The sequence below is a fragment of the Podarcis liolepis genome, assembly GCF_965112155.1.
Source record: "Podarcis liolepis genome assembly, chromosome: 2".
Lineage (NCBI taxonomy): Eukaryota > Metazoa > Chordata > Lepidosauria > Squamata > Lacertidae > Podarcis > Podarcis liolepis.
This window is the reverse complement of record NC_139555.1, coordinates 125,873,258-125,934,633: the sequence shown is the minus strand read 5'-3', so window position 1 is coordinate 125,934,633 and position 61,376 is coordinate 125,873,258. Positions and strand designations below refer to the sequence as shown.

Genomic DNA, 61,376 nt, shown 5'->3' with positions numbered 1-61,376 from the left:
ATGTGAATTTTGTATAAAATAAAAATAGAGATTTAGGCCACATCAGGAGAATCAGATGCTGCTGCCCCAGGAGGAGATCTTTCATCAGAATTTCTTCTTGTTTCCATTTCTGGGCTAACAATACTCTTGCTGCAGTTGTTGCACATAAAAACAAGTTAACATCTTGCCTATTAATGGAAAGCTTTCTAAAATGAAAACACTTAACAGGTTTCACGGCCATGCTGCTCAACAAAAAACAAAAAAGGAATCATTCCTAATTGGGCCTGAGCTCACTTTGGGTCATAGAAAGTAAATATGCCTTTTCATGTTTCATTTTTTATTATCTTTTTATATGTGCTAGAAAATGCCCAGAGTGTCTGGGGAAACCAAACCAGATGGGTGGGGTATAAACAACAACAATAATGATAATCCTCCATAAAGTCAACAATCCATTTCTAAAGCCTCAATGCTGCTCCTCCTTCTATTGATTTCCAGACCACGCCTCATGCAAGATGCACAATGAGCTGTTGCCCTGGATATGCCAAGAAGATTCAGGAAGGGAAGCCTCCATGCTGCTATGACTGTGCTCCCTGCTCAGAAGGGACCATCTCCACTCAGGAAGGTAGGACACGACATCAGTGGAAAGAAGCCATGGAACTTCTCTACCTGTGAACTCAGTGTTCTTTCTTGATCTCTCCCATATGCCAACAATTCCCCACAATTGTAACAGCATTCAGATTACTGTAAGTGTATGACTAAAGTCTCTTTTTCTCTGTGCAGATGCCAATGAATGCATCAAATGTCCAGAAGATCAGCATCCAAACAAAGAGCAAGGTCAATGTGTCCCCAAAGCAATCACCTTTTTGTCCTACGAAGATTATTTGGGGATCCTCCTGGCTTCCTTTGCCCTACTCTTATCTTCAACCACAGGCTTTGTTTTGGGAATATTCATGAAATACAATGAAACTCCCCTAGTCAAAGCCAACAACAGGGACCTCTCCTACATCCTCCTCTTCTCTCTCCTGCTCTGCTTTTTGTCCTCTTTCCTCTTCATCGGCCGGCCAAGGAAAGTCACCTGTCTTCTCCGACAAATGGTCTTCAGCATTATCTTCTCATCTGCCGTCTTTTCTGTGTTGGCAAAAACCATCACTGTGGTGTTGGCCTTCATGGCCACCAAGCCAGGGAACAGGCTGAGGAAATGGCTGGGGAAGAGTCTGGCCAACTCCATTGTCATTTTCTGCTCCAGTGTGCAAGTTGTCATCTGCACCACCTGGCTGGGACTTTCTCCTCCATTCGCAGACTCTGACATGAGCTCCCAATCTGGCGAGATCATCCTGCAATGCAACGAAGGGTCTGTTGCTATGTTTTACGCTGCCCTTGGCTACATGGGCTTCCTGGCTGCCATCTGCTTCACGGTGGCTTTCCTAGCCAGGAATCTGCCTGGGGCCTTCAATGAAGCCAAGCTGATCACCTTCAGCATGCTGGTCTTCTGCAGTGTTTGGGTGTCCTTTGTGCCCACCTACCTGAGCACCAAGGGGAAATACATGGTAGCTGTGCAGGTCTTCTCTATCTTGGCTTCCAGTGCTGGACTTCTGGGCTGCATCTTCATGCCCAAATGCTACATTATTGTACTCAGGCCTGAGCTGAACATGAAGGAGCATCTGACAACAACTAAGCATGGCATTTGATTTTTAGCACTGGGGGTAGGACTCCACATTACATTTTGGCACCTGAAGCAAACCACAAAATGATACACAGACACACAGCAGGGAAGAAGGGGTGATTGAAGATCGACATTGGGAACAAGGGAGGAATCAAATCAACTTTACAAGCCTCGCTTGTCTACACATACATGTACCTGTAACTAAAGGTAAAGGTGAAGGTACCCCTGCCCGTACGGGCCAGTCGTGTCCAACTCTGGGGTTGCGTGCTCATCTCGCTCTAAAGGCCGTGAGCCGGCGCCGTCTGAAGACACTTCCGGGTCACGTGGCCAGCGTGACGAAGCTGCAGCTGGCGAGCCAGCACCAGCGCAGCGCACGGAAACGCCGTTTACCTTCCGTCTATAAAGCGGTCCCTATTTATCTAATTGCACTGTACCTGTAACTATGCTCCATTAATTTCTTCACTGCCGCCCATTCCCTCAGAATGCTTCAAAGAAATTAATGAGGCATAGTGGAGACTGGTGTCTTTGTGATATATGGTTTATTTACACATATGTACAACCTGAGCCTGCCATAGAGGGGTTCACAGCTCTGACTCTCTCGCTTCCTGGCTTACTACTTGGCCTCTCGCTCAGAGACCCATCCTTTGTTTCTCTTAATGGCACCTTGCCCATGCTATCACCTCACCAGGAAGCTAGCCTGGCTATTAGAAGGGAGCCCAGTCGTTCAGCCCAACCTCAATGAATTCATAACAGTATTAACAACTGAAAATCATTATCTAGCAGAGTGCATTCGAATTGCTTAACAACTTCCAGAAAAGCCATTAAGTGGTTTGCCGAAACCCCCTTGTTGTTGTTTGTTGTTTAGTTGTTTAGTCGTGTCCGACTCTTTGTGACCCCCTGGACCAGAGCACGCCAGGCACTCCTGTCTTCCACTGCCTCCCACAGTTTGGTCAAACTCATGCTGGTAGCTTCGAGACCCCCTTAGCCCCTTTCAATTGGTCCAGAGTGGCGGAGGGAGTTTGGGAACATTTTACCCTAGGCAAAACCTCTATACTCCTTGTTGACTTGTGAGGTAATCTGATTATAAATTTAGTTTCAAACTGTCACTACCATATTTTTCGCCCCATAGGACGCACCGGCCCATAGGACGCACCAGGTTTTTTTGGGGAGGAAATAAAGAAAAAAAAATATTTCCCCCCCCCCCAGGCGCTTGTGGGGCCGGCAGCGGGGAGAAGCGCTCTTCTCCCCGCCACCCGCCTGCAGACCAGGTCTGGGGACAGTGGGAAGACGCGCTGCGCCTCCCAGCTGTCCCCGGAGCTTGCGGGGCAGGCGGCAGGGAGAAGCACACGTCTCCCCGCCGTCAGCCTCCAAACCACATCGGGAGACAGTGGGATGGCGGCGTTCCGCCTCCCCGCTGTCCCCCGACCTTGTGGGGCTGGCGCTGCAGCTCTCCTGAAGCCTTGAGAGCTAGAGGGGTTGGTGCGCACCGACCCCTCCCGCTTTCCAGGCTTCAGCAAAAGCCTGCATTCGCCCCATAGGACGCACACACATTTCCCCTTCATTTTTGGAGGGGAAAAAGTGCGTCCTATAGGGTGAAAAATACGGTAGGTAAGCTAGTTGGAGCTTCCACAAATGCCTCTTATGGGGCTTTGCCTCAGGAAAAAACCACAAAAATACTTTGAATCCTCACATGACAAAACTCCTGAGGTAATTTGTATTTATTCAATTATTTTAATGTGGCCCCCTAGAAAAAGGAACAACCCTTCCCTGACTCTTCAGACCTTGCGTGGAAAGAGGGCAGCATTTCTCCACAGAGAGACCCTTTGGGCATGACCTTTCAGCACCCTTGGGGGGAAAGAGTGGGAAACTCCTCAGATAGAGGGAGACTCCCATGTCCCTGCCAGATGGTTCATATATCCCTGCTTGTTCTGAGGAGAAAAGTTTAACCTTTTCTCCACAGAAGCATCCAAATCCATGGCACCACTGTCAATCTCCCAAACTTTTGATTAACACCATTTCCAGCAACTGACAGACTCTGCATCAGATACAGCATCAGCCATCAAGGCAGGAAACTAGTAACCAACTTAAATGGGGCTTTTGTTCCAGCTGGAGCTTGCCGGAACAGAGTGGGTGCCATTGCTATTATAAGAGAAAGAGTGATGCGTTCGTGGTGAGTTCCGGCACCTCTTTTTCACTCAGCCAGCCAAACAGTTTGGAAGGCTTGTGGAAAAACATCGCAAGAGGGTATTGTGTGTGTCAGACTGCATTTGCAGGGTATCCTTAAAGGGGCATTTAAATAACGTCCCCCATCCCTTGTAAATAAGGCTGGCTGTAAGCAAGAAGATAGGCAGGTGGCGGGTGGGGGAGGCTGAGGTTGGTGCGGCAGTGCCCCAGTTGTGCTACTGGACAAGCCTCCATTGGTCATTTGGACTGCTCCACATGTAGGCCTTTTCTTGTCTGCAAAGTTCAGGCTAAACTCAAACACCTGACTGATGACAAACTTGGACATCTTCATGCCCAAGTGCTACATTATTATTCTAAGGTCTGATCTGAAGAAGCACCTGGCGACAAAACACTAAAGATGGCATCATCTTTATCAGAGCTGAACTCTAATAAAGAGGTCGAAGCAACATCTTGCAGGAATGAACTCTCTTGTTCAGGTGTGGGCATGACACGGAGCATCTCCTTCAAGTTATGAAAAATAAGATTCTGACTTTTATTTTATTTTATTTCTGTACAGAAATGACCAGGAAAGATTTCTTCCCAAATTCTCTGGGCCCGTTCTAACACATCCCATACCATTTTATACATCAATATAGCACATTCCACAAATTCCATTAAGTTTAAATTTCATACCCAATCCAAATACTGGGTTTCCCTCACCCCATTTTCCTTATAAGGCACTAACCCATGTGATTTTCCACAGTGGAAAGCATGTGTAATGACTACCAGTTTAAGCAAAGGAGCTTCCTCATAATCTGCTAGAATTTAACTGCAGGATTAGATTTCACCTCCAGTTACCAACCACAGCCTTCTGAGCATTCTCAGTAAGTCGAAACTTTATATGGTATGATTCTCTGTATTTCACTAGTACAGACTCTCCTTCATTTGAGGTTTTAAAGAAAAGGTTGGATGGCCACAGTCCATTTGTCCACTGGCTGTATGGACTGACCCATTGGTAGGGCTCTTTGAATACTATTGTCACAAAAGTTCAGGCCAAACTCTCTATCACACACACAAACACATGGCTGATGTCAGACACAGAGTTGCATTTGCTATCCCTCACAAACATGTTTTTCTCCAGCTCTGTCCCTTCCCCTCAAACCACACAACAGCTCCAGGATGTTGCAGAGAGGAGCTTTCTTCCTATTGTAATTACAGAAATCACGGTGATTTTCTATAGCCAAAGCCCAAGAGAGATTTATAGATGTTGCCGAGGCATCAGAATCAAGGCTGACATGAGGTTACTCATTGCATCATTCCTGGGGGAAGAATATCTGTGTCGGAGGCAGAGTGAGTCAAGATTTAGAGCAGGTGCAAGTGGGGGAGATGTGTGTGTGATCCTTAAAAGCTCTGAAGTCACCAGTGACCACTAGCTCCATGGGTGATGGCACTGCAGCTTTGGTCTTGCGTGGGATTCCTCTTGCACAAGCTCACAGGAGAGGTGCAGGAGCTACAGCCAGAATGGTATCCCTGCTGCTACTTCTGCTGCTGCTATTGATGCCTCACGGAGTCTTTGGAAACCCCAAGGCAAAATGCCCCCTGAATCTGATCAGGGAAGAAAAGGGAGCGCAGAATTACTTCCGGCCTGGAGACTTCCTCGTTAGTGGGATCATCTCTCCAAAACAATTTTTCGATCAACTTCCATATGTCTTTTCTCAGCCCCCATTAACTAGGTTTGATGAGTAAGTAACTGTATTCTGGTGTCTCTTATGCTTCTTTACACACACTTACAAACACAGAGAGAGAAAGAGAGAGAGAGAATTCTGAAGCAGGAAATAGATTTTCTCCTTGAAACAAGGATATGTTTCTTCCCACATCAAACATACAGGCTGTTCTTTGGTGATCATATCATAGTTCTTTTCATTAAATGGTGAAGAGCAGTTTCAAATTGTTTTATTAATCTGTTTATTGCAGTGTGTCAGCTAGACACTACTGGCACATCTTATCCTTCCTGTTCACCATCCAAGAGATCAACAGAGACTCCAGGATCTTACCCAACATCACCCTGGGCTACAACCTCTATGAGAACTTTTTCGATGCAAGGATGACTTCTGATGTCATGCTAGACCTGCTTTCCGGTGGGGAAAGCAACATCCCAAACTATACCTGTGGAAAAGGGGATAATAACCTGCTGGGTGTTCTTGAAGGGGCCAATTCTGTAATCTCAAAACAAATTTCGACCATGTCAGCAATCTACAAAATCCCACAGGTATGAAGGACAGAATAAAATCCAACTTTTTATCCAGGGGAGTCAAGATTTTTATCTTGAAACCAAAACAAATCACTAATCTCTCCCTTCCTTCACTAGATCAGTTACGGCTTGAATGCTCAGGCTATGGATGATAAATCCCAGTTCCCTTTTGTCTACCGGATGCTCCCCAAAGAAGATACTCAGTCCCAGGGGATTATCAAGCTGCTCCTGCATTTTGGATGGACGTGGGTTGGCCTCTATGCTTCGGACAATGAGAATGGAGAAAGGTTTGTGGGTGCCCTGACATCTCAGATGATCCTCCGTGGAATCTGTGTCGCCTTCACACATAGGCTATCAGAAAGCAATCCATATCGATCACTCGTGCCAAAGGTGCCATTCATCATATGGAGACAAGTCAATGTATTTCTTTACTATGAGAACACTTACACAGGATGGATACCAGTCATGGCACTACAAAATATAATCATGGGAGGAGCTGGGGCAAGAGTTTGGATCACAACAGATTTTCAGGACATCAACATGAATTTGCACTCAGCTCCAAAGGATTTTGAGAACATCCATGGTTCCTTCTCCTTTGTAATGAAGACCAAAAAACTGACCATACGTGATTACTATGCACCATCTTCATATCTTCTTTATTGGTTTTGGAGAAAAGCATTTTATTGCCTATATTCAAAGCATACCTTGTCTGTGAAAGGTCAGACAAAATGCACCGAGAAGGAGAAGCTGGAGACTCTGCCCCAGGATGAGCTGGAGAGATCCCTGTCCCAAGACACCTACAGCACTTACTTCCATGTCCAAGCCGTGGCGCATGCTTTACATGCTGCATGTTCATCAAGGTCAAAACGGATGCCGAGGATGAGTGGGACAGACAGTTTGGGATGTCAAAGTCTACAGCCATGGCAGGTATTTCCTTTCACCTTTTTGCAAACTTCAATCCATCTTTCCAACTGTGAAATAAGATCTAGTAACGGGACAAATAATTTGTCCTTTCCTAAGGCAAATCCAATTGATGAGGTTCTTGTGCAGATCAATATTTCTGCTCACCATAGGGATTTCATAAGAAGACCCTCCAACTTTCCTATGGTTACTCCTTAGTGCTCTGAGAGGGACCCAGTCATCTTAGCTGAAGTTGGTGTGTCTTCATCTCCTCCTCTGTCTTTGCTGGCCTTCAGCGAGCAGCTGCAACACGGATGGAGCAGGAACACAAGCCTTCTGGTCACACAGGTCTTCCCCAGGATGCTGAGATGTACACTCATTGAGCTTTTTCTATTTCAATGTTTATATACTGCCCTTTCTCTCTCTCTCTCTCTCTCTCTCTCTCTCTCTCTCTCTCTCTGTGTGTGTGTGTGTATAGACTGGTTGGTTTATAATATATCAACAGAACGCAATTATTAAAAGTGCTGAAAGTTTCAAAACAATACCAACCATGTATAGGATAAACAGAAGAAAAAAAGAATAGCCATAGCAGGGACCTTTTCCACGTACTGGAAATGCTTATTGAAAGCAAAGATATTAAATAAGAGGAACTTTCTAACTTTGTGTCCATGTGCAGAAATTAGCACCAGGGGTGTAACGAGGCAGCAATTGTCACAATTGGGAATATTTCTGTTCTTCTCCAATATGTTGTTTCCACTAGGATGTACACCACGATGGAATTACTGGCTCTCAAATTGCTGCTAAAAATTCAGTAACAAATCACCCCGTTTGTTCATTAGCCTCAGCCAGGCATAGACAAACTCGGCCCTCCAGATGTTTTGGAACTACAATTTCCATCATCCCTGACCACTGGTCCTGTTAGCTAGGCGTGATGGGAGCTGTAGTCCCAAAACATCTGGAGGGCTGAGTTTGCCTATCCCTGGCATAAGCGTTGATTCTGCATTCACCGCTCTTGTCTCCAAGGGCTCTAAGAGCTCTGGCTAGCTGGTCATTAATGCCCAGAGTGTGTGGGGCAACCCAATCAAATGGGTGGGTACAAATATCATCATTATCTAAGTCAGTGGTTCCCACTGGGGGTCCATGTAACCCACCCAGGGGGTCTTCGGCACAAAAGCACTCTGCCTGCCTGTGACTCCCAGCAACTTTCATTCCAGCTTCACCCCTTCTTAAGAGCAACCCAGTTTTCTAATACCTCCATGGGTGGAATGCATTTGGATGAGAATGGGGAGCTGCCAGGCAACTATGACCTTGTGAACTGGGTGGTGTTTCCCAACAAGTCTCATGCCAGAGTGAAAGTTGGGAGTATCGAGAGAGAGACATCCATTGACACAAAGTTCACTATCAACTCGGATGCTATTTTGTGGCCCCAGAGGTTTAAGAAGGTAGGGGAAACTTTTTCTGTATGGCATCTGTTGGTATGTATTAATTTGTGGAATAATTCACACAGGACTTGGACTGTAGTCCTTTGCCCAGTGCAGGGGTGGGAGCTGGCATACAAGGGTGTCCCCCTCATACCGTGAGCCCCAGATCCATGAAGTGGACATGGAATATCCACATTCCATTTTGAAATCTGGAAATTTGGGTTTGACAGTGACACCATATATAGGTATAGGAAAGAGGAACAATGAATGATGAAACAAGCAAGGAAACAGACCAAATAGGTTTTTGAGGAACGTGCCAGAAGTCCTGGCAAGGCTAGTGGTCCATGAGATGCTGCTGGGTCCATTCCAGACTCTATCAACCAATTCCATAGAGAGAAATTGTCCCCTTGATGCCCCTTCCTCTCTTTGTGCTTAGACTGTGCCTTGCTCCAGATGCACCGAAAGCTGCCACCCTGGATATTTCAAGGTGATCCAAGAAGGGGAGCCGGTTTGCTGCTATGTTTGTTCTCCGTGTGCGGAAGGGACCATCTCCACCCGGGAAGGTGGGTGACTCCAAGGGAGAGGCCATTTCTTGGGGGAATAGAAAGAGCACCCCCCCAAAAAAAAAGTATTAGAAGCTACGTGGTTATGGATTCAACAAATACCAAAGCCACTCTTTTTCTCATCCTCAGATGCAACGCACTGCACCAAATGTCCAGAAGATCAGCGTCCAAACAAGGACCAAGTTCAATGTGTTCCCAAGATTATCAACTTCCTAGACTACAAAGAGAATTGGGGGATCCTCTTGGCTTCCCTAGCCCTCTTCTTCTCATTAGCTGCAGGCTTTGTATTGGCAATCTTCATTAAATTCCTAGAAACTCCAATAGTCAAAGCCAACAACAGGGACCTCTCCTACATTCTCCTCATCTCCCTCCTTCTCTCATTTTTGTCCTCTTTCCTCTTCATTGGACGGCCGAGGAAAGTGTCTTGCCTTCTCCGACAAACAGCCTTCAGCGTCATCTTCTCAGTTGCTGTCTCTTCTGTCTTGGCAAAAACCATCACTGTGGTGCTGGCCTTCCTGGCCACTAAGCCAGGGAGCAGGGTGAGGAGATGGCTAGGGAAGAGTCTGGCCCACTCCATTGTCATTTCCTGCTCCAGTGTCCAACTTGTCATCTGCAGCACCTGGCTGGGGATCTCTCCTCCATTCCCAGAATTTGACATGAGCTCCCAGCTTGGAGAGATAATTGTCCAATGCAATGAAGGCTCTGTGGCCATGTTTTACACTGCCCTCGGCTACATGGGCTTCCTGGCTGCCATCTGCTTCACAGTGGCTTTCCTAGCCAGGAAATTGCCTGGGACCTTCAATGAAGCCAAGCTGATCACCTTCAGCATGCTGGTCTTCTGCAGTGTTTGGGTGTCCTTTGTGCCCACCTACCTGAGCACCAAGGGGAAATACATGGTAGCCGTTCAGATCTTCTCCATTTTGGTCTCCAGTGCTGGGCTTCTGGGCTGCATCTTCATCCCCAAGTGCTACATTATTATACTGAGGCCTGATCTGAACACGAAGGAGCACCTGACAGCAAAAGACTAAAGACAACATCGGGTCTCTAATAGGGCGGAACTCTAACACAGCGGTACCTTGGTTCTCAAACACGTTGATACTCAAAAAACTTGGAACCCAAACACTACAAACCCAAAGTAAGTGTTCCGGTTTGCGAACTTTTTTTTTTTCTTTGCGACTGTGTGGAACCCAATTCAGCTACTGATTGATTGATTGATTGTGTGACCACAGTACATTGTTTACTGCTTTCATTTTATGGATCTGTGGTCTTGTTAGATAGTAAAATTCATGTTAAATTGCTGTTTTAGGGGTTGCTTTTAAAAGTCTGGAACGGATTAATCCATTTTGCATTACTTTCTATGGGAAAGCACACCTTGGTTTTGGAATGCTTTGGTTTTGGAACGGACTTCCAGAATGGATTAAGTTTGAGAACCAAAGTACCACTGTAAAGAATTTGAAGCAGCCCCATGCAGAACTGAACTCTCTTGTTCAGGTGTGGGAGTGAAATGGAGCATTTCCTTCCCCTGTCACCTTCTGAACCATATATTTAATTGGGATTAATTTGGGGGTAGTTCCAGGGGGAGGATCTTGGCTAGGTTTGGGTGGAGGAGCTGTGTGCCACTTCTTAGTAGTAAATAAAATACTTACTAAAATTTTGTTGTTGTTGTTGTTTAGTCGTTGAGTCGTGTCCGACTCTTTGTGACCCCCTGGACCAGAGCACGCCAGGCACTCCTGTCTTCCACTGCCTCCCGCAGTTTGGTCAAACTCATGCTGGTAGCTTTGAGAACACTATCCAACCATCTCGTCCTCTGTCGTCCCCTTCTCCTTGTGCCCTCCATCTTTCCCAACATCAGGGTCTTTTCCAGGGAGTCTTCTCTTCTCATGAGGTGGCCTAAGTATTGGAGCCTCAGCTTCAGGATCTGTCCTTCCAGTGAGCACTCAGGGCTGATTTCCTTCAGAATGGAGAGGTTTGATCTTCTTGCAGTCTATGGGACTCTCAAGAGTCTCCTCCAGCACCATAATTCAAAAGCATCAATTCTTCGGCGATCAGCCTTCTTGATGGTCCAGCTCTCACTTCCATACATCACTACTGGGAAAACCAGAGCTTTTACTATACAGACCTAATAAATACTTCGTACTGCAGAAACTGAACCAGAACCATGGTTTCCTGTTGGGACAAAAACCATTTCTGGATGGGATCCATTCCACAATTCTGTGAAATATAATATATTTGTGTTAATTTTTTTTATTGGGGATCAGATCCCCCTCTACCTCTGAAAAACGGCCTGTTTTGCCATCAGAGTGACAATATTAAGGAGAAAATTTTGTGGTGTTTGTAAGTTTGATTCTTCAGGGGATTCCCTGACAGAATTCCTGGTTTCAGTAATTATTTTAACTTTGTAATGCATTTTATTGTGTTTTAAGTTTTTGCTTCTTGTAATGGCTTCAGCTACACAAATAAATAATATTCATATTCATATTTGGATGGGATGAAAAGCCTGTGGCTTTCTATTTTGCTTCTTTTTCCACAGCACAATAATTACTTTTTTCAAACTTCCATACATCATATAGAGTGTGAAATTATTTGTCCTTCTTTTGGTTTGTATTCAAAGCATCGTCCATCGTTTTCAGCAGGCGGTGCTGAGTTCTAGTGTTTCTCCAAGGAGTTAAGGTAAAGGTAAAGGACCCCTGACTGTTAAGTCCAGTCGCGGATGACTCTGGAGTTGCGGAGCTCATCTCGCTTTACTGGCCGAGGGAGCCGAATGTACAGCTTCCAGGTCATGCGGCCAGCATGACTAAGCTGCTTCTGGCAAACCAGAGCAGCGCGCGGAAACGCCATTTACCTTTCTGCCGGAGCTGTACCTATTTAACTACTTGCAGTGCGTGCTTTCAAACTGCTAGGTTGGCAGGAGCTGGGACCGAACAACGGGAGCTCACCCCATCGCAGGGATTTGACCCGCCAACCTTCCAATTGGCAAACCCTAGGCTCAGTGGTTTCTCTCTACTGAAAAACCAAAAATGCATCAGTCTGTCCTCACATGCTCCAAGCTCTTTATTATTCCAGGAATCTTTTCCTGTGCCTCTCGCTTTCCCAAAATACTTTTTGAAAAGTAACTCGAATGGCAGACAGCATCTTTAGCAAATCTTTACAGCAAAGGTTTATACATTATTCAGCTCTTTGCTGTATTTCATAAGCTCATTGCCTTACTAAAGGACAGTGAGGATTAGCTGCCATTTGTATTATTTTCTCTTCCCTGTGTGTATTCTTCAATTTGAAGGAAGGCTTGAGCTTAAGCTTTTTTCAAACTCCAAACACCTTCATGGTTCTCCCTCCCATGTGGATTCTACATTCCCTGCAGAAGACCCTAGGCTGAATCTTCCACATAGGCAATCGAAAGGATCTCAGAAAGTCCAGGGAAGACGGCTGTAAATATGTGGGACAGAAATCCCATCCCCCAAATGTCTTCTAAAAGTTGTGTAGCTATTTATGTCCTTGACATCTGAAGGGAGGGTGTACCACAGGAAGGGTGCTACCGCCCAGAAGGCCCTCTGCCTGGATCCCTGTAACCTCACTTCCCACAGGGAGGGAACTGCCAGAAGGTTCTTGGAGCTGGACCTCGGTGTCCGGGCTGAATGATGGAGGTGGAGACTCTCCTTCAGGTATACTGAGACAGGGCTGTTTAGGGCTTTAAAGGTCAGCACCAACACATTGAATTGTGCTTGGAGCCAATGTAGGCCTTTCAGGACCAGTATTATATTGTCTTGGCGGCAACTCCCAGTCACCAGCCTAGCGGCTGCCAGAAAGTCATTGGAGCTGGACCTCAGTGTCCAGGCTGAATGATGGAGGTGGAAACTGGACTGAGGTCATGTATTATTTGATCCCCAGATATAGGCCTCTGGGCTTGTGTTGAGGAAGAAAAGGCATATCCTCATTGCAAGGTGAAAACCCATTTCCTACTTGGATGCAATCCAAGCACATCGAACCACAATTGTGACCTTTATATTAGGAATTTCTGCTGTAGGTTGACAGAATAATCTGTGCACATGCTTTTGTTTTATCACATTGTATGTGATCCTACTTGGATTAGGTGTTCAGGAAGTCCCCAACATGCCTTTTTTTTAAGTTACAAAAACACCGTGGATTTGATTAGAAAATATGTTGTGTCAAAATTATTCAGATAGTCATAAATATATATTAAATAGGGTAGTCCAAAGTTTATTTTGGTGTGTAGAGACCTAAAAGTCAGAACTTTATTGGGGATGCTCATTCAGCTAGTTGGAGTCCAGCTGGGCCTTCAGATCTAAAGTACATGATGGAAAATATCACTGAAAGAGTCTCCTCCCCTTCAAACATTGCCATGCTTTCAGGGGCATCGGAGTATTTGACACATAAACATGAAAACTACTTACTGTTGCTCTTGATTGTGATGTTTATATTGCTAGGCTCAATGATGAGCATTGTGGGAGGTTAAGGGCCCCTTGTGCTTTAGCAAGAACAAGAATAAATGACAATGACTTTGGTAATTATAGGGGGAATAAACAAGCGCCTTGCACCATCCTCCCTCTGACTCAATGCACAACTGTATGGCTGGAGAAAAACAAAGCGTGTGCAAACTCAAGGATATAATAATAATCATCATAGTTTATTATCTGTACCCTGCCCATCTGACTGGGTTGCCTCAGCCACTCTGGGAAACTTCTCATAAATGGCTAGCAAAGGGAAAGTTGGGTTTGGACTGGCCTTTACCAGTCCAAACAGGGGTCATCAACATGGTGCCTTCCAGATTTTGTTTGATTACAACTCCCAGCAGCTAGCATGGCCAATGGTTAGGGCTGATGTTGTCTTCCCGCAATATTTGAAGGGTCACAGCACATGGCCCACCTTTTTGTTTATGAACATCTACATAACACAGAGTAACTGGCTTCCTTTAATGAGGACTACGTGCGACTGCCATCTGGTCTGGTCTTCCGTCAACATTCAATACCATACTTTTTGAGTTTGTTATGTTAATTTTATATCCCAACATCCTGCTAAATTAATCAAGCAGAGTCATGACATCTCCAAGGGTTTCCCCGCAAATTATGCAACATGGTCATTGCAGAGATCAATTTTTTCTCTCTCTCTACTAGTTGTAACTCTGTGGGTTATATCATTACATCTGATTGCCTCTGCTAATTGGGAGTGTAAACAACAAGGGGAATAAAGAACAGTCTCTGCAAAATCTGAATGAGTCTGATTTTGTCCTGTTCTCTGAAATATAGATTTTAGAATTAAAATATATGAACTTGATCCATGTGATAGATTCCCTGCCTAGCCCAATATAATCCAATACACGATATATATTATTATATATATATAATATTATGAATTATGGAAAGGATTTGCTGTGACAATTTTTAATCAAGATACAAGAGATGGGAGGAGGAGGAAGTCATGGAAAGAAGGTAAAGAAAGTGGAGAATTTGAAAATGATGGTTTTGTTTTTTGTTTTTTTATTATTCCTGTTTTTGTCTTTTTTTCTGTAATTTTGTCTTTTTCTTTTCTCTGTGATTTTAAAAATTATTTTTTCAATAAATATCATAAAAAATACACAATATATAAAGCCCCATTCTAAACGATCAAAAGCTTTCTCTGCATCAAGAAATAATATGCCATATGGTTGTTTCACTTTATTGGTAACAAGAATGTAAAGTAACACCTTATATATGTTTGAAGAGAATTTATGTCCAAGGAACATGAAATAGATTCAAAACTGAATTATTGTCAAATATACAAATACATATTGACTGGAAAATACCACAGAGCAATCTAGAAACCCATTGGATCAAGTAGCCTCCAAGGGTGGACCAACTGCAAAGAGGAAAAGGTGCTGATAGCCTCAATCTTAACAGGAAGTGATCTGAACTTGACAAGGAACTGATGGCAATGTCCCCCACTGTCAGATCACCCTCTTCCTGCCCAGTTGAAAATACAAGGTCCAGAATGTAGCCTGTCACATACGAAGGGATAGTGACATGTTGGGACAGCCCCATGGTCATCCTGACAGCCGTGAAGTCCTGAGCCACCCTGGAATCATTTGCCTTGGCCTGGATGTTGAAGTCCACCCAAATCAACAGTCTGGGAGTCCTTTACACTACCTCCGAGATCACTTCTGTCAGCTGAGGCAGAGAGACTGCTGAGGAGTGAGATGGGTGGTAAACCAGCAGAGTCCCTCATCTGTCCTGACTACTCAATGCCAGGAACACACACACTAGATCCCCCAACTTGGCAGAGAACTTGGGGAGAGAGAGAGATGGGATCTCTACAGACCACAGCAACTCCCCCTTCCTGACCCTGAAGTCTACCCTGATGCTGCCCTGAATACCTAGGTGGGCATAGCTGGGTGAGACCAACTCCACCCTGCTCACCCACCCAGGTCTCTATGATATAGACACGATTGGCCTTGTCATCCACAATGAAATCATGGACAAAAGAGGTCTTACTCTGAGCTGACCTGAGATGCAATAGCAGAAGCCGCAGACCAAAGAGCTGGCTGATAGGACAACTGCAATTCCCCAGGTTGGAGGAGCAGATAGTGCACAGCACAATCGCTAACTGTCTGTGCCATTTACAGATAGGTAGCCGAGTTGGTCTGCCATAGTCAAAATAAAAAAATCCCTTCCAGTAGCACCTTAAAGACCAACTAAGTTAGTTCTTGGTATGAGCTTTCGTGTGCATGCACACTTCTTCAGATACACACTTGATCCATGTGATAGATTCATGGATCAGATGTCTGTGCCATGTGAGCCTGCCTCACCACCCACACTACACCTCCCCCTACTCTGAACAACTGCAACTGGGGGCACCCTGCTCCCTCCAGCTCCTCTCTTGCCAGAGACATCACCCTTCCTTCAATAGAAACAACAACAAAACCCCAGAAACATTAAAACCAGTTAACTCTCTAAACAAGATCCCAACCCCAAATGTTGTTCAGCAGCCCCAGCCTTTACACCTGGTCAGTCAGGACCCAGTGCTGTCTAAGGCCAGGTGGGAAAAGGCTTGTTAAACAGAGTGCAGGCCTAGCAGGCCTCACAGCCAGGAGGCAACTGAGGAATAGATAGCAGGGAGAGATTACAGTGAGAAGGGAGGGACATGGACAGATAAAATGTGGTTGTTTAAACCACTGAAAGAGATTAGAGAGAGACTGAAAGGAAAATGACAGTTTTAAACAAAAGCTGAATGTCTGAACTCCCTGGATGAACACAAGAACTCAGCATAACCTGTTGAAAGTGATGGACAATGCTTTAAATACAGACAAAAAGGAAAGATTGATAATCTCTCTCTCTCTCTCTCTGTTTAGTTTTTTGCCGTCAGGTACTCCTTCGCGTTCAGTTTGGGCTTCAGTATAATAATGTAGCACTTGGGCATGAAGATACAGCCCAGAAGCCCAGCACTGGAAGCCAAGATAGAGAAGACCTGCACGGCTACCATGTATTTCCCCTTGGTGCTCAGGTAGGTGGGCACAAAGGACACCCAAACACTGCAGAAGACCAGCATGCTGAAGGTGATCAGCTTGGCTTCATTGAAGGCCCCAGGCAGATTCCTGGCTAGGAAAGCCACCGTGAGGCAGATGGCAGCCAGGAAGCCCATGTAGCCGAGGGCAGCATAAAACATAGCAACAGACCCTTCATTGCATTGCAAAATGATCTCGCAAGGTTGGGAGCTCCTGTCAGAGTCTGCAAATGGAGGAGAAAGTCCCAGCCAGGTGATGCAGATGACAACTTGGACAGTGGAACAGGAAATGACAATGGAGTTGGTCAGACTTTTCCTCAGCCATTTCCTCAGCCTGTTCCCTGGCTTGGTGGCCATGAAGGCCAGAACCACAGTGATGGTTTTTGCCAACACTGAAGAGATGGCAGATGAGAAGACAATGCTGAAGACCGTTTGTCGGAGAAGACAGGTGACTTTCCTTGGCCGGCCAATGAAGAGGAAAGAGGACAAAAAGCAGAGCAGGAGAGAGAAAAGGAGGATGTAGGAGAGGTTCCTGTTGTTGGCTTTGACTAGGGGAGTTTCATTGTATTTCATGAATATTCCCAAAATGCAGCCTGTGGTTGAAGATAAGAGTAGGGCAAAGGAAGCCAGGAGGATCCCCAAATATTCTTCATAGGACAAGAAGTTGATTGCTTTGGGGACACATTGACCTTGCTCTTTGTTTGGATGCTGATCTTCTGGACATTTGATGCATTCATTGGCATCTGCACAGAGAAAGAGAGACTTCAGTATACTGACATTAGTCATACACCTACACCAGTCTGAATGCTGTTACAATTGTGGGGAATGGTTGACATATGGGAGAGATCAAGAAAGAACGCTGTGTTCACTGGTAGAGAAGTTTCAACCCATGGCTTTTTTCCACTGGTGTCGTGTCCTACCTTCCTGAGTGGAGATTGTCCCTTCTGAGCAGGGAGCACAGTCATAGCAGCATGGGGGCTTCCCTTCCTGAATCTTCTTGGCATATCCAGGGCAACAGCTCTTTGTGCATCTTGAATGAGGCGTGGTCTGGAAATAAATAGAAGGAGCAGCATCAAGGCTTTAGAAAATGGATTGTTGAGTTTTGGAAGGATCCCTGGAATAACACTAACACTTCTTCTTCTTCTTCTTCTTCTTCTTCTTCCCTCACCCATCTTGCTGGGTTTCCCTAGCCACTCTGGGCAACTTCCAGCACATATAAAAAGATTATAAAACATGAAACATCTCTTTCCGTAGAGCAGCATGACTGTGAAATCTCTTTAGTGTTTTTGCTTCTTGCCTTTAACACTGATAGCATGAAAGATATGAGGAACAAGAGCCTAACGGCAATGCTAGGATCAAAATATGAACAAACATGATAATTGAACCAGCCATCATAAAAAGGTCCCACAAAATGTAGCACTAAAACAACTCCTGGCACAATTGCCATCACATCTGCTATGTGTTGGTGCAGTTGTGAAATAAGGCTGGACTGGCTGATTTCTGCTTTGCTCGAAATGCTAAATGGTGATGTTAAGGTTGGAATGAAGGCTGCACGTAGTGCAGAAGTTGGCACCTAATTTGGCTCGTCAGGCATATCTGCACTTCCCATTTTCATTTTTGGAAGCTTTTCCAGCTGGATGAGTATATATTTATTTCAGCTGTTCATTTTGTAATTCATTTTGTAAGTCACTTATTCATTGCCAGATTTTATAGATGCTTATTCAAGAGTGAGATCCATTAAGCTCAATGGGATTTAGCTCTAGGAAAGTGTCCATGATTGCAATAAAAGCCTCATCTGTAATGTTCAACTAGCTATTACAGTGTAACGGACATCATAGATATTAAAAAGCACATAACATTTCTCCTACCTTCTTACACAATGTGGGCCATACTATTCTTTCTTGGCTTATGGTGAACTTTAGATTTGAGGACTTCTGTCTCTCTATGCTCCCAATTTTCACACTAGCATGAGATTTATTAGGGAACAACACCCAATTCACAATATCAAAGTCAATGGCCAGTGCCCCATTCTCATCCAAGTACTGTGCATCAGCTGAAGTATTAGAAGACAGATGGACTTCTTTCAAGAATGAATGAAGCTAGAAAAACAAAGAAAACCACGTTGAATGGCATCCATTAGAAAAGATTGGCTATGATTTTGAGAAATTATGTAAAGAATGGTCATAATGGATTTAGTACATGTGGAACACAAAGTTATAAGAAGGACTATAAGGTTAAAAGGGGGGGTAAAGGACTCCTGGATGGTTAAGCCCAGTCAAATTCAACTTTGGGGTCTGGTGCTCATCTCCGCTTTAAGGTCAAGTTAGCCAATGTTTGTCCACAGACAGCTTTCCAAGTCATGTAGCCAGCATGACTAAACCACTTCTGGTGCAGAGAGGGCTGTTTACCTTCCCACCACTGTGGTACCTTTTTATCTACTCACACTGGTATGCTTCCAAATTGCTAGGTTGGCAGGAGCTGACCCCATTGTGCAGGTTTGAACTGCCAACCTTGTGATTTGCATGAGGTTTGGTAGTTTATATCACAAGATACAGTGGCATCAGGACCCTGGAAGTCATAGATTATAAAGATGTTTGGAGGTGGAAATCATTGGTTGGGTATTCCTTCTGTTTTCCATACAGGTACATGGCTGTTGTACATATGCAATAAAAAAAATGGGATGCCCCAGCTTTTCCAGGACACTTGTAGGGTATGCTATGTTCCTATCATGTTGATTCCAGAGTTGGAAAATAAATCACAGTCTTCAAAAGCGAGAGGCTATACCTGCCATGGCTGTAGACTTTGAAATTCCATCTTTTCTCCTCCACCCACCATCAACCTCTGCTTTGATCTGGATGAATAGGCTGCATTCAAAGCCTGAGCCACAACTTGGACACTGTAGTAAGTGATATAACTGTCTTGGGAGTGGATCCCTTCAATCTCCTTCTGGGGCAGCAGCATCTGATTCTCCTTCTCTCTGCATCTTTTCCAACTCCTCACAGATAAGGCATGCTTTAAATATGAACATACAACTGTGTCATACCAAGAAGCAGAAGCTATTGGCTCATAGTAGTCTTTTTTTGTCCCTTTTCGGGTCTTCGTTACAAAGGACAATGAACCATGGGCATATCGGAAGGCTTCCGTCTCATAAAACAAGATGTTGTCCTGAAGACCTGTGGTGATCCAGACCTTCCCCCCAGTTTGTGTCCTTTCAAAGAAAGATTGTACCTCTATGATAACATAAAATCCATACTGAGAATCTGTATAGTAAACAAATACATTGACTTGTCTCCACATGGCAGATGGCTCATGAGAGAACCACAGGGAGGTTTTCCATTGTACTCTTTCAGTGAAGGCAGCACAAATTTCCCTTTTGCTCATCAGAGGTGTCAAGGTGCTCAAGAACTTTTCTCCATTGTCATTGTCTGAAGCAAAGAGGCCCACCCATGTCCATCTGAAGTGTAGGAGGAGTTCCACCACCCCCTGGCACTGAGCTTCTTCATTTGGGGCCATTGAGTTGACAAAAGGGGACTGTTTTTTATCATGAAGAACAAAGCCAGAACTGAGCTGGTGAGAGAAGGGAAAGAGACCAATGCTTTGCTTTTCAGGACAAATTTAATTATCAACAATAAACCTTATTTGAAATATAGTATTTTAATTTTATTTTAGCAATGTATGTACCACTTAACTGCAGTAGTCACTAAGCAGTTAAGAAAGACTCAATTGGGGGGGCGGGGAGAGAGAGAAGGTACATCTATTAAACCAGACCAAAATAAAAATGCCTGCAGCAATAACGATAATAAGTCTTCAGCAAACTGCATTAGGTCAATAGAGAAGGGCCCTGTTTGACTTCAACAGAAAGGGAGTTATATAAAATTGTTCCCACAATAATACACACACAGCTCAGGTTGGAAATGAGCTGTGCATCTGAGGCACTGGGGACCATAAACCATGACTCAACCTTAAAGCTTAGTGATTGAGTAGGGTCATAATGGATCATGTGATTCTTTTAAACAATCCTTTTAAACAAATACAAGAAACGTGAACCTAGCCCTGTAGCACAAGGGCAGGCAGGGCAAATTTAGAGCACTGGTGTTACATGCTGGCAACAGCCTGTTCCTGTCAGTGGTCTAGCTGTAGAATTTTGCTTCCTTGGAGGCTCCAGACCAGATCCAGGGGTAGCCCCATATAAAGCACTTTGCACTAATCAAGTCTTGTGGGTCACCATGTCCAAACTATCCCAAAGACAACAACCTGTTATTTTGTATGAAGTCCAACCCCATCCAGAACAATTATATTAAAGGTCAATCCACTCTTTGAGTCTGCCGCTGAGATTCATTTGACAGATGGTCATCTCTAGGTCAGAAGGGTTCTGTTCTGACAGATAAATAAACATCTAAAACTGCTTTTTAATGTGTATGTGATTTTATACTATTTTATTTTGTTCTGAGCTTTTAAATTTTGTAATTCGCATTTTTATCTTGATACTGGCCATTGACCGTAATAAAACAACTATACTTTCCATCGTTCAGATATTTTTTGTATCTATATTCCACAAATATAGGTTTCTGCTGCATCACAGATTACTGGCTATGTTATGTCTGGAGTAATATTCTGGCTAAAAAAATAATTCAAGCTATTGTGCTATCTCATTTCTAACTCTTTCAATTGGCAAGACATAGTTGTCCAAACATAATACTTTGTCAGATCGAGTTTTTGCAAATTGTATCTTTATCGATATTGGGGCATAATCAGCAGAAGTCATTGGGTGGATTTCAGTTTTAGTCATTTTTGCTACTGGGCATGAAGTAATTAGAGGAAATCTCTATGGATATATGAATTCTGGACAGGAGAATAGAACGTGAGGTCTTTATCAGCAGGCTGGTAGAATCTCAAAATATCTATTAAGCTATTTTCTTCCATTATTCTTTTAAAGTTATTGGTTTGATTGCCTTGTTTGAGATATGACAATCAGAGATGAAATCATACCATTGAAGTCACCTCCAAGTATTATTTCACCTTTAGCATGGCTTTTTATTACATTATTTGTAGATTTGGGGGCAGGGAAGATTAGTGATTTATTGGTGTGTAAATGCGTATTAAAGAATATTTCTATTGAAGCACTTGAACATTTAGCATTATGCTCCTTTCTTAATTTGCTTAATTTATATATTAAAATAGTTATATTATCCTCAGCATAACTTGCCTAACTTGAAGCCCATTCTTACTTGTGGGATTTTGTAGATGCCCAACATGCTTGCAATGTGCATGGAGATGTCGGATTCACCCCGTTCAAGAACAGCTAGCAGTTTTCTCCGCCTTCCACAGGTGTAGTTTGGAATATTGATTTTCCCACCAGCAAGCAGATCTGTCAGGGCATCAGAAGTCGTTCTTCCATCAAAATGGGTCTCGTAGATGCTGTAGCCCAGGGTGATGTTGCGTAGGAGCCTGGAGTTAAGATTGACATCCTGAACGGCCAGCAAGAAGCTAAGAATTTGCCATGCCCTTTTATTCACAAAACTGTAAATAGAATTATGCCACATAGTCATGTTCAGTTCAGTGAAACTGAAAGTATAAATTAAAGCAAATGGGAAAGCAGCCCAGTAAGTAAGACAAAGTGTGGCAATGTCCACGGTATCTTTGCAGGAGAGGAGAAATTATTTATTTATTTTCTATACCGCCCTACAGTGGTACCTCTGGTTACGTACTTAATTTGTTCTGGAGGTCCGTTCTTAACCTGAAACTGTTCTTAACCTGAGGTACCACTTTAGCTAATGGGGCCTCCCGCTGCTGCTGCTGCCGCCGTGCCACCACGATTTCTGTTCTCATCCTGAAGCAAAGTTCTTCACCCGAGGTAATATTTCTGGGTTAGCGGAGTCTGTAACCTGAAGCGTATGTGTCAGGGCTGCCGCCCAGTCCCAGCTCACATAGGACCAAGTCAGCCAGCGTTCAGTTTCAAAGAGTCTTTATTGGATTACAGGTTCCATTTCCAAACTGCAACGTGCAGCCCTACTTCTTCTAGGTCAGAACGACGAAGACCCGTCTGAGTCTCCGCCTCTAGCGCCCCAGCTTAATACCCTAGCCTTGCTCCACCTCCTGCGCCTTTCCTTCCGTCTCTGGGTCCTCCTGCCCCCCTGGGTCTCTCCCTTCCTACTCTCTTCTGACGCGGACCCCCCTGACCCTTCCGCCTCCTTGCGGCGGGCTTTGGGACCCGGTTCACTCTCTGGGCTGCTGACTGCGCCAGCTTCCGTTACATTTGAACTTGGCGCGCGCGCCCAACTCTCCACTTTCCTCTTGATCGTTTCCTCGCTCCCCGAGGTGGGCGTGACTACTCCTGACTCATGCCCTCCCTCCTTCTGAAAGTCTCCGGAGCCCGATATCTGGTCCCCTTTCTCCCCGCTGCTCCCAGCTGGGAACGTGGGTCCCGATCTCCAACTGCTGCTTTCTGATCCCTCTCTGGACCCTTCTTCCTGGGGTGTCCCCCTGCTCTCCCCCCTTGCTCTGGCTGCTGGCGCTCCCTTCTGGGAATCCTCGGACTCGCTAGACAGGCTCGGTGATCTCGGGTCGTCATCCCCACTCATCCTTCCTTTGTATTCCTCCCCCTCGCTCTCTGTCTCCTCCCTTCTCTGCGTCTCTGCTCCTGAACCCCTGACATCCATCCCCCCCTCGAAGCCCCCCCTTCCCCCCTCCCCGCTTTCAAGGGTGGTTGGTGGGTGCTCCGTCATCACGGGAGTGAATGTCGGATACAGTTCGCTCCCCGTTGCTGGCCGCCAACTGAAGACCTCCGAGTCTTCCTCCCCGCGTTCGTCAACGGTGGTCTCCTCCGCCTCCATTTCGGTGCCGCCGTGCTCGAAACCAAGGTCCTCCCCGCAAACGTCCATGTCCGTCTCTGCGTCTGTCGCTGGACCTGGTGTCTCCTGCCACTTCCGGCGCCACTGCTCCTCTGGCCGATCGTCCCACCAATACGAGTTGTCGGACGCCGAACCCTCCGGTGACCCCTCTGGGGAACGTGTGCGCGGTGCGGGTTCCCCTTCCGAGTCGAAGCCATGGAACGTGCTGGAGGAAAGCGTGGGCGTGAACAACCAGTCGTCGAAGAAGCCCGCTGGCATAGGTCTGTGTGGGAAAAGGGCATGAAACTCATCCTTGAGCAGGGGTTCCTCCAAGGCGTAGTCCGGCACCCAGCTATTAGTACTGGCCCGGGTGCCCTCCCTTGCTAGTAGATATTCTACTCCGTCTTCCCCCCATCTGGAGTCCAAAATCTCCGTGACTTCGTTGATGGGGTCCTGCTGTGGCAATCTTCCCACCTCCGTCCGCTCCGGAGACTGACTCGGTGCCGTTCCTGGTTCCTGGAACCTGTGCGGTGCCCTGTAGGGAGTGAGCACCGACCTGTGGAACACCGGATGCATCCTGGAACCCTCTGGTAGCACCAGCCGGAAAGCCACCGGGTTGATCTGCGCTTCGACTCGGTATGGACCGAGTTGCTTGTGCCCTAGCTTCCTCTTGGCTAACGATCGGGTCGGCACCGCGTGGGCTGTCAACCAGACCCAGTCTCCCACTCGGATCTCCTCGCCAACTCGCCTGTGCTTGTCAGCTTGGACCTTGTATGCGTGCTTCGCCAGCTCCAGCTGCCGTCTGAGTTGATCGTGGACCTCTTGCAACTCAGATGCGAAAGCGTCCGCCGTCTGTGGTTCCCCTTCCCCCACTCTGTCCAGTCCCGGGAAGGTTCTGGGATTCCTCCCATTGTTGGCGAAGAACGGCGTCACCCCTGTGGATACGTGTTTCGTGTTGTTGTAGGCGAATTCGGCAAGCGGCAGGTAATCCACCCACGTCGCAGGCTGTTGATTGGCATAGCATCTCAGGTACTGCTGCATGATGGCATTGACCCTCTCCGCTTGCCCGTTGGTCTGCGGGTGCCTTGCCGATGTCAGGTTGATCTTGACGTTCAGGAAGCCCATCAGCTTTTGCCAGAAATTCGAGATGAACTGGCGTCCGCGGTCGGACAGTATAGACCGCGGCAGCCCGTGCACTTTGAACACGTGATCTATGAACAATTTGGCTGTTTGTTCTGCCGTGGCCACCTTCGCACACGGTATGAAATGTGCCATCTTGGTGAACAAGTCCACCACCACTAGTACAGCTGTCTTGCCTCTCGAGCTGGGGAGATCCGTGACAAAGTCCAGGGCCACTCTCTCCCATGGTTCAAACGGCGTTTGCAGCGGTTCCAGCAGTCCCGCCGGTGGTTTGTGCACCGGCTTGGCCCTCTGGCAGGTGTCGCACCTCGCGACGTAGTCCGCGACTTCCCCCCTCAGTCTGGGCCACCAAAAGTCTCTTGCGACCAATTCCACCGTTTTTTCTGTGCCAAAGTGCCCGGCCGTGGGTGCGTCGTGCAGCTGCTGCAGTACCCGGGCGCGAAGTTCGTCTCCCGGCACGTAGACGGCCCCTTTACGTAAGAGCAAGCCGTCTCGTATCTGGAACTCGTCGCCCTTCGCCGTGCCCTTGTGCACCTCTGCCATCTTCGCCTGCGCGAATGAGTCGTCCGTCAACGCCCGTCGCACCGCATCCAGGTCTACTGTGGCTGAAGCGCACGCCCACGCTGTTGGCGCGAAGATGTGCATGGCCGCCGCTGGCGTCGCCTCTTCGAGGTACTGCGGTTTTCGGGACAGGGCATCCGCCATGATGTTGGTGTCGCCCGGGACGTACTCAATTCGGAAATTGAAGTCAGCAAAGAACTCCGCCCAACGGATCTGCCTCTGGTTCAGGAACCGAGCCGTGCGCCAGTGCTCCAGATTCTTGTGGTCCGTGCAGACCTGCACCGTGTGCTTGGCGCCGATCAGGAAGTGCCTCCACGCCTTGAAAGCTGCATGAATGGCAAGCAGCTCCCTATCCCAGATGGTGTAGTTCTGTTCCGACTTGCTGAGCTTTCTGGAGTAGAACGCCCCCGGCCTCCAGACCCCCTGCGGGTCCTTCTGCAGCAGTACCGCTCCCACTGCTCTATCGGACGCGTCTGTCTCCACCCTCAGCGGTCTGCTGGGGTCGATATGCAGCAGTTGCTCTTCCGACGCGAAGAGACGCTTGAGTGTCTGAAAGGACCGCTCCGCCTGCTCCGTCCAGATGAATTTCTTTTTCTTGGAGCTTAGCGTGTCCGTAATAGCTGCCGTCTGCATCGCGAACCCCTTGATAAACTTGCGATAGAAATTGGCGAATCCGACAAACCTCTGGACCTCTTTCCGGTTGCGCGGGCTCTTCCAATCCAACACCGCACGAACCTTGGCGCTGTCCATGGCTAGCCCCTTGTCCGACAGCTTGTAACCCAAGAAATCCACCTCCGTCGTGTCGAACTGGCACTTCTCCAGTTTGGCGTACAGTGTATGCTGCTGCAGCCTCTTCAGCACCTCCCGAACGTCCTGGTCGTGTGCTTGCTGCGAGTCAGAGAATATCAGGATGTCATCCAGAAAGCAGACGCACTTCTTGTAGAGGAGTCCCGCCAACACGTGATGCATAAAAGCTTGAAAACAGTGAGAACCGTTTTGCAAACCAAACGGCATCACTCTGTATTCGTAGGTGCCCAGAGGCGTGAACATGGCTGTCTTCCACTCATCGCCCTCCCTCATGCGGATGAGATTGTACGCTCCTCGCAGGTCCAACTTGGTGAACACGCGTCCCTTGCGCACCGTCGCCAGCAGGTCGTCAATCCTGGGCATAGGGAAATCGGAGGGCTTGGTCATTCTGTTTAAGAGGCGGTAATCCACGACCAATCTTTTTTGGGGCGTGTCCTTTTTCTTCACAAAGAAAACAGGACTGCCCCCTACTGCGCTGGACTCCCGGATGAAACCGCGCTGCAAATTGTGATCGATGAACTGTTTGAGTTCCTGTAGTTCGTCCTCAGACATGGAATATAGCTTCCCCTTCGGCAGCGTCGCCCCTGGCAGGAGGTCAATCTTGCAGTCATATTGCCTGTGCGGTGGTAGCTTGTCTGCCTCTTTCTCGCAGAAAACCTCCAGAAAGTCCGCGTATTTGTGGGGAACTGCTTGCAACGTTCCCAATTGCAGTTGTGAGTCCTCCTCCTCCCCCTCCTGCCTGGGCAGGATGCAGTGTTCTGCGCAGTAAGAGGAGCCGAAGATCAGCTGTCTCTGGTACCAAGCCAGCGTTGGACTGTGCCTGTCCAGCCAACTCATGCCCAACACAATGGGCGTGTCCGACAGTCGGGTGACATTAAAACTGATGACTTCCCTGTGGTTACCAAGTTGCATCACCATTGGTGGCGTCTGCTTCACCACCTGCCCCCCTAGCAACTCTCTGCCATCCACTGTGACGACTTGCAGGGGCAGAGTGGCAGGCAGCAGCTTTATAGCGTGCTGCTCCACAAAATCCTGTGCTATAAAGTCTGCGTTGCTTCCAGAATCCACAGAAAGCGGCACTTCGATGGTGACTCCATTGGGTAGCCGGAGAGACGCTGTGAGTTGCACTACTGGTTTGGGTGGGAGGGGGTCCGTGGGTTGCAATATCGCTGGGGACTGCTTCACTGATGCGTCTGGCTGGGCCCCAGTGCCTCTGTCTCCAGCCAGACATCGTCGTTTCCCTGCTGAGCTTCGCTGCATTGCGTGGCCACTTTCACTGTTGCGGAGGCTGCAGTGTGCTTGGAGCTCCTCTGGGGACACTCTTTCGCCAAGTGTTGAGGGCTCTCGCATATGTAACACTTCCTGGTCCCTCTAGGAGGTTTAGTCTTGACTGCTGTCGGTGCAGAGGCTCTGCTAGCTGACTGAGCCCTGGCGCCTCCCACTTCCATAGGTTCCACTCCCCCTCCTGGCGGAGGTGTGGATTGCGCACGCGCTGCTTCCCTTGGAACGAAAGAGAAACTTCTCGCTGCTTCGCGCCCTCCACGTCCTTCATCTCTGCACCATGGACGTTCTTCCAGCCTCACCCCCACCGTCAGCGCTCTTTGGACCACCTCCTGCGTGCTTCGGGGCCTCTCCCCCCTCGCAATTTCATCCTTCACAGCAGAGCTGAGACCCTCCCAGAACAGGTCCCTGACTGGGGGCGAGTCCCGGTCCCATTCCAATGCACTGACCAGCGCAAAAAAGCGGGCGTGGTACTGCCGGACGCTCGCCCTCCCTTGTTTCAGTCCATGAATCTCCCGTCGGGCAAGATCCACATCAATGGTAGACAAAAAACATGCATCCATCGCTTTGATAAAGGCATCTGCACTCTGAAGCGCCGGATCTTTATCCCTCCACAAATTGCGCAGCCACGCTTTCGCATCCCCATGCAAATGGGACAGTATAAACCCCACTTTCTCTTGCTCATCTCTAAAGTCTTTTGCCAGCAGTTGCAGTGCGCACATCACATCTGCTCGAAAGTTGGGGTACTGTTGTAAATTCCCATCGAAGTGAGCCACCAGCCCTCCTGCTCTCCGTGCCAACCCAACCCCCTCCGGTCTGGGTCCTGGCTGCCCATGCTTAACCCATGCTTCAAACCTGGCGTGGAGATCTCGGTAGGCGGCTGCCGCATCCTCCTCCCTTTTCTTGGATGCCAGTACCTCCGCATTCAATTGGGTAACTGCCTGTTGCAGCGCTGAAACTTTCTCTGCTTCCGTCATCTTTGCCAACCGTCGTGAGCTTGCTCCCACACACCGATCCCCTCCTCCAGCTGCTTCTGTCTCCGCTGCGAGGTATCAGGTGTCAGAAGCTTGTGAGACGGGTCTTACTGTCAGGGCTGCCGCCCAGTCCCAGCTCACATAGGACCAAGTCAGCCAGCGTTCAGTTTCAAAGAGTCTTTATTGGATTACAGGTTCCATTTCCAAACTGCAACGTGCAGCCCTACTTCTTCTAGGTCAGAACGACGAAGACCCGTCTGAGTCTCCGCCTCTAGCGCCCCAGCTTAATACCCTAGCCTTGCTCCACCTCCTGCGCCTTTCCTTCCGTCTCTGGGTCCTCCTGCCCCCCTGGGTCTCTCCCTTCCTACTCTCTTCTGACGCGGACCCCCCTGACCCTTCCGCCTCCTTGCGGCGGGCTTTGGGACCCGGTTCACTCTCTGGGCTGCTGACTGCGCCAGCTTCCGTTACATTTGAACTTGGCGCGCGCGCCCAACTCTCCACTTTCCTCTTGATCGTTTCCTCGCTCCCCGAGGTGGGCGTGACTACTCCTGACTCATGCCCTCCCTCCTTCTGAAAGTCTCCGGAGCCCGATATCTGGTCCCCTTTCTCCCCGCTGCTCCCGGCTGGGAACGTGGGTCCCGATCTCCAACTGCTGCTTTCTGATCCCTCTCTGGACCCTTCTTCCTGGGGTGTCCCCCTGCTCTCCCCCCTTGCTCTGGCTGCTGGCGCTCCCTTCTGGGAATCCTCGGACTCGCTAGACAGGCTCGGTGATCTCGGGTCGTCATCCCCACTCATCCTTCCTTCGTATTCCTCCCCCTCGCTCTCTGTCTCCTCCCTTCTCTGCGTCTCTGCTCCTGAACCCCTGACAGTATGTAACCCAAGGTACCACTGTATACCCAAAGGTCTCAGGGCTGTTGACATAAAGAATCACATACATAAAATCAAAATAAAGACAGTAACTCTAAACAAAAACAAAAAACAACAACAAGAGACAGCATTTTTAAAAGGGTATTGGATGTAGATCAGGTCAGGCAAAGGCCTAGATACAAAGGAATGTTTTTGCCTGGTGCCTAAAGGTGTACAGTGGTACCCCCAGTTGCAAACAGGATCTGTTCCGAGGGTCCAGCCACATCCCGAGGAATTCGCAACCAGAGGTGCTGCTTCTGCACATGTGTGTGGCACTGTTTAGCAGTTCTGCGCATGTGCATAGTGCGTAGAGCGCTTCTGTGTATGCCCACACGGTGAAACCCAGAAAAATACTTATGGGTTTGCCGCATACATATCCCGAAGGATACATAACTGGAGGTGAACGCAGCTAAAGGTACCACTGTATAGTGAAGACGCCAGGTGATCTTCCCTGGGTAGAGCATTCCACAGACAAGGAGCCACTGCAGAGAAGACCCTGTTCTCGTGTTGCCACCCTCCTTACCTCTTGAGGAGAAGGCACACAAAGAAGGGCCTCAGAAGATAATCTCAGGGTCTGGGTAGGTTCATATGTGCCACTGTATTCTGCTCTGGTCAGACCTCACCTGGAGTACTGTGTCCAGTTCTGGGCACCACAATTCAAGAAGGACACTGGCAAACTGGAACGTGTCCAGAGGAGGGCAACCAAAATGGTCAAAGGCCTGGAAGCGATGCCTTATGAGGAACGGCTAAGGGAGCTGGGCATGTTTAGCCTGGAGAAGAGGAGGTTAAGGGGTGATATGATAGCCATGTTCAAATATATAAAAGGATGTCACATAGAGGAGGGAGAAAGGTTGTTTTCTGCTGCTCCAGAGAAGCGGACACGGAGCAATGGAGCCAAACTACAAGAAAGAAGATTCCACCTAAACATTAGGAAGAACTTCCTGACAGTAAGAGCTGTTCGACAGTGGAATTTGCTGCCAAGGAGTGTGGTGGAGTCTCCTTTTTTGGAGGTCTTTAAGCAGAGGCTTGACAACCATATGTCAGGAGTGCTCTGATGGTGTTTCCTGCTTGGCAGGGGGTTGGACTCGATGGCCCTTGTGGTCTCTTCCAACTCTATGATTCTATGATATGGAAAGAGGTGGTCCTTAAGGTGTTGTGGTTCTGAGCCATTTAAGGCTTTATAGGTCAAACCAGCACTTTGAATTGGGCCCGGAAACTAATCAGTAGCCAGTGCAGTTGGACCAGTATCAGTATAATATGCTCAAACTGTCTTGCTCCGGTGAGCAACCTGGCTGCTTAACTCTGCACTAGCTGAAGTTTCCAAACCATCTTCAGAGGCAGCCCTACGTATAACGCATTGCAGTAATCTAACCTTGAGATTACCAGCGCATAGAAAACAGCAGTTAGGCTATCCCTGTCCAGATAGGGGCGAAGCTGGGCCACCTAGGACTTCTAAAATACTTCTATAATAATAAACTGTGCAAACAAAAGGTAAATATTTTCTCTGCTACCTTATTTTACTCCTAATCTTACAGACACAGACTTTCTTTCTTTGTATAAACACAATGACATCTCTAATGAGTTTACACAGAATATATTAGGTTATTATTATAAATTACATGTGTATTAGGATAACATGAGTATCCACACCTGTATATTAATGTATGGTAATATAACAGTATTTTTTTTCTCTTTCTTTATTCTTACTCATTTTATTCTTCATTTTTCCTCACCCTATCTTTTTATAAATGAAATGCTTGTAATATTTTTAAAATAAAACCTCTCAAACTCAGCAGCCTTCCAGGGCTTGGAATCTTCCACCCCATGACGGCAGGGAAGATTGAGAGAGCCCTGCTCCACTTTGTCCTACAGTGCTACCACAGTATCTAAGGTCTTCTCCAGGCATTATATATCTCACAAACATTGCTTCCCATAAAAGGGTTGGCATGTTTGGAATCAAAGCATGAGAAGAGACCTGCCTAAGCATAGTAGAGAGCTACAGTTTTCGGTTGCATAGATTGCTTTGTGCCTGGGGGAAATAATTGTGCATTAAAAATTGTGCTCCCCATCTATCATTGCACCCAGCTATAAAGAAAAAGCCTGCCTTTTAACATTCACTCACTTCTGAGTGAGAGAACCAATCTCTTCTTCATCTCCAGGTGAGGGTAGTGGCTTCATAAACCTCTAGAGGTTCATGCCAATAAATCCTCCACGGTTCCATGAGACACAATGAGAGAATGAATTTCATTTTGCTAACTACAGAAGACCGGCATCAGCCACACCCCATAGACACACACACCCCCTTGGCTTCAGTCACTTTCATCTCAGAGCGGCTGATCCAGGTGCATCCAGGGAACTGAAGTGAAGCAGAAACACATCAATGCATTACTCACGCATCAACCCAGTTCAAGGGGGTTCTGGAGAAGGTGAAGGGCAAACGATCTCCAATGAATTTTGAAGATACAATTCCACTAATGAGATGGTTTCCTGGTCTGTAAAAATTCACAGCATAATTGAAATCCCTGACCAGATTCAGCGAGCATTTTGCCTTCTGCTGCATCCCGCAGGTCACAAGAGGGAGCAGCAAGAGCAGTGTTACCATTCTGAATCCACCTGCTACACGTCCCTTCTGACTGTTTCTCTCAATTTCATAACTAGCTAATCAGAAGAAGCCTAAACTCTTGCAAAGACATGCCCAGCTCTGGCTTCAGAGACAAAGAGGAAAGGATATAGCTCAGCGGTAGATCATTGGCTTGCACCCAAAAGTGCCAGGTTCAACCTCTCCTAACTGTTCCAGGTAGGGCTGAAGATGTCCTCTACTTGGAGAGCTGCCACCAGTCAGTAGATACTACTAAGCTAGAAGGCAGCTTCCTATGCTCCGATTAAGTTTCACAAGGACTTATCCCCTACACCCTTTCACCTGAACTCTATATTGACTGCAAGGACTCGTTGTGGCACACAATACATTTTATACATCAAACTTTTCAGGCACAGTGGAGTAAATAATCTCTTGCTGCTCTTGATTTTGATGTTTGTGTTATTGTTCCCAAAGGCAACATTTGTGCAAGGAGGATAAGAACAGATCACTGTGGTTCTGATAATTGTAAGGGGAAGAGAGGTCTCCTCTGGGAGCAGGTGCAGAGCAGGAGAAAAACATGTTGACTCAAGAGACTGACATGGTTCAAGGAGGGGAAAAGTTGAGTTTGGCTGGACGTGATGGACATCAAAAGAGCCCTGAAACTGGATCAGGTGAAGGGCCCATAAAGTCCAGCATCCTCTTCTCAAAATGGACAGCCAGTTGCCTCAAAGGGAAGCCCACAAGGAAGGGGTCAGTGCAGCATCTAAGTCCCTACATGTGATGCCCAAGAACTGGCACTCAGGGTCTTCCTGCCTCAGACAATGGAGGGAGGCCATATTCATAAGGGCTAGTACTTGTTTATAGCCTTATCCACCTCTATGACACGGCCTAAATCTCTATTTTTATTTTAAACAAAATTCACATACCACTTTTTTGTAGATAGAGGGGCCACTAATATGGTGTCCTCCAGATTTTCTTTGATTAGAGCTCCCAGCAGACACAACTTGTAATTTATTTTTCCTCTCATCATTTATATTTTTAACCAATAGTTTTATCTTTATTAATCTTAAGACCTGCTAAATACTTTAAATTTATATTGCCTCTGTCCCACTCTTACTTACGGACTTCTTGTTAAAACTGTGTTTATGCAAGACAATTTTATTCGGCTACGAGTGATCGCCAAAAAAGAAGAAGAAGATACCTTTAATGTCTTGATTACATCTTATTCTTTGCGCCAGTACTTCTAAAACTATTATAAACAACAAAGATGAGAATGGGCAGCCTTATTTTGTTCCTTTAGCTATTTCACAATTCTCAGTCAGGGCATTATTTACTATCAACTTAGCTGACTGGTTAGTATATGTTGCCTTGACTCCTTTTATGAAAGCGTCTCCATAACTCATATATTCTAAAACGTTAAATTTACTGAATCTGAAGCAGTCGATAAATCTTTTTTTGTTCTCTCACAGTTTCCTATATTCTTATAAAGCTGGTTTTGTGTGGATATACATATTTCTGTATAGCATAACTCAAAAGCTTAGCAATTACAGAGCGAGATCCCGGTGGGTGTCATCGTGGCTGCCCCCATGCCCGCGCTGGGTGCCACTGCCCCATGGGCAGTGTGCCACACCCCCAGGATGCACACCACACCACACCCCCAGGACACGTGCCAGCCCCATCCCCGCCTGCTCTCCGCCCCACCCCCCACCCCACCCCTGGTGCCGGAGCATGCAACATCCACCAGCCACAGAGGAAAAAATACAAATGGTAGCACATCATCATTGTCCTTTAGTAAGGCTTATGGAATACAGTTAACAGCCAGATAATGTATAAACGTTTGCTATGAAGATATTAAGGATGCTGTCTGCCATGCAAGTGACTTCTCAAAAAGTATTTCAGGAAAGCGAGAGGCACAGGAAAAGATTCCTGGAATAATAAAGAGCTTGGAGCATGTGCGGACAGACTGATGACTTTTCGTTTTTCAGTAGAGAGAAGCTAGAATTAATTCAAGTTCTGAACTCCTTGGAGAAACACTACAACTCAGAAACCAGAGGCCTTTCTCCTGGGCATGGTCGGCCAATTGGTGCCAAAGACAGAACATTCTTTATGTATGCTACAACAGCAGCAAGAATACTCATCGCAAAGTATTGGAAGACACAAGATATACCCACCTTGGAAGAATGGCAGATGAAGGTGATAGACTATATGGGACTGGCAGAAATGACTGGAAGAATCCGAGACCAGGGAAAAGAGACGGCGGAAGAAGATTGGAAGAAATTTAAGAACTATCTTAAGAAACATTGTAAAATTAATGAATGTTAGAATTATGTGGTTTTAGAAATTAAGTGGTTTACAGCTGTAAGGATTAAGTTAAAAGAAAAGAAAGGTTAAAAATTAGATAAAATTAAGGGTGAGGATTTGCTGAATTAAAATCTGAAATTGGAATGCAGAAAGGGGAGGTATGAGGAGGTCGGAGAAGTAAGTTATAAGAAAATAAGGGTTTGAAATTATACTTGTTTTTTGTTTGTGTTTGTTTGTATTATTGTGTTTGTCTATATAATTTGTGAAACTTTAATAAATATCTTATATAAAAAAAAGAGAGAAACACTACAACTCAGCACTGCCTGCTGAAAATGATGGACGATGCTTTGAATACAAACCAAAAGAAGGACAAATAATTTCACACTCTCTATATTTTTATTTATTTCTTTAAGATTTTTCACTTGCTCTTTGTCATAAAGCCCCAGGATGGATTACAATATATAATTAAAAAAACCAACAATAAAATGTTACAATAATTAAACAATTAGAACCACTCCAAAGAGAACAGAATAGTATGACATATGGAAGTTTGAAATAAGTAATTATTGTGCTGTGTAAAAAGAAGCAAAATAGAAAGCCACAGGCTTTGGATCCCATCCGAATATGAATCTGAATATTATTTATTTGTGTAGCTGAAGCCATTACAAGAGACAAAAAATGAAAACAGAATAAAATGCATTACACAGTTAAAATAAATATTGAAACCAGGAATTCTGTCAGGGAAGGGTTTGCTCCTCTGAATAATCGAACTTTTCTCCTTAATATTGCCACTCTGAAGGCAAAACAGGCCGTTTTTCAGTGGTGGAGGGGAGATCTGATGCCTAAGAAAAAATTAACACAAGTATATTTATTCCGGGGTATTTCCAGATTCTTTTTTCTTTATTTCTTTCATTTTAGAAATACCCGTATTTCTGCACCATAACTGATTTGTAGAATGGATCCTACCCAGAAATGGTTTTTGTCCCAACAGGAAGCCATGGTTCTGGTCCAGATTCAGCTGTAGGAAGTACTTATTAGTAAGTATTTTAGTAAGTATTTCACTTACTACTAAGAGGTAGCGCACAGCTCCTCCCCCACCCAATCCAGGCCAATTTGGGGCAAAGCCTCCTGGATCTACTCCCAAATTAAGCCTAATAAAATATATGGTTGAGAAGGTGACAGGGGAAGGAGATACTCTGTCGGCTTCCAACAACTGAACAAGAGAGTTCAATTCTGCAGGGGACTGCTTCGAACTATTTATTAGAGTTCCGCCCTATTACAGATCCAATGTTGTCTTTAGTTTTTTGTTGTCAGGTGCTCCTTTGTGTTCAGATCAGGCCTCAGTAAAATAATGTAGCACTTGGGCATGAAGATGCAGCCCAGAAGCCCAGCACTGGAAGCCAAGATAGAGAAGACCTGCACAGCTACCATGAATTTCCCCTTGGTGCTCAGGTAGGTGGGCACAAAGGACACCCAAACACTGCAGAAGACCAGCATGCTGAAGGTGATTAGCTTGGCTTCATTGAAGGCCCCAGGAAGCTTCCTGGCTAGGAAAGCCACCGTGAAGCAGATGGCAGCAAGGAACCCCATGTAGCCAAGGGAACTGTAAAACGTGGCAACAGAGCCTTCGTTGCATTGGACAATGATTTCTCCAAGCTGGGAGCTCATGTCAAATTCTGGGAATGGAGGAGAGATCCCTAGCCAGATGGAACAGATGACAAGTTGGACACTGGAGCAGGAAATGACAATGGAGTGGGCCAAACTCTTCCCCAGCCATCTCCTCACCCTGTTCCCAGGTTTAGTGGCCAAGAAGACCAACACCACAGTGATGGTTTTTGCCAAGACAGAAGAGACAGCAACTGAGAAGATGAGGCTGAAGGTTGTCTGGCGGAGAAGGCAAGTCACTTTCCTTGGCCGTCCAATGAAGAGGAGGGAGGACAAAAATGAGAGAAGGAGGGAGATGAGGAGAATGTAGGAGAGGTCCCTGTTGTTGGCTTTGACTATTGGAGTTTCATTGTATTTAATGAAGGTTGCCAGCACAAAGCCTGTGGTTAAGGATAAGAAGAGAGCAAGGGAAGCCAAGAGGATCCCCCAATTCTCTTTGTAGTCTAGGAAGTTGATAATCTTGAGAAGACATTGAACTTGGTCCTTGTTTGGATGCTGATCCTCTGAACATTTGGTACAGTGCGTTGCATCTGAAAATGAGAAAAAGAGTGGCTTTAGTATTCCTTGCATCCATAACCACGTGGCTTCTAATACTTCGGGGGGGGGGTACTGATATTCTGGAGGTTAGGAAATAACAATGTGAAAGAGTTAGTTTTATTTGTGTATAGAATGGTATCTCTGGATATGCATTCCTCTGGTTGTGTATCCTTCGAGTTACCCACGCGGCAAACCCGCAAGTATTTTTCCAGGTTTTGCCACACATGAATGTGCAGAAGCACTCCCGGCACTGTGCTCATGTGCAGAACAGGCACCTCCGGTTGCAAATTCCTCGGGATCCAACTGGAGCTCCAGAACGGATCCTGTGCCAACCGGAGGTACCACTGTATATTTAATTTCCACTGTTGCACCCCTCCTTTCCTCCAAGGACATAGAGTTGACACACAAGATTTTTCTCACTTTTCATCCCCCTGGGATGTAGGTAAAGCTGAGAGGCAATGACCTCCCTCCAGAGGTGTCTCTGCTGTCTTCATTCTCCCACCCTCTTTGCCTGGTGAAGACACGCTTCCATATCTTCACCTTTGGCAGCTAAGGTGTTTTGTTTTGTGGGAGATGATTACAAACTCGGAAGGTGACTCAGCTACAGTGGGTTGTTGTTTTTTAAAAGCATTTAAAATGTGACACCAGATGACACTGTAGAGTGATTTCCCATAATGATGTTTACAACACATTTTCCTGAAACTTTTTTGGTATGTCTAGATTCAGCCCTAGATGCTTGTTAAGAAATTGCTCTCAGATCTCAACAGAAAATGTATCTGAGTGCATCTTTGCCCTCTTTCTATTCCCCCAAGAAATGGCCTCTCCCTTGGAGTCACCCACCTTCCTGGGTGGAGATGGTCCCTTCCGCACACAGAGAACAAACATAGCAGCAAACCGGCTCCCCTTCTTGGATCACCTTGAAATATCTAGGGAGACAGCTTTCGGTGCATCTGGAGCAAGGCACAGTCTAAACACAAAGGGAGGAAGGTGCATCAAGGGGACAATTTCTGTCTATGGAACTGGTTGATAGAGTCTGGAATGGGCCCAACAGCATCTCGTGGACCACTAGCCCTGCCAGGACTTTTGGCACGTTCCTCAAAAACCTATTTGGTGTGTTTCCTTGCTTGTTTCAACATTCATTGTTCCTCATTTCTATACCTATATATGGTGTCACTGTCAAACCCAAATTTCCAGATTTCAAAATGGAATGTGGATATTCCATGTCCACTTCATGGATCTGGGGCTCACGGTATGAGGGGGACACCCTTGTATGCCAGCTCCCACCCCTGCACTGGGCAAAGGACTGCAGTCCAAGTCCTGTGTGAATTATTCCACAAATTAATACATACCAACAGATGCCATACAGAAAAACTTTCCCCTACCTTCTTAAACCTCTGGGGCCACAAAATAGCATCCGAGTTGATAGTGAACTTTGTGTCAATGGGTGTCTCTCTCTCTATACTCCCAACTTTCACTCTGGCACGAGACTCGTTGGGAAACACCACCCAGTTCACAAGGTCATAGTTGCCTGGCAGCTCCCCATTCTCATCCAAATGCATTCCACCCATGGAGGTATTAGAAAACTGGGTTGCTCTTAAGAAGGGGTGAAGCTGGAATGAAAGTTGCTGGGAGTCACAGGCAGGCAGAGTGTTTTTGTTATGTGAATCGTGCCACAGACTCCCTGGGTGGGTTACAGGGACCCCCAGTGGGAATCACTGACCTAGATCAGTTTGAGAGCCAGTCATTCCATCCCAGTGTACATTGAAGAAGAAGAGGAGGAGGAGGAGGAGGAGTTTGGAATTGATATCCTGCTTTATCACTACCCTAGAAAGTCTCAAAGCGGCCAACAATCTCCTTTCCCTTCCTCCCCCACAACAAACACTCTGTGTGTTGAGTGAGGCTGAGAGACTTCAGAGAAGTGTGACTGGCCCAAGGTCACCCAGCGCTGCATGTGGAGGAGTGGAGACACGAACCCGGTTCTCCAGATTACGAGTCTACCTCTCTTAACCACTACACCACACTGGCTCTCATCTTAGTGGAATGAAACATTGCAGAAGAACAGAAACAGTGCCAATTGCGACAGTCACTGCTTCGTTGCACCCCTGGTACTAGTTTCTGCACATAGACACAAAGTTAGGTAAAGGTAAAGGTACCCCTGCCCGTTCAGACCAGTCTTGCCAGACTCTAGGGTTGTGCGCTCATCTCACTTTATAGGCCGGGAGCCAGCGCTGTCCGCAGACACTTCCGGGTCACGTGGCCAGTGTGACAAGCTGCATCTGGCGAGCCAGCACAGCACACGGAACACTGTTTACCTTCCCACTGATAAGCGGTCCCTATTTATCTCCTTGCACCCGGAGGTGCTTTCGAACTGCTAGGTTGGCAGGCGCTGGGAATTGAACGACGGGAGAGCACCCCGCCGCAGGGATTCGAACCGCCGACCGTGTGATCGGCAAGTCCTAGGCGCTGAGGTTTTACCCACAGCGCCACCCGCGTCCCTAGACACAAAGTTAGAAAGTTCCTATTATTATTATTATTATTATTATTATTATTATTATTATTATTATTAACATTTTTGCTTTCAATAAGCATTTCCAGCATGTGGAAAAGGTCCCTGTTGTGGCTATTCTTTTTGTCTTCTGTTTTATCCAATACACAGTTGGTTGGTATTGTTTTGAAACTTTCAGCACTTTTAATAATTGCGTTCTGTTGATATATTATAAAACAACCAGTGCTTACACATACACACACACACACACACACACACACACACACACACACACACACAAAATAAAGGGCAGTATATAAAGATTAAAATAGAAAAAGCTCAATGAGTGTACATCTCAGCATCGTGGGGAAGACCTGTGTGACCAGAAGGCTTGTGTTCCCGCTCCATCCATGTTGCAGCTGCTCACCGAAGGCCAGCAGAGACAGAGGAGGAGATGAGGACACACCAACTTCAGCTAAGATGACTCCTCTCAGAGCACTAAGGAGTAACCGTAGGAAAATGAGAGGGTCTTCTTCTGACATACCCATGGTGGGCAGAAATATTGATCTGCACAAGAACCTCATCAATTTAAAAGGACGAATCATTTGCCCTGGTACTAGATTTTATTCCACAGTCAGGAAGATGGATTGAAGTTTTCAAAAAGGTGAAAGGAAATACCTGCCATGGCTGTAGACTTTGACACCCCAAACTGTCTGTTCCACTCATCCTCGGCATCCGTTTTGATCTCGATGAACATGCAGCATGTAAAGCTTGCGCCACGGCCTGGACATGGAAGTAAGTGCTGTAGCTGTCTTGGGAGAGGGATCTCTCCAGCTCCTCCCGGGGCAGAGTCTCCAGCTTCTCCTTCTCGGTGCATTTTGTCCGGCCTTTCACAGACAAGGTATGCTTCAAATATAAGCAATAAAATGCTTTTCTCCAAAACCAATACAGGAGGTATGAAGATGGTGTATAGTAGTCATGTATGCTTCTTTTTTTGGTCTTCATTACAAAGGAGAAGGAACCATGGATGGGATGGAAAAACTCAGGACCCATAAGTAAATTATAGTTGATGTCATGAAAATCTGTTGTGATCCAAACTCTTGCCTTAGCTTCTTTATGGTATCTTTGTTGTAGGGCCATGACTGGTATCCATCCTGTGTAAGTGTTCTCATAGTAAAGAAATACATTGACTTGTCTCCATATCATAACTGGCACATTTGGCACAAGTGATCGATATGGATTGCTTTCTGATAGCATATGTGTGAAGGCAACACAGATTCCACAGAGGATCATCTGAGATGACAGGGCACCCACAAACCTTTCTCCATTCTCATTGTCTGGAGCAAAGAGGCCAACCCATGTCCATCCAAAATGCAGGAGCAGCTTGATAATCCCCTGGGACTGAGTATCTTCTTTGGGGAGCATCCGGTAGACAAAAGGGAACTGGGATTTATCATCCAGAGTCTGAGCATTAAACCCATAACTGATCTAGTGAAGGAAGTGAGAGATTAGTGATTTATTTTGTTCTCAAGGTAAACATCTTAACTCCTCTGAAGAAAAATTGGGTTTTATGCCCTCCTTCATACCTGTGGGATTTTGTAGATGCCTGACATGGTCGAAATCTGTTTTGAGATTACAGAATTGGCCCCTTCAAAAACACCCAGCAGGTTATTATTCGCTTTTCCACAGGTATAGTTTGGGATGTTGCTTTCTCCACCCGAAAGCAGGTCTAGCATGACATCGGAAGTCATCCTTGCATCAAAAAAGTTCTCATAAAGGTTGTAGCCCAGGGTGATGTTGGGTAAGATCCTGGAGTCTCTGTTGATCTCTTGGATGGTGAACAGGAAGGATAAGATGTGCCAGTAGCGTCTATCTGACACACTGCAATAAACAGATTAATAAAAACAATGTGAAACTGCTCTTCACCATTTAATGAAAATAACTATGATATGATCACCAAAGGGCAGCTTGTAGGTTTGTAGTGAGGGGTGAGAAGAGACATATCCTTGTTTCAAGTTGAAAATCAATTCCACACTTCAGAATAAAAATGGTGAGGTGTACTCTCTTCATTGAAGCAGCAGAAAAACACACAACTTTCAAAAATCAAAACTGAACGAAGACATTCTTTTTTGAAGGTTCGTGAAATGTAGGGGCCTTGTTGCCAAGGTTGCAGTCGCTTTGGGGGTCTCGTTGTCTTCTTGCATAGATGCCCAGTTGCTGAAATGGAGAGCTCAGCCCCACCACCATATCCAGTCATGGCATATACCAGTACTTCCCTCAACTCAATGCATCCTTTTAATCCCTGATCAGATTCCTTTGAGCAAGCAACAAAGCAGGGATGACAAAGGGAAACAGGACAGGTGTGTTATAAACCTGTGGCCCTCCATATGTTGCAGGACTCCAATTCCCATCAGCCCCCCCGGCAGCATAGCCAGTGACCAGGAGTCAGGGAGATGAAGTCCAGCAACATCATGATGGTCCCAGTCATGAAATAGGGGCAATTCCCCTAGTAAGTAGGGAGTGGAATTCATTCTCTCTCTCTCGCTCTCTCTCTCGTGTGTGTGTGTGTGTGTGTGTGTGTGTGTGTGTGTGTGTGTAAAGAAGCATAAGAGACACCAAAATACAGTTACTTACTCATCAAACCTAGTTAATGGGGGCTGAGAAAAGATATATGGAAACTGATCGAAAAATTGTTTTGGAGAGATGACCCCACTAACGACGAAGTCTCCAGGCCGGAAGAAATTCTGCGCTCCCTTTTCTTCCCTGATCAGATTCAGGGGGCATTTTGCCTTGGGGTTTCCAAAGACTCCGTGAGGCATCAATAGCAGCAGCAGAAGTAGCAACAGCAGGGATACCATTCTGGCTGTAGCTCCTGCACCTCTTCTGTGAGCTTGTGCAAGGGAATCTCATGCAAGACCAAAGCTGCAGTGTCATCACCCATGGAGCTAGTGGTCACTGGTGACTTCAGAGCTTTTAAAGATCACACACACATCTCCCCCACTTGCACCTGCTCTAAATCTTGACTCACTCTGCCTCCGACAGAGATATTCTTCCCCCAGGAATGATGCAATGAGTAACCTCATGTCGGCCTTGATTCTGAAGCCTGGGCAACGTCCAGAAATCTCTCTTGGGCTTCGGCTATAGAAAATCACTGTGATTTCTGTAATTACAATAGGAAGAAAGCTCCTCTCTGCAGCATCCTGGAGCCGTTGTGTGATTTGATGGGAAGTGACAGAGCTGGAGAAAAATATGTTTGTGAGGGATAGCAAATGCAACTCTGTGTCTGACATCAGCCATGTGTTTGTGTGTGTGATAGAGAGTTTGGCCTGAACTTTTCTGACAATAGTATTAGAAGAGCCTGACAACAGTTCCCTTTTTTTAACAGTTAAGATCAGTGGAATGGTCTCCCTTGTGGGAAGGGTGTGGATTCCCCTTCCTTTGAGGTTTTTAAGGAGAGGTTGGATGGCCATCTGTCATGGATGCTTGAGCTGAGGTTCCTGCATTGCAGGGACTTGGACTAGATGACGTTTGGGGTCTCCTTCCAACCCTACAATTCTATGATTTACACATATATATGCTGTGGGTTAAACCACAGAGCCTAGGACTTGCTGATCAGAAGGTCGGCGGTTCGAATCCCTGCGATGGGGTGAGCTCCCGTTGCTCGGTCCCAGCTCCTGCCAACCTAGCAGTTCGAAAGCACGTCAAAGTGCAAGTAGATAAATAGGTACCTCTCCGGTGGGAAGGTAAACGGCGTTTCCGTGCGCTGCTCTGGTGCACCAGAAGCGGCTTAGTCATGCTGGCCACATGACCCGGAAGCTGTATGCCGGCTCCCTCGGCCAATAAAGCAAGATGAACGCAGCAACCCCAGAGTTGGCCACGACTGGACCTAATGGTCAGGGGCCCCTTTACCTTTTACATACACCTGAGTCCAGGTGGAGAGAGAGTCCAAAGCTTTCGCATGACACAAGGCTGTTAGGATTTTTATCCACCCGTGCTGCTCCAGTATGTAGCACTATGTTTGTTTATATCATGCGAGTGTCTGAGCGTGAGACAGGAAGTCTCAGCACTGTTGGAAGTTTAGTTTCACTTCTGTGTGTGATGCTGTTCTGTACTGCTGCTGAGAGAGCACAGACATGCTGATGGATTCTTTGTATATAGACTGTAAAATAAAGTAGTTTAGAGCTACTAATTGACTCTTTCTTCTGCTATGAGATGCCAGAAGACAAGTGTGCCCCTCTCAGGAGGGAGGGGTCGCTTACTGCCGGTCTCTCTGGACTGAGGGAGATTTACAGCCCAAGAGTGACCATCGGAGAGACGCCCCGGTGTCTTGGGAAGTTGGCGGCCTTCCCGGGCGTTTTCCAACAGGGTCCTCCCAACTCCAGACACCAACCGCCAAGCTCTGGCCCTCAACTGCCTCCTCATTCACATTCAACCTTCGCTTTCAAACTCCCAGCCAAACATCACTTGCCACCAACATTCAGATTCCCTCTCCCAGGGCCAGCCCACCTATGAGGCAAGAGGCTGCAACCGCTTCAAGTGGCAGGATCCGCAGGGGCAGCAGATCTGGCCTCCAAGGGATGCATCGCCTGATCTGCCCCTTCCATGGCATCCTGCCCATGCTGCCTCTTGGTGAACAGGAGGGGCTGCTGTTCTCCCTCCCCCTCGTTCCCAATGTAGCTCTTTGTTCCCCCCCCCTTGTTTCCAACATAGATCTTCACTCACCCCGTCTTCCTTGGCAGGTGGACACCATTTTGTGGTTCTCCTCAGGTGCCAAAATGTCTTGGGCCGGCCTCTGTGACTGATCCTTAAGGAGGTTGTGCTTGTATAAATAAAGGCCCACTTTCCCACTTAAATCCTTGGTCTGCTGGCGTTCCTCTGCGGAATCAGGAGATTCATTTGGGAGACCATGAAGGGAGAGGAAATAAAACCCTACTGAGGAAATAGGGGTGATGTATTTGAAGGCTTTATTAACCCAACCTACAAAAAAAACCACCATAAAATAACACCCACTCAGGTTAGGAAGCTATCGGATTATTAGATCGATAGATATAGGCAAGCTCTAACACTTACACGGGTTTCTCAGTTAGAAGAAGGCAAGCAGTTTTAATTAAGAGTAGAAATCCAGTAAATGAGAAAAGCGTCACAGGAAGACAAGACGGCAAGTTTCCAGCAGGGTCCACAGCATGCCAAAAATGACAAGAGAGCGCTTTCCTTCCCCGTAGAAGAGGTCAGGTGTTTTTGAATAGCCTGCCCACCCCATGTAAAAAATAATGACGATCAAGTGTCCTCGGTTTTCTAAATATTCTCATCACGCTCAACACAAAAGCTTTGACATCCTTAGGCGATGGAACATGCACAGGGACCGATTCTGAGCGTTTTGCTCCATCTCCAAGAAATTAACCGAAAAGATGCACGTGTAGCAAACGATGGAAGTGCAAGGTTTTGAAGTGGAAGATCCACCGGGTCTGATGGCACATGAACCCAAAAGACTTTGAGCTTTGCCAGTTATCTGAGGTTCTCATGGCTGCCTTCCCAGGACTTCCAGGGTTCCTCCTAGCCACAAAGTCCTCATTGAGAAGGCGCACTGAGAAACCCCCAGGGTAAAAGCGAGGGCTGCAACAGAGTGCTTCCACCCAGGGCTCCAGCCAGCCACAAAGTCCTGCCCTTTCCCAGGTCACTCCATTCCCTATCCCTTCTGCTCCAACATTCAGCACTGAATCGCAGGACCAAAATTTAGATGTTTCAGGTCCTCCCAACCCCACTACTATCCATGGCCCCAAATGGTGTGTCGTGCGTTTCCCAAAGAGGAGGGTGGGGTTATGGGCAAGGGAGTGGTGGTGGGGCACTGGAGGTATAAATGACTGACGACTTTGAAAAGCTGGTATCACTGAACCTAAAGAGTTTTAACTGGCTTCTGAATAAATGTGCAGTAGATTGCTACTGTTTGGAAATTTAATTGCGTCCTTAGCTGCAAATTTTGGTGTTCCCTCAAGCCAGCTGATCCACTCCCCCCCCCCCAAGAAAAAAAGGGTGCCATCTTTACTTTACAAGGATCCATGCTATGAGGATCCTATAGATGCAGAGCTCCTTCAAGGCCGTGTTTTCTTATTGGGGATGGGCTGGGGAAGGAGTGCATTTGTGGCATGAAAATCCATGAGATTTCCACGGAAGATTACAGGAGGTGCCTCAACAGGAAGCAATGTAGGGATCCAGGAAATTGCAGGCTTAACAGCTGCTCTGGGTAAATTGATGGAAAGCATTAATAAAGATAGAACAACCAAACGTATTAGAAGAACAAGTCTTGCTGTAGAAGTGCCAGCATGGCTTCTGCTATTGAAATAGTTCTTTGAAGAGTCCAGCAAGTAGATACAGAGAAGGGGATGATCCAGCTGACATTGTGTAGCTCGTTTTTGTGAAAATGTCCCCCACCAAAGACTCCTGGGCAAACCTCGGCTTGGCCGCTGTGAGAAGCAGCATGCAGCCCAGGACTCCCTGAACCTCTGCCCCCAAAGGTATTCACTTCCTTGGTGCGGTGACGAAGCAACGTAAATGAAAAACGAGGGCAAAATAAATGCCCCCATGTGGCAAAGCAGGTAACAAAGGGGATCCATCTTGCGGTCATGGATGCTCACACTGAAACCAGGAGGCAAACAGGATGGGATCACAGAACAGCAGCCTCCACCTTTTTCACACCTTGGTCCCACCTTTCACCGAAGAAGGATCCATTTCTTAATTTTGTGCGGTGCTCGTGCCGCTGTAGTGACCCACCCTGAGACCGGGACACAACCTGGTAAGAGGGTAAAAGAACTTCCTCATGCAGCGCACAATTAAACCACGGAACTCCCTGCCACCGGAGGCAGGAACGGCCACCAACTTGGATGGTTTTAAAAGAGGATTAGACAAATTCATGAAGGAGGAGTGGGCTATGGATGGCTCTGCCCTGCCTGCACAGCTTCTGAATACCAGTTTCTGGAAACCACAGGAGGGGAATGTTGCTCTTGTGCTTGCGGGTTTTCTATGGGCCCCCGATTGGCCCCTGTGAGAATAGGAAGCTGGACTAGATGGTCCATTGGCCTAATCCAGAAGACTCTCCTTATGTTTTTATGTTAAGATGAAATACCAGACAACATGGAGCCTCTGAGGGCAGCTGATTTCTCAACCCCACACATTATCTAGAGGACAGTTTGCATGCTGGTTGGGTCCACTGGCACTGTGGTTGGGCCTGACAGGCTAAGAAAGCTAATCTAATTACAGTGGTACCTCGGGTTAAGTACTTAATTCGTTCCGGAGGTCTGTTCTTAACCTGAAACTGTTCTTAACCTGAAGCACCACCTTAGCTAATGGGGCCTCCCACTGCTGCCGCCCTGCCGCTGCACGATTTCTGTTCTCATCCTGAAGCAAAGTTCTTAACCCGAGGTACTATTTCTGGGTTAGCGGAGTCTTGTAACCTGAAGTGTATGTAACCTGAGGTACCACTGTATGCATACATTTCTTCTTGGAAGGTGGTAGACTCTTCTTCACTGGAGGTTTTTAAAAGGAGCCTGGGACGCCACCTGTCAGGGGTCCTTTTGCTGTGATTCCTGTACGGCAGGGGGTTGGACTAACTCTATGAGTCTATGACCACCAGAGACACAAGTCATTTAAATGGTAGGACCAATGCACCATATCAAGTTCTGAGCGTTTCTAAAAAATTCCCCAGAGTTTCTCCCGTTTTAAAATAATTACCACTGATCTATGGTTTCTCTTCTGGCACAAGTTCGACGCACTGAACATTTATGTGGTGCTTCAAGTGATAAGCGAGGCTGTTGCTTCGGCTGAAGCTTTTCCCGCACTCGGAGCACTGGTACGGTTTTTCCCCTGTGTGGGTCCTCTGGTGCGAGGTGAGGTTGATCCGCTGGCTGAAGCCCTTCCCGCACTCCGAGCACTTGTAGGGCTTCTCCCCGGTGTGGATGGTGCGGTGCAGAGTCAGGCTCACCCTCTGACTGAAGCTCTTCCCGCACTCGGCGCAAGGGTACGGCCTCTCCCCCGTGTGGACCGTCCGGTGGCGGGTGAGGTTGATCTTCTGGCGGAAGCTCTTCCCACAGTCCAGGCATTTGTACGGCTTCTCCCCGGTGTGGACCCTCTGGTGCTTGTACAGCGTGGAGCTCTCGCTGAAGCGCCTCCCGCACTCGGAGCACTCGAACGGCTTTTCACCCGTGTGGATCCTTTGGTGCCTCAGGCGGCTGTTGCTGCACCGGAAGCTCTTCCCGCACACCGTGCAGATCCACCACTCCTCCCCTGTGTGGACTCGCTGGTGCCGAGTGAGGTGGTACCTCTGGCTAAAGCTCTTCCCACAAACCGAACAGATCCACCACTTCTCGCCCGTGTGGACTCTCTGGTGCCTGGTGAGGCTGTAGCGCCGGTTGAAGACCTTTCCGCACTCGGAGCATTCCAGGAGGGACTCCCGCTTGTTGGTCCTCTGATGCCTTCGGACGCTGGGCTTGCTCGCCATGCTTTCCGCGCACAAGGGAGGGAGCGCCTGCCTTTCATTCCCATCCCAATGTTTTTCTTGCGTCGGAGCTTCGTGGAAGTTGGCTCCTTCAAGCAAGACACCCTCCGTCTTGCAAACGGGTTCTCGCGGCTCCAAGTCACTTCTCTGCTGTTTGGTAACGATCCCACTCTCCATCACTTCACCTGAAGGGAGAAAGAGGAAAATGAACCTCACGCCACCAAGCAAAAGCCCAACTCACTTCTACAGTGGTACCTTGGTAGTCGAACGGCTTAGTTGTCGAACAAATCGGCTCCCGAACGTCGCAAACCCAGAAGTGAGTGTTTGCAAACGTTCTTTGGAAGCCGAACGTCCGACACAGCTTCCATGGTTTCCGATTAAGTGCAGGAAGTTCCTGCAGCCAATCAGAAGCCACACCTTGGTTTTCAAACCATTCCAGGAGTCGAACGAACTCCCGGAATGGATTAAATTTGAGAACCAAGGTACTACTGTATATCCCAATTATATCATAACTTTTTTATTTAAAACTGTGATGCGACTACATTTGGAGTATTGTGTACAGTTCCGGTTGCCACACCTCGAAAAGGATGTTGTAGAGCTGGAAAAGTTTCAGAAAAGGGCATGGGGATGGAGCGACTTCCCTTTAAGGGAATGTTACAGCACGTGGGACTTTTTAATTTAGAGAGAAGGCGAGTAAGAGGCGATACCGGAGACGCAGATATGGAGAAAGTGAGAGGAGAAAAGCTTTCCTTCCACTCTTACAACACTGTGGGCAAATTAAATTTGCATACTGCCCTTTATTGGAAGATACCAGGGTGGTTCACAACAGAAAAATAAAAAATGAGAACACAGAGTACATAAGGAAATAAAAACAAAACGAAGAGCTCCCCTCCCACAAACACATTTTAAAAGTCAGCCAAACACCTGATTGGAGAGAAATGTTTTTCGACTGGTGCCTAAAGACATGTAATGAAGGTGTCAGGCAAGCCTCACTGAGGAGAGCATTCCACAACAGGGAGCCACTGCAGAAACGGCCCCGTTCTCATTTTGCCACCCTCCAGACCTCACGTGGAGATGGTACACAAAGAAGTGTCTCCGGAGGATGATGATCGCAGGGTCCAGGTTGGTTCATAACTATGGGCCTGACCCCACACAGGAGGCCGTGATGGCCTCCAACCTAGATGGCTTAGAAAGATGATTGGACAATGCCATGAAGGAGAGCTCCAGGTATCAATGGCTACTAGCCATGATGGATATGTCCTGGCTTCCATCAGAGGCAGCAATGCTGCAGAGTACCAGTTACTGGAAACCACAGGAGGGAAGAGTTGCCCTTGTGTTCATGTCCTGCTTGCAAGTTTCCCATAATAAGCATCTGGTTGGCCACCGCGAGAACAGGGCACTGGATTCCATGGGCTTCCAGCCTGATCCAGCTCTTCTTACATTCTTAAGTCTGGATAACTGGTCCATTGCCTGTTTTTGGATGGCACTGTACCCCCACTTATCACCCGAGGCCCAGTGGCTAAGAGTGCCTTGCACCAGCTTCAGCGGATAAGACAGCTACAGCCGTTTCTTGACCAGGATAGCCTGACCTCTGTGACCCATCACTGCATAGCTTCTGTTAACAGGCAGAAAGGTGAGCCTTACCCAGAGAGACCAAGTTCCCATAATTCTCCACCATGACCTCCCACTGCAGGGATCTTTGGTCTGGATCCAGCAGAGCCCACTCCTCCTCTGTGAAGTACACGGCCACCTCCTCAAACGTCACCGGGCCCTGGAAAGAAGAGGAAAAGAAAATGCTCATCACAGCTAATGGAACAATTAAAAAGAGAGAGCTGTGAGCCCTACGTACGCAGGCTGAGACCCTACCTGCCTGCAGACTGTCTCGCCAGAGTGGTGAATGCTCTAGTTATCTACCGCTTGGGCTACTGCAATGCGCTCTACGTGGGGCTACCTTTGAAGGTGACCCGGAAACTACAACTAATCCAGAATGCGGCAGCTAGACTGGTGACTGGGAGCGGCCGCCAAGACCACATAACACCGGTCCTAAAGGTTCCCAGTACGTTTCTGAGCACAATTCAAAGTGTTGGTACTGACCTTTAAACCCTAAACGGCCTCAGCCCAGTAGACTTGAAGGAGCGTCTCCACCCCCATCGTTCTGCCCGGACGCTGAGGTCCAGCTCCAAGGGCCTTCTGGTGATTCCCTCCCTGCGAGAAGCAAGGTTACAGGGAACCAGGCAGAGGGTCTTCTCGGTTGTGGCGCCCACCCTGTGGAACGCCCTCCCATCAGATGTCAAGGAAATAAACAGCTATCTGACTTTCAGAAGACATTTGAAGGCAGCCCTGTTTAGGGAAGTTTTTAACGTTTGATATTTTATCGTGATTTTAATATTCTGTTGGGAGAAGAAGAAGAAGAAGAAGAAGAAGAAGAAGAAGAAGAAGAAGAGAAGAAGAGTTTTGATTTGATATCCCGCTTTATTACTACCCGAAGGAGTCTCAAAGCGGCTAACATTCTCCTTTCCCTTCCTCCCCCACAACAAACACTCTGTGAGGTGAGCGGGGCCGAGAGACTTCAGAGAAGTGTGACTAGCCCAAGGTCACCCAGCAGCTGCATGTGGAGGAGCGGGGAATCGAACCCGGTTCACTAGATTACGAGTCCACTGATCTTAACCACTACACCACACTGGCTGGGGAAACCCAGCCAGATGGACGGGCTATAAATAATAATTGATTATGATGATGATGTTACAGGGGACTGGACTAGATGACCCTTTGGTTCCCTTCCAACTCCACAACTCCACAATTCTATGATCAACCTTTGAGAGGGATGGAGGCTCTCCCTGCAGGATCCAGAGCTCCCTCAGGGATGCTCAGATCCTTCCCAGCTTTGGAACATCCTTTGATAGGGGTTAAGAGACACATCCTTTCAGGCCCACAGACATGTGCAGGTGATGGAGGCACCCAAGTTGACCCTCCTTCCTCAGTTCCCCAGTTCTTCCGCTCCTACCTGTCCGGGCAACTGTGCAGCAACCATTTCCGCTCCGTCACACATTAAGGAAGGGCTGAGACCATCCGCCAGAGGAGCTTGGCTACCTGTGAAGGAAGAGGAAGGAAGGAAGTGGGAAGGAGGCGAGATGCTGCACCCGCCACCTCAGTTGTTTTTCAGTCCTGAACTGCCTGGGGCTTAGTTACCATATTGGCCCAAATATAAGCCACACTTTTTTCTCAAATTCTGACTGTGAAAAGTTAAAGTGTGCCCCCTCCTTCGTGTGCCCCCTCCTTGAGAGGTCTGGAGGGTGGCAACACGAGAACGGGGCCTTCTCTGTAGTGGCTCCCTGTCTGTGGAATGCTCTCCCCAGGGAAGTTCACCTGGCACCTTCATTATACGCCTTTAGGCGGCAGGCAAAAACGTTCCTTTTTAACCAGGCCTTTGGTTGATCCGATTGACAGCCTATGCCCTTTTAGAATGTGTGTGTTTTTGTGGTGGGAGGGGCTATTGGGTTGTTGTTTTGATTTTTAGTAGGTATTTTGTGGTTTTATATCTTGATTTTATTCTGTGAACTGCTCTGAGACCCCCGGGTATAGGGCAGTATATAAATTCAATTAATAATAATAATAATAATAAAGGTAAAGGGTAAAGGGACCCCTGATCATTACGTCCAGTCGTGACCGACTCTGGGGTTGCGGCGCTCATCTCGCTTTAATGGCCCAGGGAGCCGGCGTACAGCTTCCGGGTCATGTGGCCAGCATGACTAAGCCGCTTCTAGCAAACCAGAGCAGCGCACGGAAACGCCGTTTACCTTCCCGCCGGAGCGGTACCTATTTATCTACTTGCACTTTGACGTTCTTTCGAACTGCTAGGTTGGCAGGAGCAGGGACCGAGCAACGGTAGCTCACCCCATCACGGGGATTCAAACCACCGACCTTCTGATCAGCAAGTCCTAGGCTCTGTGGTTTAACCCACAGCGCCACCCACGTCCCAATAATAATAATAATACAATTATACAAAAAAAACTTGGATTCCCACCCCCCACCCCGGTTTTAAAAAGGGCTGGAGACGAGGGCAAAACTCCCACCTCCCCACCCTTTCACCACTGATGGAAGGGAAACTTAAAAGTCTGCAAGTTTCCCATTGGGGCATCGGGGGGGGGGATGGTTCATTATGTGGGCCACTGACCTGATCTAGCAAGGCTATTCTTACATACCCACCTTCCCATTTTATCCTCACAACAACCCTGCAAAGGAGGTCTGGCTACGAGGCAGTAACTCTTCTTATGTCCTAAAAAGCAACGTCCCGATTCTAGGCAACCCCCTCGAGAGACCAAGATCAAGCCAGAATGTGCTCCCAATTCCTCCTTACCCAGCAAGGTAGATGCATCCCCTCCAGCGCCCCCTGGAGTGGCTCCCCGGAACAGCTGCCTCTTCCTGCTGGCTGGCGGGGCCTTTTCTACTTTGGGGGAAGAAGGAGCCCCTTTTCTCGCCCCTTGAACCTGAAACAAAATTTGCGGATCCTCAAGTGGGGAATGGAGAAAAGGGATTAGGAAGAGGGATTTGGATGGGAAGTTCCATCCGACTGTTGGAATCGGTTTTGTCATAGAGTTCCTCAGCAAACAGGTAGCGTGACCCTAAAAGAAATATTTTACAGGCTTTTGTTCCACTGGAACAGCGTCGTTCAGCCCGGACACTGAGGTCCAGCTCCGAGGGCCTTCTGACAGTTCCCTAACTGCACGAAGCAAAATTACAGGGAATCAGGCAGAGGGCCTCCTCGGTAGTGGCAGCTGCCCTGTGGAATGCCCTCCCATCAGATGTCAAGGAGATAAACAACTATCTGACTTTTACAAGACATCTGGAGGCAAACTTCCCCGTTTAGGGAAGTTTTTAATGTTTGATGTTTTATCGTGTTTTAAATATTCTGTTGGGAGCTGCCCAGAGTGGCTGGGGAAACCCAGGCGGTTTTATGTATGCATGCATGTACATACATATGTATGTATTTTTATTATACCTAACACCACCACATCTTACCTGGATATACAGAATAACCAATGTTGCTTGTGGAGGTGTAAAGCCACAAAAGCTGGGATATGGTGCATACTCTGGGCATGTCCCCAAAATCAGAAAATTCTAGGAAGATATGGCGAAGGAAACTCAAGTAATAGCTTGCCATATTTTTACCCATGGATCCCCCAATTTTTGCTATTCAGACATATTAAACAAACAACCAATAGAGAACAGGGAATGAATGCAACACCTCTTAACTGCTTCCAGAATTATTATTTTTGTGAAATCTGGGTGGGGTGGCGGAATGAGAAGACCGTCCATAACAGAGTGGATAATGAAAATTAGGAACACAGTGTGCATGGTTAAGCTAACGTATGCGGCAAAAACCAGAAAGGACAGAAAACAATATAATGTCTTTATCGAGAAATTGAGTCTTCTAATATAAATGTACTGGAGCAATAACATACAGGATAAGGTGAATCCATTTGTGCTACTTGTGACATTAATTGATTGAATTTTGCTCCTATCTCGTTAATTCTAGATACCCCTTCCGCTTTTGCTTTGCTTTATTTGGCCTCTGTTATTAAACTTTGCTTTCTTTTATTATAACAAATTAATGGGGCGGGCGGGGGGAAGAATTCCAGGGGGTTGGACTCTGGCTCCTTCCCAACTCCCATGATTTAAAGAAAGCGCTCTCACCTGCTCCTTTTCTTCCTGCCTCTTCTCTTCTGCCTGGCTCAGGAGGAAGCCTTCTGCCAGGGCCACCGCCTGGGAACTGGTCTCCGCTCCGCACTCCCTGACCCAGTTCTCCATCTCCGGGGGGAGGATAGTCAGGAACTGCTCCAAGACCACCAGGTCCAGCATCTGGGCCTTCGAGTGCTTTTCCGGCTTCAGCCACTGGCGGTAGAGGTGGTGGAGGCGGCTGCAGACCTCGCGGGGGCCCTCGGCCTCCTGGTAGCAAAACGCCCGGAAGTGTTGGCGCTGGACGTCTGAGCTGGCATTGCCCTCGCCCAAGATCTGCTGCACGTTCCTTTCCCAGACCTCCCCAGTGCTCCCAGTCTGGGTGACGTGGGGGTCCTTTCCTCCCCTGGGAGCCGCTGAGTCTGGCTTTTCCATCTCCCAAAGTTCCCAGAAGGAATCCAAGGATTGCCTTGCTCCTTGGAGAATTTTGTTCCCAAACCAAAGGCTGCCGGAATTTGATTGGCGTTGGAGGAGAGGGCGTCGATGTCCGGCAAAGTCTGCAAGCCCCCCTCTTGCACACGCCTAAGCGAAAGATGCTTTGCTAGGAGCGAAGGGTGACCCCCGTCCGGGACCTGTAAAAGACGGCAGAGACTTATAAGCAGCCAAGACAAAGTCCCCCCATGATATTCCTGCGGAGAAGTTGGTAAAATGTAGGCTGGATGAGGTAACTGTTAGGTGGATTTGTAGCTGGTTGACTGACTGAACCCAAAGAATACTCATTGGTGGTTCCTCGTCATCCTGGGGGAAAGTGACAATTGGGGAGAAGCAGGGTTCTGTCCTGGGCCCGTTGTTGTTCAACATCTTTATAAATGACTTGGACAAAGGAATTGAGGGGAAGTTCATCAAATTTGGAGATGTCATCACATTGGGAGAGGTGGCTATCACTGAAGAAGGCGGAATCGGGATTCAAGGTTCTTACACTTAGGCAAGAATAACAACTACAGAAATACGAGATTGGGGACACCTGGCTTACTAGTAATACATGTCAAAAGAATCTAGGGGTCTTAGTGGACTGCAAGCTTAACATGAGTCAACAGTGTGATGAGGCGGGGGGGGGGGTTACAGCTCTTCTAGGCTGTATCAACAGAAGTATAGTGTCCAGATCAAGGGAAGCCATAGTACCACTCTATTCTGTCTTGGTCAGATGACACCTGGAGTACTATGTACAGTTCCGGGCAGCATAATTTAAAAAGGATGTTGACAAGCAGGAACGTGTGCAGAGGAGGTCGACCATGATGATCAAGGGTCTGGAAATCAAGGGACATCATGGCCAATGGTGCCATCGCCTCTGACAAATAGAAGGGGAAGAAATGGAGGCAGTGAGAGATTTTAGTTTCTTGGGCTCCATGATCACTGCAGATGGTGACAGCAATCACGAAATTAAAAGACGCCTGCTTCTTGGGAGAAAAGCGATGACAAACCTAGACAGCATCTTAAAAAGAAGAAACATCACCTTGCCGACAAAGGTCCATATAGTTAAAGCTATGGTTTTCCCAGTAGTGATGTATGGAAGTGAGAGCTGGACCACAAAGAAGGCTGCTCGCCAAAGAATTGATGCTTTTGAATTATGGTGCTGGAGGAGACTCTTGAGAGTCCCATGGTCTGCAAGAAGATCAAACCTATCCATTCTGCAGGAAATCAGCCCTGAGTGCTCACTGGAAGGACAGATCCTGAAGCTGAGGCGCCAATACTTTGGCCACCTCATGAGAAGAGAAGACTCCCTGGAAAAGACCCTGGTGTTGGGGAAGATGGAGGGCACAAGGAGAAGGGGAGGACAGAGGACAAGATGGTTGGATAGTGTTTGCGAAGCTACCAGCATGAGTTTGACCAAACTACGGGAGGCAGTGGAAGACAGGAGTGCCTGGCATGATCTGGTCCAGGGGGTCACGAAGAGTCGGACACGACTAAACAGCAACAACAATTGGTAGCCTCTCCACTTTGAATCTGTCTACAGTAATCCTCTTTTTAAGCCATCCAGGTACCACTTGGCTCCCCCCCCAAAAGAATCATGGAAACTATAGTTTACCCCCTCACTGAACTACAAATCCCAGAACCCACTCGGTCATGAATCTGGCACCATCCCACACTCTTGACCTACCCCAGGGGCAGTTGAAAGGTTTAAAACTTGGGACGGGAGGCCTGCGTGGGTCCTCTTTGGAGAGAGAAAAAAACAAACTGTGAATGAACAAGACCAATCAGCAACAAAGGAGGCTAAAACCAGCTTTCGGCTTGCCAACCCCACAGCGAGAGGGAGACCCCTTAGTTCTGCCCTAGCCCCTCCCTGCCCTTGAGCTCCCCCAACACCTATTTCTCTCCTCCTAATGCAAACTGGTTTGATACTGGTTCCAGTGCAAATCTTTTGTTCTGACGCTGGCAGCCGGGAGAGGAGGTGGGAGAGGGCGGGCCAGAGCAGCCCACCTCTTTTTGGAGGAAGGGAATAACTGGAGTGGGACGGGGGGGGGGAGCGGGGAGAAGATCTCCCCCACCCTTTCTCCCCAGCCAAGCGCCTGGTACCCCTCCCTCCTTTTGTCTCCACCCGCTGCTGAGCCTTTTCCCTCTTCTCCCTACCCCCACCTTTGCAGCCCGCCCCCAAATGAATTTGCCACTCACCTGCTCCCCACTCCCACCCCCAGCTTGGAGGAAGAGCCAACCTGAGTGGGTGGCTGGGGGGTCCCGGTGGTGGTGGGAGGAGGGGAGAAAAACCCCAGGCTCGTTGGATGCTCTGTGCGCCGCGCAGCCACCCGCCCCCCCTCCTTCCCTCCCGTGCCCCCTCCCCTCCTCCTCCTTGCACGCCTCTCCAGGAACCCAGCCTCGCTCGCTTTAACCCCTTCCTCGCCGCGGACCCACACAGAGAGGGCCTCCCTCCCCATCGCCCCCCACCCACCCCCGGGATCCCTTTGCAAAAGCCCGGAGAGCAGCCGCAAGAGGACTTTGCAGCTGGGGACGCGGCAGAAGGGCTCTCCTTCTCTCCAGGGTCTTGCATACAGAAGCCCACCCACGCACCCTCTCCCTCTGCCTGCTGCCACCCCCCACCCCTCCACGCTAAGGGGTCCACCGCGGCTGCAGAAACGCACTTGGGGCTCTTTCCCCCTAAAAGAGCAGCCCCGTGACGTGAAGCCCCCAGAGGTTGAGCCCCCTGAAGTGAGCTGGGAAAGGAATCCAGTTTCTTGAAAGATGCCTCTTTGGGGATGAATCCGCAAATCCTGCGCCCCAAGGATTGGGGGTGGGGGGAAGCAGATCTTGGCAAGATCCCAGATCTCATGCCCGACATCCCCATAACCTTCCTAATCGGCCAAAGTCTCGAATGCTAAGCTCTAGTTCGGTGTTTCCCAACCCGAGGTCATCACAAGCTGTTTTTGGACTACAACTCTCATCATCCCTAGCTAGCAAGACCGGTGGTCAGGGATGATGGGAATTGTAGTCTGGGGAAAAAACAGACCCAAGGTTGGGAAATGCTGCAGTCTAGTTGGCCTTCTTCTGGTTTATGGGGGCCCTCTCGTATTTTGTTCCCCTCCAACGTTTCTCCGATGAAAAGAGGCACATCCTAATCATCCTGGTCATTTTACTATTTACACCCCCTCTCCTCTGAGTGGGTTGCCCCAGCCACTCTGGGTGGCTTCCAAGATATATAAAAACACAATAAAACATTTTAAAGAAAAATCTTCCCTATACAGGATTGCCTTCAGATGGCTCAGGGGTCAAATAACTCCATCCCCTCCAACATTCCTCCCATGGAAACACGGATGTCCTAAGGATGGCTCTGGGATCAAATCAGAAACCGGGAAGGCTTCTCTAAATCAGGGACTGTCCCTGGAAAACAAGGGCCTGTCTACTGGGAAGTTTTTAATGTTTGATGTTTTACCGTGTTTTTAATATTCTGTTGTGAGCATCCCAGAGTGGCTGGAGAAACCCAGCCAGATGGGCTGGATATAAATAAATTACAGTGGTGCCTCGCAAGACGAAATTAATTCGTTCCGCGAGTTTTTTCGTCTAGCGAATTTTTCGTCTTGCAAAGCACGGTGTCGGAAGTTTTGGAAAAGCTTCAAAAATCACCAAAAACCTCAAAAAAGGCTACGACACCGCGTTCTATGAGTTGCTCCTCGAAGTCAAGTCGCAACTGTATTAACGGTGTTAAGAAAAAGGAAACAAACTTGCAAAAAACGCAAGACGTTTTCGTCTTGCGAAGCAAGCCCATAGGGAAATTCGTCTTGCAAAGCAGCTCAAAAACCGCAAACCCCTTTCGTCTAGCGAGTTTTTCGTCTTGCGAGGCATTCGTCTTGCAGGGCACGACTGTATTATTATTATTATTATTATTATTATTATTATTATGGCACTTTCCAGATCCGTACTTTCCAGACCCTAAATGTCACATCTGCTGCGTTTGCAAAGCCGACTGGTTCTTATCTGCTACTGGGGCAGTTTTGTGGTTCAGGAAGCCATAATGAAGCCTTCTTCCTAAAACTTTTGCTATATGGGAGGGGAAGCAGTTACAGGAAAGCAAAGGAAATTGTTGTTAATAGCAGCTGCCCACTTGGGTCCACCCAGGCCTAGATGCCTTTGGGCTGACGATCAGCTGGATTCCAGAAAGGCAAGGGGAGATCCCCTTCTTCTGGAGCCCAAAGACTGAAGCGGCCTTGATGGGGGGCCGTCGTTGAGCCACTTCGTCCTTGAGGTTCATACACAATACAAAATCGTGTGGAGACGGAAGACGTCCCAAGGGTCATCTAGTCCAACCCCCTGCAATGCAGAAATCGCATCTGTGTTATATATTATGCACGCACAGAATCATAGTTGGAAGGGGCCTCATTTGGTCCAATCCTGCTCTCCAGGATTCCCCACCAGATTCATCACCCAATTCATGTTTGTTTGTTTGTTTGTTTGTTTGTTTGTTTGTGAAACTGACAAAATAATCTCCATGTTGACCAAGGTTTGAGGGAATCTCCTGGAGGTTATTTTGTTGGATTCCCTCAAAAAAAGGGGGGGGGAGTGAGTGTTGGGTAACTGCCAGGGAGATATTGTCCATCATGGCCCCAAGCTGGCTGTCGGACGTCCATCGATCTCCCGTAGACAGGCAGATCCAGCAGTTAGCGACACGAAGCCGGTCTGGAAATAGATTGCCACATTCCAGGCTTGTGCACAATGTTTATCAGCAGAAACACAGCCAAAAGCTTGCACCGCAGAAGAGCATATTTTACAGACTTTATTTAGCGTATAACAGAACAAAGAAAAACATGACCGTTCTTTGTCAGCGTCTCTGACCCGACTGAGAAAACGAAAGGAAACAGCAAGCATAAACATCCTGTGAATAGAACATGCGCAGACTCTGTGACTCACAAAGCCTGCTCCCTTTTAAGGTGGAACGGAAATATCCTAACATCGAGGAGTCCCTAAAACCTCAAGTTTAATTTCCACCGTAGCTATTAAGGAAGCCATATGCCCTTGTAAGCGCTCCCACAAATGTCCATCGCAAGGGGCTTCCCTGGTGACTGGGAGCGGCCGCTGAGACCACATAACACCAAGTCTTGAAAGATCTACATTGGCTCCCAGTATGTTTCCGAACACAGTTCAAGGTGTTGGTGCTGACCTTTAAAGCCCTAAACTGCCTCGGTCCAGTATACCTGAAGGAGCCCCCCCCCCATCGCTCAAGCCCAGACACTGAGGTCCAGCGCCATGGGCCTTCTGGCGGTTCCCTCACTGCGAGAAGCCAAGTTACAGGAAACCAGGCAGAGGGCCTTCTCGGTAGTGGCACCCACCCTGTGGAATGCCCTCCCACCAGATGTCAAAGAGAAGAACAACCAACAGACTTTTAGAAGACATCTGAAGGCAGCCCTGTTTGGGGAAGCTTTTAATGTGTAACAGACCACTGTATTTTAATACTTTGTTGGAAGCCGCCCAGGGTGCCTGGGGAGACCAAGCCAGATGGGCGGGGTATAAATAATAAATTATAAATTATTACTGGAGGGGGCCGGAAGCCTTCGAATCCTCACATTACTGAAACTCCTGAGGGGATTCGTATTTAGCTGTTCATCTGACGGCAGCCCCCTAGGCGAGGGTATCTTGTGTCCGCAAGGCTTTCAGGAGACATGGAGAGGGGGCTTTCCTCACAGAAACCGTTTTTTTGTTTTTGACCCAGACATTCTGCCACCTTCAGGAAAAAGAGTGGGAAACTCCTCAGATGGAGGGAGGCTCCCTTGTCTCTGCCCAGGTTGATCATATATTGATCCCTGCCGGTTCTGAGGAAAAGTGTGTCCCACCTTTTCTCCACAGAAACATCTCTGGAAACTCTCCAGGATTCCTCTCCAGGCTCCTCATCTCCCCCCCCCCTTTTTTTTTTTTTTTTTTGTTTCTGAAGAAAATTGACTCAATAACCTCCATGACGACCACGGTTTGAGGGAACCTCCTTGAATCCCCTCAGCACACAGAGGGAACAAAATGGTTGCCCATTGTTACCGGAAAAATCCGAGGGCTCCCTTGGACAAAAACAAAGACACCAACCAGGATAACTTGGAGCAAAACAGCAGCCTGTAGGCTTGGCCTTTATTGAACTGTTGCAACAGGGTGTTCCCCTCACTTGCAAGAGAGGGGAAAGACCCAGAAAGATAGTGTGCTAGACCTTATAAAAACTTTTGAAATTCCCCTCCTCTAGCTCAAGCCCACCCCCAGAAACATCATGCATACATTACAGAAAGGAGGGGTTGAGGGAGGAGTTGTGCTGGTAACCTGAGTGTCCTGTCACCTGGCTGGTTCCTCCTTTCCCCCTCCCATGAGTAATTTCCAGAGGACAAAGGGGGGTTGGCAGTTTCCTGCCCCCAGAGGGAAGAGCTGATCATTGTCCTTTGTTTCAGTCCATGCTGAACCCACTCCCATATGCAAGTTCTTTGTGATCTTGATGGTCTTCTGTCTAGGACCATCAGGGTTGGCATAGCAACTGGGCAGGGCTCCTGTGGATGTGCTGGGATGGTGAAGGGATTATGGCTGACCAGAACCAAGCCACCCCCCTTTGATAGTCCTTGTCACATGGAGTAAAATAAAATGGAACAGTGGAAATCCGATGTATGGTTGATTTTTCTATGAATTTATAACAGAAATTTGGCGTATGTAGTGTGTGAGTGTGTGTGAAGTTTGTACAAACAGAATGATTGGGGTGGGGGGGTTCCTGCTACACCCATGTAACCACAATCCACAACACCATACAAGTCTCTGGCAGTGACGATACTACACAAATCCGTGGCCCAACAACTCCTTGACCAAAATCCCCCCCGACGCTTTGGGGCTGGAAAACATGGAGGTGGTCCTGTGTCAGATGTAACCTTGGCTTTATTAATCACAGACCTTACTCAAATCTCACAAACCCGGGATTACTACCTTTTCTAGTAGCTGACAGACTCTGGGGGAAAGGGACGGAGCATCAGCCACCAATGTAGGAAACAAGAAACTAACTTAACCACCTTGTGGGGCATCATAGAATCTTAAGAGCTGGAAGGGACCTTGAGGGTCATCTAGTCCAACCCCCTTGCAATGCAGGAATCTCATCTGAAGCAGCTTGTGGGACAGGCTGTGCTCACAGAGTGCGTTAAAGTGCATTTAAAAAATGTCCCCCTGTCCAAAAACCAAAATAATCTTTATAATGTTGGTTTATCGAAAGTAGTTTAGTTGGGCGTTACATTGGAGTGGATGAGTTGAATAATGTTTATATACACCTGACAGATGAAGAATCGCAAGTTCTTTATTCTCTTTCTTTCCTTTCCCTTTCCTCCCTGTTTCTCTTCCCTTTCCCCCTTTATTCCTTCTCACGCCCTTTTCAAATTCTAATAAAAATTACTCCAAAAAAGAAAAAGAACAAACAGAATTTTTAATTCTGTACAGATTCAGTTTGTGGTGTTTGGGGGCTCATTCTTTATAAGCTAATAACATTTGTTCCTGCTTTTTTATGACTTTTTTTTGCTTAATTGTCCAATTAGCCTTTATCAATTATTGCTTATTATTGTAGCAGGAACCCCCCCACCCCAATCATTCTGTTTGTACAAACTTCACACACACTCACACTCACACATTACATACGCCACATTTCTGTTATAAATTCATAGAAAAATCAACCATACATCGGATTTGCACTGTTCCATTTTTATTTTACTCCATGTGACAAGGACTATCAAAGGGGGGTGGCTTGGTTCTGGTCAGCCATAATCCCTTCAGCATACCAGCACATCCACAGGAGCCCTGCCCAGCTGCTATGTCAACCCTGATGATCCCAGACAGAAGACAATCAGGATCACAAAGAACTTGCATATGGGAGTGGATTCAGCATGGACTGAAACAAAGGACAATGATCAGATCTTCCCTCTGGGGGCAGGAAACTGCAAACTCCCCTTTGTCTCCTGGAAGTGACTCATGAGCAGGGGAAAGCTAGGTGACAGGACACTCAGGTTACCAGCACAACTCCTCCCTCAACCCCTCCTTTCTGTAATGTATGCATGATGTTTCTGGGGGTGGGCTTGACCTACAGGTTGGCAATTTCAAAAGTCTTTATAAGGTCTTGCACACCATCTTTCTGGGTCTTTCCTCTCTCCTGTAAGTGAGGGGAACACCCTGATGCATCAGTTCAATAAAGGCCAAGCCTACAGGCTGCTGTTTTGCTCCAAGTTATCCTGGTTGG

At 47.4% G+C, this 61,376-nt stretch overlaps 3 protein-coding genes across 6 annotated transcripts; 1 reads left to right on the top strand and 2 right to left on the bottom strand.

The window, feature by feature from the left end:
- Window positions 1–5,249: 5,249 nt before the first annotated feature.
- On the top strand, window positions 5,250–9,991 carry LOC310699306 (vomeronasal type-2 receptor 26-like; the record flags this gene model as incomplete). Its single annotated transcript, XM_083486952.1, has 5 exons — window positions 5,250–5,329; window positions 5,780–6,074; window positions 6,174–6,983; window positions 8,814–8,940; window positions 9,070–9,991. The coding sequence occupies 5 exons, from the start codon at window positions 5,250–5,252 to the stop codon at window positions 9,966–9,968; spliced, it is 2,211 nt and encodes a 736-aa protein (XP_083343078.1). The 3' UTR covers window positions 9,969–9,991.
- A 24,195-nt stretch (window positions 9,992–34,186) lies between these two features.
- On the bottom strand, window positions 34,187–42,913 carry LOC310700338 (vomeronasal type-2 receptor 26-like). Its single transcript, XM_083489637.1, has 6 exons — window positions 42,801–42,913; window positions 40,083–40,377; window positions 39,175–39,984; window positions 37,394–37,621; window positions 36,852–36,978; window positions 34,187–36,004 (listed from the first exon to the last, which is right to left on the bottom strand). The coding sequence occupies exons 2-6, from the start codon at window positions 40,245–40,247 to the stop codon at window positions 35,106–35,108; spliced, it is 2,229 nt and encodes a 742-aa protein (XP_083345763.1). The 5' UTR covers window positions 40,248–40,377; window positions 42,801–42,913; the 3' UTR covers window positions 34,187–35,105.
- A 530-nt stretch (window positions 42,914–43,443) lies between these two features.
- Window positions 43,444–55,499, bottom strand: LOC310700339 (zinc finger protein 213-like). Of its 4 annotated transcripts, none has more exons than XR_014522572.1 (7): window positions 55,331–55,483; window positions 52,679–53,292; window positions 51,342–51,471; window positions 49,989–50,074; window positions 48,629–48,755; window positions 46,008–47,169; window positions 43,444–45,756 (listed from the first exon to the last, which is right to left on the bottom strand). XR_014522572.1 is itself a non-coding variant. In XM_083489638.1 (6 exons), the coding sequence occupies exons 2-6, from the start codon at window positions 53,093–53,095 to the stop codon at window positions 46,229–46,231; spliced, it is 1,701 nt and encodes a 566-aa protein (XP_083345764.1). In that variant the 5' UTR covers window positions 53,096–53,292; window positions 55,331–55,499; the 3' UTR covers window positions 43,444–46,228. The 4 variants fall into 4 exon arrangements, 2 of the variants coding, with proteins under 2 accessions (XP_083345764.1, XP_083345765.1); XR_014522573.1 differs by having other exon boundaries at window positions 55,372–55,478; XM_083489638.1 differs by having other exon boundaries at window positions 43,444–47,169; window positions 55,331–55,499.
- Between the last annotated feature and the right edge of the window lie 5,877 nt (window positions 55,500–61,376).

Coding starts and splice junctions, on each gene's coding strand:
- LOC310700339 (XM_083489638.1), bottom strand. CDS start 53,095: ATGGAAAAGCCAGACTCAGCGGCTCCCAGGGGAGGAAAGGACCCCCAC. Junction 51,472..52,678: donor GGCAGGAAGAAAAGGAGCAG/GTGAGAGCGCTT, acceptor ATTTTGTTTCAG/GTTCAAGGGGCGAGAAAAGG. Junction 47,170..48,628: donor TGGGAACTTGGTCTCTCTGG/GTAAGGCTCACC, acceptor TTCTCCCTTCAG/GTGAAGTGATGGAGAGTGGG.
- LOC310700338 (XM_083489637.1), bottom strand. CDS start 40,247: ATGACTTCCGATGTCATGCTAGACCTGCTTTCGGGTGGAGAAAGCAAC. Junction 39,985..40,082: donor GCATCTACAAAATCCCACAG/GTATGAAGGAGG, acceptor TTCCTTCACTAG/ATCAGTTATGGGTTTAATGC. Junction 37,622..39,174: donor AAAGTCTACAGCCATGGCAG/GTATTTCCTTTC, acceptor CTTTCATTCCAG/CTTCACCCCTTCTTAAGAGC.